We start from the raw sequence: 72,089 nt of genomic DNA, 5'->3' as shown, positions 1-72,089 counted from the left end.
GTTTAAAAAAATAAGTAAAGTCTACAAATATTAACATTGTGAATTTGCAAGACAACTTATTTAGGTGAGAAATAAAACTGCTTGTGGAGAGTCCATCATACATTTTTTGATGGTTGAGATTATTCTATTTTTTTATTTTTTGTGTGCTTAATATTAATTATTAGGGGCTTTAATGTAAATGTATGTGTGATTTATTTTCAGAATAGGATTCTAGTCATATTTTATGCTTGATTTTAGATGTTTTAATTTTTAATTTTGGTAGGATAGGTTTTTCTTCTTTGTCTCCATTGGTTTACGGTTAGTCGTTTGCCGTGTTGAAGGTTCGCATCGATTCTCTTCCTTTGCCCAAGTATGGAGTGTGGTGGTGAAGGTATGGTTTCTTTACTTTGTTTGTTTCTTCTTCCGGTTCAGCAAGGGGTGAGGGGGCGGGGGGGTGGGGGTGGGGGTGGCAGTGTGTCTGTTGTGTGCTGTTGGTTTTGTGTTCTTTGTGTTTTTAAGTTGTGTGTGGGTGGTTGTTGTGTTTAGGTCATTTAGGTGGAAGTGTGGGTTAGAAGGGGTCTTTGTATTGCCATGTTTGTCAGCATTGTTAATGTTCTCCTTGTCATTTACATGTGTTTTGGTTTGTATCGTGTTTTTTTTTTAATTCTGATCTCCGCTGGTGTGTGCATGTGTGGAGTCAGGTGTGTGCATGTATGTATTTATACCATTTGCACAGGTCCATATTATCTGTATCACCTTTGTATTGTTTTTTGAAAATATTATAGGTTTTTTTGTACTGTAGTATTTGGGGGGAGGGGTTGGGGAGTATTTTTTTTCTATTCTCTACTGTGTGTCACAGTTTCTTTTTTTTTTTTCGTTAGTTGTGTGCATTTTTGGGCATCTGCATATGTATTTGTGTTATGTTGAAATGCACATAAGAGTATACCTATGTGCACACTGTTGGAGTGTTTGTTCTGTTGTAAAACTTATAGGGTTGCTCGTGATTTTTAATTTTCCTATATCCCATGTGGCAGCATCATTCTGTGCTAATGAAGATTTCGCAGTTGATAGTAGGGGATCCAATGGGTTGTGTTATGGATATATCTCTGGGGAGGACGATATATATAAAGCAATAACTTATATATAAAAAGGAAATGCATATACAAGTTATTAGATGTTTAGGTAACTCAGTCGGTTATTCCTTAAAATTTAATACCATATGTCACGAGACCAAGTCCCACCAAAATTTCTCGATCCGTCCCTGGGCAGTGTCCCAAAACAGGTGAATGATGTAACAAACAATTTTACAACAAAATTTTGAGATTTAAGTTAAAAACATTTACCAATTGGCTCAAAGAAGGGGTTTAAGGGTAGTTGCGGATACAAGTGAGAAGATTGAAGATTGCGTAAGGCTTCTTGAAGAAGGATATAAAAAATGTTGCAATTATATAAAAAAGAAGCATATTCAAGGAACATTAGGGTTGCAAGCATTTTTGCATTGCAAGATCTACCTACAAAGGAACATTGTAATTATAATCAACAATCTATGATTAAACTGAAAATTCTAGAAAGATTATCTGACCATAACTCGAGTTGAAAGGAACAATGTGCAAATACAAATTTTCCTGTTCCCAAAAGAGGACAAAAACACTGCATCTAACATTCTTACTCCTCATATTTCAAAATTCTTCTTCTCAGCGCTAAGAACCCTAGTAAAAATAAGGCATTTATTGAGAGCTGATCATATGATTAAGCTTTTGATCCTCAGTATGATACCCATGCTGCATGGGCTTGAGTCACCCCAGGTTGGAACAGGTTCACCTCTGAACTTGACTGGAACAAACCAAGCTTCAGCAACAGCCTATTGATTAACTGACCGGCTGCAAAAGAAACTCCCGAGACCACGAAACCTAAAACAACGTAAAACGTGATTGTTTTAAGGTAAGACTTGGGTGGTCTCTGGGCATACACCTTTCCAGTTGCCAGAAGTATGATGCATAATAGTGAAGCTGCAGCAGCTGCAATGAGCTTGAGTTCCATGTCATCGCTCTTGCGAAATGAGAAGCCGTACACAGTTGGAGGCACTAATGCGAATACTGCATATGAGAGCGCAATAACGATGGCATGGATCACGAAATTTTCCCTGTGGCCCAGCAGTTTTCCGTATCGATCTCCTTGCTCCATAATTTGGTTTGAGGCCTGCTCAGGGCAATCTTTCTTCAATTCCCAAAGCTGTAAAATGAAAGTCAGAAGCTTAGTTGGGCACTTGGACTGCAACCATTTTCTGATGAAAATGGAGTATTGACGGAGGCCGGTAAAGGGTCAAGTCTAGCACCCAACCTCTCGATAAGAAATGGGATGGCAGTCAATAAGGAAATAAAGTTGCGCCTTCGCTACTAGCTATAGCTTTTGGCGTAGTAGTAAGCGCTTGATCCTAACAAGTGGTATGGCAGAAGGCGGTAAAGGGCCAAGTCCATCAATTGGTGGCTAGGGGATTGTTTACCGGAGGCCAGTAAAGGCCCAAGTCCAGAACCACGCCTCTCGAAAATGTGATGGCAGTTTATAAGGAAAAAAAGTTGCGCCTTCGCTAGCTTTTAGCATAGTGGTAAGCGCTTAATCCTAACAAGTGGTATGACGGAAGGCGGTAAAGGGCCAAGTCCATCAATTGGTGGCTAGGGGATTGTTTACCGGAGCCCGGTAAAGGCCCAAGTCTAGAACCATGCCTCTCGAAAATGTGATGGCAGTTTATAAGGAAATAAAGATGTGCCTTTGCTATTAGCTATAGCTTTTGGCGTAGTGGTAAGCACTTTATCCTAACATGGAGCTACAGATCAAGGATGATGAATGCTTGAATCTATATCGTCTAAAATATTAAGAGCAGTGAGTGTAATAGGAAAAGCAGAAACTACTCACATTATTTAGGATTATGAGAAATCCTCCAACTAGATTAGCAGCACTGAGGGCAAAAATATTCACTGCATGCAGTGGGGCAAGAAAAAAATTTCATCAACAATCAAAATATATAGTTGGTCTAGAATTGAAGAGAGATGGTTTGCCAAAGCTTATGACTATGGATTATGATTGATTAGTTGTTTATTGTTTACTATTAAGGGTTGTGAATAATCCATGATCCATCCCCAAGTTACTCAAGGATAACCATAACCTTTGCCAACCATGAAAAAGGTAAATTATTTAATCTATAAAATAATCCTTACCAAACATTGTAAAAAGTATAATAATCTCAATGGTTTAGATTAAATAATTTGTAACAAACACCATAAATATAACCTAAATTACTTACACGTAGCAGTACCAGCAGCAGCAGCAGATGATACAATGCTTAGGCTAGTGATCGACTCAGCTAGACCTCCATACACAATACTTTTGATGATCTCGATTTTGTTCCCTTCTCTAGCATTGGTTCCTTGCTGCTCCACTGCACACATTTCAGTCGCAAGATTTGGCAAATTCATCGATTCTGCAGTTTCAGTTGGCCCTGCTTCTACTACAGAAATGATGGTATCTTCGCCTAGGCCATATAGTAAACAAAACGTTTAATCAAAGAAAATTGAAAGTAACAGCAGAAAGAAGTGAAATGCACCAAAATTATTATTATTATAATCATTATAAAGAAAAGTGGAATTCCGAATGGTAGCAGTGATACTTAATTCAGGTTTCCTTATAAAGTAGAATAATTATAATCTAAAATTGGGCTATAATGCAATCATTATTTTGTGGACCACAAATAAAATTTGCCGCTATTATAGCGCTGAGCCAAACCACACTAAAAGACTAAATCTAATCAATTAACTAATCTAACCCATGACCTTATAAACCCATATGTTTTCTCTTATATTTTCAATGTGGGATTCTTAACACTCCCTCTCAAGTGGACAACCGGACCATTTTGAATCTAACCGGTTGACAACCGGGTGAACACAAAGTGGATCGAACAGACTCCAATACCATGTACGAGAGTGAAGAGAATGTATCTAAGTCATTTAGTAGAAAGAATACACAGCCCTATATATACATGCTAGGAGACCACTCAGAAGGAAACAAGACCAATTATTTCCTTGTGACCACGTACTCAAATCCTTTAAATCCCCATGCTACCTAATATATATACATTCCATAAAACAAGCAAACTAATATGAAGTCTACTCAGATACCTTTAGTACCAGTTTGGAACATTGCATCCTTATTTTCAACCGGAGGTTCACTGAGAAGAACGGCTCCAATGTGTTGTTGAGGAAAATCTGTTGAAATATCCAATTTAGTTTCACCTTCTGATCCTTTAAGTACAAAAACTGGTGATGTCAGTGCAACTTCAGCTTCATCATCTGTACATACACCATTTAAATCCACGTGAAACTTAGAACACTAGTTTATAGACATTGTCTTAAGATGGTCATTATTCACATTACCTGGACTATCACATATTTTATCAGCTTGCTTCTTCTCAAGAGTCATGGACTCCTCATTTGAAGTTATCAAAATCTTCAGCCCAGTTTGGGATGCTGACAAAGTACTCTCTACAAATCTTTCACTACTAACTTGAGTTTTGTTAGCAGGAGGAGTCAATGACTCGTTAATTGCACCATTTTCTTCAATTCCATTTGATAAATTTAATTGATGGTTGGTATCTACTTCGAAGTGGTTGACTGGATCTCCTGCACATAAATGTATAGGTAAGAAAGGACAAAATGGCAAGAAGGATGATTGTATAATGCAGGCCTCGAATTCCCATAGGTATATATAATACATAGTATGTAATGCATTAGCATGTTACCTTTCTTGCCCATTATTGCACAGACTGATATATCGATTGCGTCATTAATTATTTTTCCAGCTCTTTCTAGCTCGTTTTGAGAAGTTGAGATATTAGCTTCAGTTTCATGAGGGTCAATGCTTCTGCTGTCAACATGAACAGGTGGAATGGTTTCTTGAATGGACAAGGATTGATCACTCTTATCACACAAGTTGGATGACGGTAAAATTACTTCATTATTGTTTTTCCCAACATCTAACTTATGATCTTTTCCTGCATAGCAACATTATTCAATGAAAAACTTTTAGACACAAGGAATGGAATGAAAGTCATACCCATTGTTTGGTTGACAACTTTTTAAAACACATGTATAGGATTTGAGTACTAAGTGTTAGAAACTAAGATTGGGCTAGGGTGAGTAGGGTCACTCAATTGAGCTATAATGCACATGAGCCAAACCACACTAAAAGATTGAATCCAACCAATTAGCTAGTCTAACCCATGACCTTATAAAGCCATATATTATATCTTATTTTATCAGTGGGACTCTTAACACTAAGTATATGATTCCCATTCTGATTCCAATTCTCATGTTCGAACCAAACACACCCTAAAGGTTCTCACCAGTCACCGTAACAAGATATAATTCTGGTATTTATTCCACTATACGGACTTTGCAAGGGGTCCATTCTATTTGTTTTATACAGTTCATTATCTCAAAAAGCTTTTCATGCTCAAGTATTTACTTTCATTTGTTAAATTCATAATGTGAAATTGCCCTTAAACATCTCATTATTTCATTTGCAGCTTCAAAAATCACAGCCATTCCGTATAAACATATTTTGTAAAGATTGAATTCCCATAACCATGAGGTGAATATTCATCCAAAAATGCTCAAGATAGAATTCTTATAGAGTAGTAGTTAAAATTCTGCATGAAGATAGTGTCTTAACTTTGAAATACCTCTCCATATTCAAAACAAGAATAGAAATCAACATAAAATGAATAGGTTACAACAGAGGAGTCATAGTGTAGCACAAAGGAGGAAATTTACCTTGATCAGCAGACCCTTTATCCGATGCAAAAATGGAGGAAAACCAGCTTTTGCTCATTCTCACTCCTTGCTCATCTCTCTTATTTTCTTTATCACCTTTTTCACCAAAAATCTGGAACAACTTGAAGCCACTCCCTGAAAGTTCATAACAATGGGTGAAGTTTTCGATTTTTTTGTCTCCCTGACTGCATCCTACTGCATCCTAATGCAATAATGTTTCTTTTTCCATTACAAAATACTCAAGGAGGTATCATTTAAGGGCCATTTGTTAACACTTCTGGTTTTGTGTGTGTGTAGAAAACCAAAACAAGCTTAGTTAATAATAATAATAATAATAAATTAAAAAAAAAACAAAAACAAAAAGCAAAAACAAAAACAAAAACAAAAACAAAAACAAAAACAAAAAAAAAACAAAAAAAAAAACTAAGAACATAAACATATTAGGTTTCATATAACGTTGTAATGGAATGGGTGTGTTAAATGAGGTTAGATGAAAGGTTGGTAAGGTGGGTGGACAGGGTACACCTAATGAGGTGTGGTGGGTGGTGTATGCCAAGGTTGATAAGGATGATGGTCAGTTTTGGCTATGGGTTAAGGTGAAATGTAATATGAATAGTAAGATAAATTACATTGAGTGAAATATGTACGGATACTCATTAAACTGATTATACAAACTGTAGGGTAAAAGGAATTGAAAACACAATTTCTTTTTTTTGGTGGAAATGTGGAATGAGTGGGTAGGTGGAATATAGAGGGAAAAGTGCAAATAACTTTGTCGAGCTAACATGAGGTGAATGTGAAGTTGGTCAAGAGAAATGTAGTACGAGCCAGAGGTGAGGAGTGTACCACTTGTTAGGATTAAACGCTTACCACTATGCCAAAAGCTATAGCTCACAGCAAAGGTGCAACTTTATTTCCATATACCGCCACCACATTTTTGAGAGGTAGAGTTCTGGACTTGGCCCTTCACCGGCCTCCGCCCAACAAAAAATAAAAAGGAACAACCAGAATGTGCTAGATCTGGCTCCTTCACACAGACTACAGAAAAAGAGCAGAACATATCTATTTATCAAAGAAAACATGTTCAACATTAGCTGTCAAACCTCAGTACTTGGCAACCATATATAAAGTCAGGAAATTTCTCTTTTCAGAAAATGGTATGTTACCTGTTGGAATAAAAAAGCTGAAGCACGATAAACATCTGAATATCTCTGGTTCACAATCACGATGAAAACCACTGGCAGCTGATATTGGAGTATCATCAAGAGAGATCAGTGGCTCATCATGACATTGATCACTGCTCAGTTGCGTGGGGCTAACATAAGATTTGGATTCATTTGCAGTCTCCAATTTGTTACGTTTAACATCTTCACTAGAAATTCGAACCTTTCGTTTTCTTTTGCGAAGAATAACTCTTCTGGTTATGCAGGAATGGCAGTTGGGGCAGTACAGATCATGAGTATTCTGCTTACGTAACACATTCTCGACGTCATAATCCTTCGCATCAATTTCACTATCCGTTATCCGGTCAACATCAGCACTTTCTATCTCTTCAACAGTTGACAATTTGTGAACTGTACCAGGTTCTTGTGGTAAAGTTTCAGTGGGCAAAATATTAAAAGTTGACAGGTTTTCATCCTTCAAATTTCCATGATATTGAAGATCAGTAAGAAGACTCCCCTCAATACAAACATCTCCTGGATTTCTCTTGTTACTTTCTTCTACAGATGATGATGAAGACGTTAATTTACCATCTGTAGTTGCACACAAGTAAAACGCTAATTATCCAAACTGTATGTTCAAATTTAGTTATAAACAAAATATGAAGACAACTCAGAGAAATTACCACATTATTTAAAAATAAAAATAATAATAATAATAATAAATTTAAAAAAAAGACAATAAAAAGATAGGACATTGCAGCTAAGAAGAAACCAAGTTGTAAAGTTGACTGTGCATGAAATTTATACCAAAATTACTCTTTAATTAGCAAGTGCAATACCTCAAGTTAAAAATTAAAACAGTAAATGTTATATTGTATATGATATCTTAGGGCATTATTGCAGGAAGAGACATATCATAAATATAATATGCTCCATAAGACCTAGAATACGAAGGACATATAAACCCTCCAGTCCAACTGACTTCTATTAGTAAAGTATCTTATTCCGGCGATCCTCATATTACAGTTCTTGTTCTTTTTTCTTTTTTTTGTTTGACAAAAGTTCTTTTTCTTTTAGTCTCCCAAAAATCCCTTCTGTTTTTCACCTTACGGATTGCTGAGTCTAGTGGTTTTTACAAAGCACGGCATTTACAGACCTTCACTTTCAAAACTGAAATATAATCCACACTGGTCTAAGGTTTTGTAATCCAGCAATATATGCAATTGCCCCTTAGGCATCTGAGGGAGACCAAAACAAACACTTTCATTTTGGTAGTTCCAACAGCAGACTCGACACTTCCATATACCTTCAGTCAAACAGAAAAACCATGATTGCAAATTGTTTTTACTACCTTACTTCCTAGTAAAAAAAACCTATACAAAGTTACTTTGAGACTGTTATAATCAAAGATTGGGCCAAGGTCACTCAACTAGGCTATAATGCACATGGGTCAAACCACATTAAAAGACTGAATCCAATGAATTAACAAGGGTCATTTAGTGTTTTACCAAACCACCTCTAAGTCTATATGTGCATTCACATTTGACTACAGCCTAGCTTTTAATAGTCCTTATAATGCGAGATCTAGAAATTTCATTTATGAAACCCAGCAAAGCCATGTTTTTTTCTGGTGTTACTTGAAGCTTGAAGGTGACTCGTTAGCTATACACTATACTCGAGATCAAACTGCTACAAGAAAGGGGTTTTACATGGAAGCGATGGCTCTCTAGATCTATACTTCTACACAAGCACTCAGTTCAAGTATACCCATTCTTTTCAAAATCAAATTCGTGGAGTTGCAGGCTTTAAAATGTTAAAAGAATCAGATGGAGTATGGGTCTCCCTGGAGCAGTTAAGCTATAAGAAAGATCAAAGATCATAGTGCAGATGAAATGCCAACAAAGACTCAAAGAGAGCTGTTTAACAAATCAAATGTTGAGACCAACGGTCAAGGCTCTAAAACTCACCATGAAAGCACAAAATTATGAATCAATTTTTCAAGGACAAATTAAAGAAGACCAAATACATTAACAGGAAGAAAGACAAAATATATTTATTAGCAGAAAGACAAATCCCTTATAGATGGAAGTCAAAGAACACAGTTCAAATGACTGAAGAAATGGGGCCCTCAGGTCTCACTGTCTCAGTTTAATAATTAAAAATAAAAAAAAAATAAAAAATATAAAAAATGAGACTGGAGGTAGGGTTAAGTCTCAGGGTATGAAGTGGGGTTCAAGGAGAAGGAAATGTTTGTCTACCTTACAAGAATAGACATCAAAGACCAATAAGAACATAGCAGAAATTAAAGAAAAAGACAGCATATTAGAGTATTGTTTCACACTTTCACCTTCATCTTTGTCAAAGTAAACACAATTCTCCAGTCTTGGCAGACAATCTTTGATTTCAGCTCTATCAGCTGGTGTTGAGTCAACATGCTCCTCTGCCCCTTCTTGGTCACCATCAAAGCTTGATTCTTGACTTCCATTTTCAGTCACTGAGGGTAAATTTGCATACCCATTTTTCTCACTATGACAATTACTCACTTCTTTGGAAATTTCACGTTCAATATTATATTTTGAACCCCTCACTAGCATCCCAAATTCTTCTTCTTCTTCTTCTTCTTCTCCTTCCAACACCAATTCCTCTGGCTCCCTCTTAAGCCCTTCTTTTTCCATTTTCTCACCACCTCAAAGCCCCAAGCCTCTCTCTCTCTCTCTCTCTCTCTCTCTCTCTCTGTATGTGTGTGCTGGTTGGCTGGCTGGTTGCAATTTATGGGAAGCAAGTAGAGTAGGTATGGTATGGGTTGAGGAGTTAAAAGATGGAAAGGATAAGCATTTTCAATTCAGGCAAGAAGCAAAGAGATCCGGGTTTATTAAACTATTTTACAAAATCGATGAGTCAAAATGGCTGGAGTATAATACAAGAATCTAAAATTGTTGCTTTTTTGTTTTTTTCTTTTTAATATATATCAGTTGAGCGTGAGCCATCCTACATGGCTACAAGCCTAAAAGGGTGGTAGGTGGTGGGGGTTTCCTAGACATACTTGACAATTTTGGGGGCTCCTGTGTAAACACAACTGTGTATTATGCAAACAACAAATTTCACAGAGAATGTGTATGTGGATATCAATTGTCTCATCCAATAGAGTTGCTTTAATTTAATGAAGAAATTAGTCATTGTATTTATTGGTAAAAATTCTAAATTATACCCAAAAAGAAAAAGAAAATGTGTTTGTCGTGTGAAATGATGACTACTCACTCAGATAGAGTTGAGCATAGCAAATTATTGGAGCAAATTACCAAAATGGTCCCTCGACTATGTCGATTTCACCAATTTGGTCCTACTCATTTTGATTTGACTAATTACATCCTTTGACTATTAAAATTTTAACTGTTTTAGTCCTCCGGTCACTTAGACGGTCTATTTTGAGGGATATTATTGGAACTTCACTTAGCACTAACTGGCTTTTCCCCGGTAATGCTCTTGAAGACAGACTGGGAAAGAACCGTCTCCGTCTTCGAGATGAGATTTTCCTCGGAATATTCCTCGATCATCTCCAAACACTCGCCCACGCACCGGAGCGGAGCCACATTGGATGTCGACAAGTCAATCTTGGCGCCGTAGCAGAACTTGGCAGCGGCTTCGAAAGTCTCGGAGCCGGCCGAAAAATTAGGGAGCGAGATGTGACATTGCAGCTCTTCCTCCTCCACACCATCGTCCTCAACACCCTCCTCTTCTATCCCTCCGTCGGCATCTGGTTTTTGGATTCTACCACCACTGGGTTTTGTCACCTACTTTGTTATCAATTCATGAAGCTTTCGACTTTTCGACATCAAAGGAAACTGAGCCGACAAAAAACACAGAAACAACTCCATGAGTCAATCTGTATACACTGGAAGTTTCATTGAACCACTGAGGGGACACAAACCTTGTGAAGATGGAAGGTCATGTCATCTGCTTCAATTATCACATCGCTGGGTAATCCAATAGTGCAAAACCTGAGAAAAAGAAAGAAGAATCAATATCAATAGATTTGACTAAAAATCCTCTTGGTTTTACGAAAGTACAAGCAGCAGAAGAGGTCGTCTGCAAATCTGCAATGATTATAGCAGTTGAAAAATCACGCCAAGAAGAGAACATAGAAAAACAGAGTGAAAAAGAAAGCAAAGATGAAATAAGAAGGTTTTTCTTTTCCCTTCCCTGCCCCACTCTCTTTCTCTATCGTTTTCTTTCTTTATTTCTTTCTCTCACTGAGGTCTGCTGTGCAGCGCTGTCTGTAGTGAAAGAAGAAGGAAGAAATACTGAAATTACCAATTTAGCCTTACACTCGCCAAAAATCTAATGTCTAAGTGATCGGAGGACTAAAACGGCTAAAATTTTGATAGTTGAAGGATGGAATTAGCCAAATCAAAATGAGTAGGACCAAATTGGTGAAATCGACATAGTCGAGGGACCATTTTGGTAATTTGCTCCAAATTATTGTGTGGACTATGTTTCACATAGCTGTGTGAACCAAAAATATAAGGTACATTTTTTAATATATTAAAAGTATATTATACTGGATGTATATTATTTGATAGTATATAAAATAATATACTTTACGTACACAAATAATATATTTTTAATATATAAAAATATACTTTTTATTTATGGCCCACACAACTGGACCATGGTCCATGTAATAATGATTGGCTGAGTATGAGTAAAGTTGAAACTGGCCATGTGCTGCTAGGGCGACGGTACAAGTTATCAATTTTTTTAAAAAAATATTTTATATATAAAATTATTATTTTTATACTTGATAATGATGTTTTTAAAATTTATAAATTGATTTTAATTGTAATTGAAAATAAAATTTTAGAAGGAATTGACATTAAAATTTTGGTAAAGAATTTTATATTTAAGTATATACAAAAAATGTCACTTTTAATAAATTAAATAAAGTCTAAATAGATTTAGACTCAATCTATACGTCTATTGTTATCTTTCAAATGTCTCTTGAAATTATGTTTCTTAGGCCATCTACATCTGTGAATAATATTGGGATAATGTCAAATATTTTGCCAAATGGCAAGTGAGAAAAATAGAGAGAGAATGAGAGGGAATCATCTGCAAATGAAGGGTTCAAAGCACAGTAAATCTGACAATTTAATTTTATAAGCATACGCGCACAGCAGCAGCCCATGCGGGCGCATGCACAGGGGCGTTTGGCGCGCCTGACACAGATTGTTTTTTTTTTTTTTTTGAAATATCAAATTTGTTTTATTTTATTTTTCATCCTCCCTCATTTTCTCTTTCCTAATCACACTTACAAAAACTCCTTAAAAACAAAAACTCCATTGATAAGGATGCTCTTATAGTATTTGTTTTTTTTTTTTTTTTAAATGCCTTACTCTGTAATAGGACACAGGTGTCAGGTGTGGATTTCCATGGCTGCATGTGCTGGTTCTTGTAATGTCTGCTTTGATAAACAGCTATGGCTTCTTTAGCATTCATTTTTTTTTAGACAATAAAGGAAAAACAAAATATTTTGCCTTCAAATTCCTGTCTTTCTGCATCAATACAAAATGGTACAGGAAACAAATTGATAAGGATGGTGTAACTTCTGTATTATTGATTAAGTTTGTTTGCTGTACATAACTTTTGTATTTAGCAAATTTTTATAATATTTTTAGAAAATGGTTAAATGATTTTTTTTTGAACTATGTCAAAATTTCAATTGCATACCCGAGCAAAACGAAAAACAAAAGCAAAAACTTTATATAAATGCATGAACTAAATCAACATGACATTTACATTTACGTGTGTGTAATATTATTTATTGGCAAAAACTTGTGTGAGACCGTCTCACCGTGAGACGGGTTGGGTTAATGTAAAAGTATTAAACATTACTTATTATGAAGCATGTAATACTTTTGATGGAAAATATAATATTTTTACATCAAAATGTAAAATTGTTACTATATATTTTTCTTCAAAAGTATTACATTTTTCCTTATAAGTGACAAAAATTTTATTCCTAATTAGTATTACATTTGAGCATATAAGTATGACATTTGCGCATATAAATATGACATTTGCATGTTGATTCAACCCGATCCGACTCGTCTCACAAATAAAAATCCGTGAGACGGTATCACACAAGTGTAACCCTTATTTATTTTCATAAAAGTCAATATGTCACATGTCATCACTTTTTATTCTTGTTGATATGACAAACTCTTATTAGTCAATATTAAAGTCGTTCACATAAATTTCTTTCTTTCTTTTCTTTGTAGTCAACATATTTGACAATAAATTTATATTCTAAAGTGTCTGATTCACATAATATTAGATTACGTTAAGATATATAAATTGTTAGAAATATTAGATTCATGTGTTTTGTTAAAATTGAAGTATGTAATATTAACTTATTTAGTTGAACAGTTATTTTTTACGTTATAATGATTATTTTCTTTAATACCAATTAACCTTATGTTTATGTATTTCAATAAATTTTAAAATTAAGATAAATAAATCAGGCAATGGTAAAATGTAGGAGTAAATGGTTTTAAAATATTTAACTAAGAACTTGAGCTTCAAAAATATTGTATGGCTTCCGGGGAGAGAGGAAAAAATAATAGGTTAAATTATAAAATTAGTAAACCAAACACCCAGTGTACCCCTTAAAAGTACATCTACCACTTTTCATATTGAGAATTGTCAAATTCGCTCTTGAACTATATAAGAAAAAGTAAGTATGTTCCTAAACTGTACATCTACCACTTTTCATATTGAGAATTGTCAAGTTGGCTCTTGAACTATATAAGAAAAAGTAAATATGTTCCTAAACTTTAAAAAGTTACAATTAAACACATTATGTAACAATTTGACAAGTAATCATGTTAATTGCATCAAATCTTAAAGATGTGCATTGAGTAAATCCCTATCCTACTCGATAAATGATCGCAAAGAAGTAAATCCATAGTTGACTAGCTCAAACCAAAAGACCAAAAGACTACTCCTTTCTTTTTCATATATAGTTCGATAGTTTATTTGAGCATTTTCTTATTTTCCTATCAAACAGAATGTTTCATCCTCACACAATGAACCCATATCAAATTTGGGCAGTTAAAAATTGAATTAACGTAATGTGTGTAAGGCTGACCTCAACCCAGCAAGTGCATGCACTTGCTGGGTGAGGTGGCAAAGAAAAAAATATTTTTTTATTTAGATGTTTGTCACGCCATTTAGTAAACTTGCTACTGCAGCAAGTTTGCTAAATTGCAGTTTTTCTGTCATTTGGCAGAAAAGCTGCTGCAATATGTGACTTTTGATTTTTTTTTTATTTTTTTTTTGCTATCAATATATTGGTTTTTTTTGGTTTTGTTAATTTTTTAAATGCTATCCGTCAATACATCACCTTTTATTTCTCCATTTTCTTTTTTTTTTTGTTTTTGTTTTTTTTTTTTTACTGTTGCCACCCATACATAGCTTCTTCTTCTTCTTCTTTTGTTTTTTTTTTTTTACTGTTGCCACCCATACATAGCTTCTTCTTCTTCTTCTTTTGTTTCTTTTTTTTGTTAATTTCTAAAATGCTATAGTGTTATACGTGACTTTTGTTTGGTTAATTTATTTTTAAAATTTTGTAATGTAATTGATTTATTTTAAAATTAAAATTAATTATAATTATTATTTAATTTATTATTAAATTATATATTGATATAAATTAATAATGTTGAAGAGAAAATGATATTTATTGAGAAAAAGATATTAAATTTTTAATGTGATGTGAAATTGGGGCCCACTTTTAAAAGTTGATTGGATTTGCATGGATGTAGTGTGAATAGTAAATGGTTTGCAAATTGGGTGATGTGGAAGTGAGACCCATTTTTGAAAGTAAGAGAAAGAGAGTATTGAGGGATAAGGATAGCCTAAGTTTAATCTAATTTGAAACTCAAATTAATTATATCAAAAACAAAGCATTACAATATACTTATATATATATATATATATATATATATATATATATATATATATATATATATATATGTCATTACCATTTTTGGTCCTACTGTTATTGTGATATTGTCAATTTTTATCCACTTCATTAATTTTTGCCACATTTTAACTAGTTTTTTTTTTTTTTTTTGCATTGCCACTTTTGGTCCATCGTTAGAAAATCCGTTCAAAGGCTGTCAAACACAGGGGTATATTTGTCTTTTAACATCCGCATCTGAGTCACTCCCGGAAGGCACATATGAGAGAACTAAGAACCAATCAGAGTCGTTCATCTGGAAAGATTTAATGGATCTCATGTAACCAAATGTTAAAAAACAAACCATTTTACGTACTAAAATGCAACAAAGGATCGATAAAACACAATATTCCACACTATAACCAAATGCACCTATTCACTTAAATTCATTAGTATACGTGATAAAACGCATCATTCTACGTATTAAAATGTATCACAATGTGCCTCATTTCAAATTATAAACACTATTTACACATATTAGAAAACATGTGCTAAAATATGCACTTTTCTACGTATTAAAATGCACCACAGCGTGCACAAAGAGTCAATAATTGCCTCCACTGAGGCTCAAACCCACTCCCATCATCCATGTGGGAGTGTAAACCAGGACACCGGGTGCCACTAGACCACAAGGTCTTTGGCAATAACCCCACTTAAACATACGCAAATTACACTTGGATTAATAAAATCGGACAACGCATATTAGGTCGCACGACCGCATGGGAGCTCCCCGCCGCATTTGAATAGAAACCTCTCTCTCTCTCTCTCTCTATATATATATATATATATATATATAAACTTGAAAAATTTGAAATAATTCATTTGAACCAAATATGCGTAATGTATACTATTCCATATATATTGTTCATAGTAATTGTTAAATTAATGCCATTCAGTGGAGGCGATATTGGCTCGTTAAGTTTTAGTAGATTGAGAAAGTATATATGAACAGATACTACATATGTAACAGATCAATAATACTAAAAAAAAAAAAAAGTCATTCATTGTAAGAAATTGATTAATGATGTGTTTGAAGGCGAACTCACATTTTCATAAATAAAAACATATGTGAATTATTGATGAATTTTATGCAAAAAGGTCAAATATGTTATGTACTACCACAATTGTTCATGTTTCTTGTCAAAAATGATAAGTGAAAAAAATTGAGGGTATAATAGTCTAAATAAATCATATTTTAATTCATACTACCAGATTAATACATGATCATATTTGATCTTTTGCCTAAATTTCTTGTATTATTATATTTGTTTTTTTTAAACAATTTCTTTAATGTATTGACTTTTGGTGTGATTAAAGAATTGTAATATGACAAAAATTTAAGTTTTTACTTTGTAGTCTTCAAGTGAAAGATGTTTGGAAAAGTGGGTGACGAGTTAATCATGATCCTCTTTTAATAATATGATTTGGCCTTCAATATTAGCGGCACGCACACCTAGGAGTCTAGAAGGATTGAATAATTGAAGGAAGCCTACGATCTCTCTTTACTACGGAATAACGATAATATATATATATATTTAATATTATTCGCTTTATTACAATGCAGTATCTGTTCATAACTATTTTTTCAAAGTATTGTAGATTCTTCACTGAGGTTCAAACTCACAACCTTTTATATGAGGGAGCAATTTGGTGTCACTGAACCACAAAATCATTGGCATAATGATTAAATAATATATAAGTGTATAAGGGTCAAAATAATTCCATTTGCAAAGTTACGAGTCTGATTTTTAGTGGAAGTGATCTATTGTAATTTTTAGTTTGAATAAAACACTATGAACAATTTAGATTAGTTTATTTCTTTATTGTCATTTGTTTGTTAGGATCACAAGACATGATTTACCCAGTGCACACCCTCAGATCGTGACGATAAATTTTCATCGTCACTCATCCAAAAATAATTACACCGAAAATTTGAAAGTTTCATTAGTTGTACCTTGGAGTTTTTATGAAGAAAATAAATCGTAATATATTAATATGTAACTCGTATTTCAGTAATTTAAAGATTCACCTAACGTAGAAAAAATTGTAATTTATGCCACTCCATAATATATGCTAATTATCAATATGATCCCTAAATTATTAGAGGTATAAATGTTGTCCTTCAATTTTCAAAACGGTACATGTATTGCCCTCCCCTCATGGACATAGGCTTTAAAACGGACCTGGGACAATATATGTACCATTTTGAAAATTGATGGGCAATATTTACACCACTAATAATTCAAGAGTCACATTGATAATTGTCATATTATGGAGGGACATAATTTTCAATTCCCCCCTAAAGTATTTGTAAGATCCACAATAAAATTAATTTCATATTGATTTTTAATAAGAAACCAACCACAATTTATGTGTAAAACACTAAAACAATCTCATTGTAAGACAGGTCGCGTTAGATCAAGATGAAAATGTAATACTTATACGCACAAATATAATACTAATTAGGTATAAAGTGTTTATTATGTATATGGAAAAATGTAATACTTTTAACATTACTTATTAAGAAAAATATAATACTTTTGGAGATATAGTACTTTTACATCAAAATCTAAAATTATTATATTTTCCATAATCAGTAACAAACATTTTATTCATGACTAGTATTATATTTGAGCATATAAGTATGACATTTGCATGTTGATTTGATTCGACTCAATTCATTTCACGGATCTCACACAAGTATGACCATTATTATTATTATTATTAAAGCGGTAGAGTAACTGAGTAGGTGAATAGTACGGAGTAGTTATTATATTAATTTGGGAATTTAACATAAGTTGTGATAATAAATATATGCATTCTGCATTACATTATTTATATACGGCTACCCACTTCATGGATGCGCTTTTTAATTACTCCGTAATAAACTTACCTAATGAGGTACGTCAAATTCATTGAGTTTTAAACTTATCATAAGTTTAAATTAATTTATCTCTCCACATAGATATAGATATATTTATATATAGAAAAAAAACTTCTACAATACTAAATAGCAAAAATAATAATTACTGTAAATAGAAAAGACGTTGATATTTCTACAAATATAATAATAGTTTTACTTCTATTTACAAAAATATTATTTTTCTTTTTATTTAGAATATAACTGACATTCTTATCATTCAATATTGTAAAATATTTTTATATTTATAAATTCAAACGTGAGTTATTACCATCTGAGATCTTCTGAGTAGAATTGATTTGTCACGTTTAGTCATAAACTTTAAAATTGACCATTCGTGGTTTTTCAACTTTCAAATTATTACCTATCTGTGATCTAAGTTAACCCTCAATAGTCATTCAACTATCAAATTTTAACCAGTCGTTGCCCTTTTAGGAGGATCACGACTGTTCATATTTTGAAGGTTGAGAGATCATGACTGGTTAACTTGGATCATGGATGGTAACAATTTAAAAGTCGAAGGATCACGAATAGTCAATTTGAAAGTTTAAGACTAAATATGACAAAATCATTATATACTCAGAATACCCAATAGGGCATTAACTCATTCAAACGCAGTAAATCAAGCTTTAAAATGAATAAATGATGTTTGGTAGTTTGATAAATACTTCAAAGAGAATGGTATGAAGAAGATGGAAGCAAGTCAAAGTAGCAACAACAAACAGCCAAAGACCTTGTGGTCTAGTGGCACCAGCTGGTTGCACCTCCACATGGAAGGGGCAGTTCAAGCCTCAGTGAATACGATATTGACTCTTTGTGTTTCATTTGGTTGAGAAAGTAGCTATGAACAAATACGACATTGCAACAAAGTCAATAATGCTAAAAACAAAAAAACAAACGGCCTTTAATGCTAGATTGCTAGATTTGGAAAAAAAAAATGGTCTTTAATGTCCGCTGCTGCTTTGCCCATGGTGGTTATAAATGGATCTTATCTAACTTCCCCACCTGCCAACTGCTAACTATTCTTTAATGGGCATAGATAATATATTTTAAAACCTATATATAGGGTACACTTTGGTTATAACTCCTTTCCAGGAGAGAATTAAAAATAAATTTGAGTCTTTTATTTGGAAATATTTAACAAACTTGCAGCAATTAGAGAAAAAAAAATAATGTGATGACATTTTTATAAATAATTTAAATTTTAAAGTGCAATTAACAACACTATAAAATGCAACTTTTAATACTATAGAGTGCATTTAAATAAAATTATAGAGTGCATATGTTGATAAATCTTGAAAATTAAACCAAAAAAAAAAAACTAAACACAAAATAAACTATAAATACTAAACTCCTAAATAATAAAAATTGAACCCATAAACTAAACTAAACAATCTCAACCATAAATTCTAAGAGATGAGCCCATTAACTTTCACATTGGGTACAACAAATGATATTGGTGGGTGCATTTTATACTATTGCTTGGTACACTTTATATTGTTGCTAAGTGCGCTCTAAAAGTAAATCATAACTACTAAACTCTAAAGTGAACTTTTAAACCAAAAAAGAAGAAGAAGAAGAAGAAGAAGAAGAGTAAACCCTAAAACAAATCAAAAAAAAAAAAAAGATGTGGTGGCATTTTCATAAATAATTAAAATTTAGAGTGCAAGTAACAGTTTCATATAATACACCTAAGTACAAGTAAAATGTATTAAAAGTGTAAGTAATAGTTTTATACAGTGCACCTAAGTGCAAGTAAAATGTATTAAAAGACAACAAATAATGTACATTAAGCATCAATATTAATTGCACCTAACGTTATTATTAGTTGCACCGAACGTTATCACACTACTACATAAATAACATATTATGTTGTCGTCAATTATTAAAAAACCAACGTTATATGCTCTCTTTTTTTTTAATTAATTCTACTGAAGTACAAAGAGACAACAACACCTCCACCGAAGCTCGAACCCACTCTCTTTCTACATAGGGGTGCAACTGGGTGCCACTAGACTACAAGGTCATTAGCAACGTTATATGTTTAGTTTAAAAAAAAAAATCGACATAACATTTAGAGTCGGTTTCTAACATAAAAATCGATATATATATATATATATATATATATATATATATATATAGACACAAACAGAGTTGTGTTAACCATTATATATATATATGTTGAATTATTATTAACTACTAAGTGTTTCTTCTTCTTCTTCTTTTTAATTATAAGATCGTTAATAATAAAACAATAAATAATAATTAAAATAATTAATAATAATACGACGATAACAATAAATTATAAAAGTATTTTAAGAGTTAAGTAAATAGCACAATATATTTTTACATTTATTTACCCAATATCTTTATAAAACCAACTAATATTATAAGATATTTTTATAACCAACTAATACTATCAAATAGTTACTATCAGTTAAACCAATCAGTTAATGGCAAACACTATCGTAATAAAAAGTTGCAAGTGGTTAGATAAAAGAAAAGTAGGATTTAGATTAACAAAGACATTGCTTTAAAGGGATTATTACTTACTAAAATATATAACTAAGCTAAACTTACTCAAACGACAACTAAATCAACACTTCACCCTCTTGAAAGTGGAAAGTAGAGGGTGATACACTGAATGGTGAAAGCCTAACATCATGTTTGGTTTATGAAATTAATTTTAAGGGATTAAGAATACTATTTCATAAGAAATAGATTAAGAAAAGAATATAACATAAATTGTATTATATTGATTGGTTCATTAAAAGAATAAAGTTTAAGAATATTATTACAATATTTGATTGGTTTAAATAATAGAAATGAAACATGGTTTTAAAAGTAATTGTTACTACATAAGAGTTTGAAATAATATTATTCTATATCAACAATATATATAATGTATAAATTGTTATCAAACAAAATATTCATACAAGTAGCAATTTTTTTTTTTTGAATAACATTTAATGATATTCAAAAGAAGAAGGGAAAATGACAATTTTAGTCAATCAATTATGTCTAAATTATAGACTCGGTCCATAAATTATTACTATCTACAAATTTTTCCCTTTAATTTCAATCAATTATTTATAAACATTAATTTTTTTTTTTAATCTTTATTGACTATGATTTGCTCCACATTGGTAATAGTTTGTGAAGTGTTTGGTTCCTTTTATTAAAAGAAATTCACTTTTCAATTCTTTCAATCTTCATTATCTGTTGTTCAATCTAAAAGAGTGTACAAATCAATATATTTTCTTTTTTCATTTCTTAAAAAAAAATTGTCTCGCTAGTAAACACAAAGTAAAAGGTTAAAGTGAGGCTATGATCAAGAATTTTAGTCTTAATAATTAAAGTAATTATGTATAAGGATTTTGAATGGTATGAGGGCAATATCATAACACATTGCCTGTCTAAAAATAATCAACAAATAGGATGTCATTAAACAAATACAACAAATAAATATTAATTCCTTATATTAAATGAGTTGGACTCATATGCACAGTTGTGCATTAAATTGATATAAAAGGCACCTAAACAATCACAAGTACATAACATTTTTTTTTAGAGTCATTACCATTTTTGGTCCTATTGTTATTGTGATATTGCCAATTTTAGTCCACTTCCTTAATTTTTGTCACATTTTAGCCACTCTTATTTGGGTATTGCCACTTTTGGTCCATCGTTAGATTATCCGTCCAATTACCGTGAAATAGAGGGGTATCTTGGTCTTTTTATGCTGTTGTGCTCTCCAAACCCCAATAACCTCATCGGCGTCGCCGCAATTACAGGTCTTGGGACTTTGGGAGTGAAAGAGCAGAAGCCAAACGGCCTGTTTGGGATGCTGCAATTGATGTCATAGCAGCAAGGAGTTGGGAGGTAGTAGCCTTTTCCGACGCCGCCGCAGCAGGTGCAGAGGGTGCAAATCTGGAAGCTTCCGAGCTTCCTCTGGGTGTCATTCAGCATCACCGCCATCTTCTCCGCCTTCCCCGGCTCTAGAAGCGGCACCCACCCTTCATTTTCCGGCGCCGCCGACACATTTGCCTAAAAACCCACACCAAGAAAATGGACATAAGCCTAGGAAAAAGCCAAGAAAATCAAATCTACAAAAAAACCGAGGAAATGGTACACTGCCCAGTGCCCAGAAGCCTAGAACACTCAGCTGAGAGTCTATGGTTCCATGGGAAGTAATGAATAACAAGAGGAATAGAAGGGAGGAGAGAACCCTACTACTAGCAGTAGGAGACATTTTTGTGCTTTTGAATTTCTTTGATTTTTTTTTTTACCTTTTTTTTTCTTCCCTTTTCAGCTCCCGGAAAACGGCGAATAACCAGCTCCGGCTCCGACTCAGCAGACCAGGACTCTCTTGGATGTCATAAAAGACGACTCCAATGACAGTGGCGGCAAGGATCACAAATATTTCAAGGAGAAGCTCGGGCTGAAGCTGTCCGCCGGCGCAGCCTAGACTTCCACGGTCTCCATCCCTGCCTCGGACGTGCCGTTGAACAACGGGAGTATGAGCCAGAGGCATTCGATTCAGTTTGCGGAGGCAAAGTATCTGGCAGGCGAATATAAGCCGGAGCTATCGATATCGGCGTCGAGAAGAGAGCCAACTCAATCGAGTAGAATGTCGTTGACGAGGAATCAAAGCCGGACGTGAGGTAGGAGCTTGAAATTGCAGAGCTCGATGTCGATCAGAAGAGGAGAGCGAAGGAGGCAAGGAGGGAGAAGACGAATATACCCCTCTATTTCACGGCATTTGGACGGATAATCTAACGATGGACCAAAAGTGGCAATACCCAAATAAGAGTGGCTAAAATGTGGCAAAAATTAAGGAAGTGGACTAAAATTGGCAATGTCACAATAACAATAGGACCAAAAATGGTAATGACTCTTTTTTTTTATTAGCGTGATGACAAATGGAAGACTTCCAAGAATTTAGCTACGTAATTACCATTTAATAAAACGGAGTATTAGAGGAGAAATTGAATATTTTACAAAATGATCAATTTGTCCTCTAATAATTTGGCAAATCAAAATAAATTTTTAATGTTTATAAGTAATGGATTAAAAGATCCACTTTCAACATAATTAAAGGAAAAAAAAATTGTATAGACCAATAATTTATGGACCGGGTCTACAATTTAAGCATCATTGATGGACTAAAAACGCAATTTTCCCAAAGAAGAATAACATAAGGTTTGTTTGTTTTGTTTTTTTTGTTTTTTTTTTTTTTGTTTTTTTGTTTTTAACAAAATACTCAAAAGCAAAACAAATGTTTTTAATAATGTATAATAAATTCCAAAACAAACAAATAATAGTACTAACTACTAATGTTCATAAAATATAAATCTGAATAATAATTAATTGCCAGCAAGGAATCTTCTTTTCAACAATAGTCTTCAATTAGGATCAAGACTGAAAAAAAATCATTTTATTATGATGATCGATGAGTTTAACAAAACAATGTCTATTTTATAATAAGTCAAACTATCCACCTTGTATATAATTATTAAAATCTAATTTTGTTATATATATGGACATCAATGTTGCAAAAATTCCACATAGGCACCGACTGATACTAGGCAGCGGGCCAAGCCCCTGTTTTAAAAAATAAATAAATAAAGATATACTACATAGCAAGGCAGTAGTGTAACATTATATATATATATAGACTTTACTTAATTTTTTGAACTTTGAATTAATATTAATTTTGTTAAACGATAAAGTTGGACTGAAAATTCACAATGTTAGTATTTATAAACTTTACTTATTTTTTTTTTTTGAACTTTGAATTTAACAAGAAAAAAGAAAACCACAGCCCGATGCACGTGGAGCAGGCTAGGGTTGCATGAACCTAGCCCACAGGGCGGCCCGCAAAACCCGTCGAAAATTAGGTCCGCGGTGGGGCGAGCCGACCTACTTTGACAGTCAGTAGTTATGCCGTGGACCCAGGTCCACCTTGCAAGGTGGATCTGGGTCCAATACGACGCCATTTCACAATTTTTTTTTTTAAAAAAATAAAAGTAAAAAATTAACGGCGTTAACGGCTCCTCATCGCAACAGAACACAAACTCTCACAAACCCTATACTCCACATTCACAATTTGAAAACTCCACATTCACACAGGGCTATATGTTTAGTAACTATATTACCATTGTTATGCATTCACACATTCAAAACTCTATATTCACAGGTCTTATACTCCATGTTCACAACTTGGGAACTTCACATTCACACATTACAGGACTACAAGTTGCTAGAACTCTGTTAACTCTACTACAGATTCACACATTCATAACTCTACATTCACAAATTCTATACTCCATATTCACAATTTGAAACCTCCACATTCACACATCTCAGGGCTGCTAGAACTCTGTTAACTCTACTACAGATTCACACATTCATAACTCTACATTCACAAATTCTATACTCCATATTCACAATTTGAAACCTCCACATTCACACATTTCAGGGCTATATGTTTAATAATTTAAAAAAAAAATAATAGTGAAACGGCGTCATATTGGACCCAGGTGTCCACGGCATAATTTGCGCTTTGACAGTACTACCGAGGGGGGAGCTCATTCCCAAAGAACAATATCCCCAATTTTCCGAGAATAAAATGCATTAACAAACAATGGAATAGGTCGGTCCTTAGAAATGTCATTCCATTTTAGACCTATTACACGAATCATACGTGCAAATGAAAGGACAAGTATAAACACACAAGATGGTACAAGTTATATACGCATACAGTCATACGGCATACAGCACATCAATGCAGTAACAGAAGTAATGACAGTAGAGATGAAAAGATAACTGAATGAGGAAGCAACCTCCATGTCTCCATACACCGGCTGTAGAGCTAAAGACCCTTGATTGATTGGAATTGTTGCAACACTTTGAATCTGAAGCACCATACCATGGATGATTTTGATTCTCCAGTATATGCTAATTGCTTGATGTTAGTACTATGGCTATTATAACTACTCTGAAGCTGCCATAATTAAACCATCTTTGCCTGAGTGGCTGCCTCCCCTCACAATTGAAACTCACTGCTGATAGTAAGATCCCCTTTGAGAGTCTGAACTGGATGCTCAAATATGGAAATCTCTCTTGAGCCACCTTAACAAATGTTTTTGTATTTCATCTCAACAACCCTCTCTGGCTACCTTAAACTGTCTCATATACTAAGCGAACTCATCTACCAACCTCGGTCTGTGCCCTACCTAAATGCATTCTCTGCATACCAACACTCACTTCCAAATAGAAAGAAAGTTAACCCACAAGTGAAGCCATCCCACCTTTCTCTTCCTTCTTGGAGCATCCTCCAATATTACTTTTGTTTTTCTAGCACATGTAAGCACATTTTACAAAGATACAACCTGAATGTTTACCTTTGTCGAAGTGTATGTTGCGTCTGAACTGCAAAAATAAATTAGCTTTCTCTGAGACACCTGAAGAGCACATTCTTCCAAAAGACCAGACTTTCATTGAAGCAATTGCTGCATAGACGCAGGAAAGAGAGCCTCAAGCATGAGACGATCCCAACATATAATTGATTTATGCACAGGCATTTTAATTGGGAGAAGGCAAGCTAGCTTTGAGAACCACATAAGATCATCATAGATATTCCCGCACAGTACCATAGTCACTGAATTGTGGACCCTGATACCCATCATATTACTTGGCAGGTGTGTATATACTAAACAAGGCAAACAAGAAGATTCCCCATCATATGCCATCAAAAGGGAACTTAAATATCCAATACCAAGGTTCATTAAACATCCAAGGCCAGAAGTAGCAGCACTACACAATTTCAGACTCCAAACAGAGGGTTGAAAAGAAGTATTCTTTGTTTAGCCAAATGCAGCTGTAAAGTCTTTCATGTTGGTTCTGCCAAGAATCTGAGATTTTATGATATCGATGAAACAAGAGTTCTGACTGATAGAAAATACTTGTTGATTACAACCTAAAACGTCATTTGCAGAGGTAGGTATAATGTATCAGGATCCAATTCAGTTGCTAAATCATATACATATCTGCTATAGGAGAAAAAGAGTTTCTGAAGCTGCAAGCATCCATGAATTTGTAAGCAGTTTGCCTGATGCATGTGATACTGTGCTACAGAATAGGGGAGGAAGGATCTCAACTATTCTGGTGGAGAAAAGCAGCGAACAGTCCAGAAATGGCATTTACTTATAAGGTCAACCCACGGTATTACCAGATAGAGCAACAACTCTAGCAAAAAGATTAAAAAGCAAGGGTGAGTCCTTGAGCGCACAGATATTAATACAGCTGCACAGCTTTGGTGGCTCACATTTACAAGTAATACAAATCAGAGTTTGAAGTACCATAGTTGTTATAGCCGAAGGTAAAGTTGTGGAAATAAGAAGCCACTCAACCCTTATAACAAAACCTGAGATGTTAATCATTAGCTCAAAACAACAGTCCTTTGGAATCCAGTAAATGAAACATATATGGAGTAATAAAATTCCTTAACATCTAAGCAAAAGAGAAAAAGTGCCTTCAAATATTTATATTCCACAATGATTTAAGCATACATATTGAACATATGGAAGCTTGAAATGAAATACAAAAGTCTAGGAACTGACTAAAATTCATGACGAATGCTTTGTAAGTTCTTCAGTTTTTCAACCTCTTCCCCAAAAGCGACTCCATGATCAATAAAACACAACTGACAAAGAAATATGTTGCAAATCAAGTGTTTAGATTAGATGAGAAGAAATCATTGGACAGATGTAAACTATGCCTTATACCTGATATAGTGGCTTCCTCAGAGTGTGCACACCTCTTTTTATTAGCCTTTGCCATCCATCATTGTCTCTGAGAGATTTTGCCAGATCTTTGGTTCTCTGAAAGTTATGATCACAACTATTCCTGTTTAATGATAACAGCTACCAGAAACAAGAAAAGGCAACTACATGTTTTTGAAAAAATCAAACAAAACAGAATAGTGAAAAATATAACCCAATTCTGCATGTTTCAATTGTAAACATTCCAAATTGAGAATTAGAGGAAACTATATTTCCAATTATGTGGAGAAAACTAATTCACATAGCAAAGGCAATTGCAGAGTCACTTAAAAAAGTAGCACTCAACAGATATCGACATACTTACATGGCCAGGGTCTAAGATCAAAAGATTGTATTGCTTCGAGCCATTTTTCTGAAGTTTCTTTTGAATCCCAACAATTGTTCTTGAGTGGCCTTGATGTTGGAAGTACAATGGCCTGAAGAATAAACCTTATAAGAGATCTCAATGGAGTGTGACATTGCAAATTTATAAAACCGAGAACACAACCATGCACTTGCACTTCTAAGTAATCAGTGAAGGGTGCCATGAGATCATGACAACATTTAAAAATACACTTACGCTTTCAGACTGACAAGGACATGTCTATTGTCAGATCTTGTACACTTAGGGTCAGAAAAGTAATTCCACACCCAATCAATGAGAACCTCCTGTCCCTTAACATTTGCATCATGTGTAAAGGATACAGGGTCAGAAACATTGTTTTTCCACTTGGACACATATTTGTCCATAGGTCCATAAACCTTCGGTGCAATTGTCTTACTACAGAAATCCACTATTCGAGCACGAAGACCAAAAGAACGGAAGAGGGTAGCACATTCTGTAGTTCCAATCCAATTTCTTTTTCCATAGATTTCTTGATCAAAGTCTTTAGACCCAGCCATATCAAAGCCTTGTTCCCAGGCAATTTCAAGCCATCTCTGGAGCGAAGGGATATCAGGAACAAACCCTGAGCCACCAAAGAGAACGTTCCTTGCTTCTTGTCTTTGGTTGAGCAAATGAGAGCTGAGCATCTGAATATTGCGCCATCCACACCCCCATCCAACATCCTCTGATGTGATGCTTTCAAAATGATCTACATAACCACACAACCGACTGACACAGTTCTCAGGTTCTAATTCCAAACAGCTTCTCAGCATGTTAATCATGCCTCCTTCAACATGGTAAAAAGATCCCTTCATCTGCAGATTGACTAAGCAGCTTATTCGTTCACCCAAGTCTCTCCCCTCAGACGCTCGACCATCCATACGAGAACTTGAAGAGCTACTCTCAGGCCTTTCCCATGCACCAGTTTTACGGAGAGTTGCACTACTAACCTGGTTAATCATGAATGGTTCAGTTTAGATACTACTGCCAATAAGGAACTAAAAGAAATAATGAAATAAGATAAAGAAAAGGCCATTCCAGGAAATGGTGAGGTGAAATTATATGATTTTAAAATTCTAATCTGTTAGGATTAGGCGATATGTCAAAAGCTATAGCTCACAACGAAGGCACAACTTTATTTCCTTATATACCGCCACCACATTTTTGAGAGGCTACTGGTCTTGCCCAACAATTCCCCTCCAGCACGGCAGCACCTACCAACCTTAACTGCAAAGCTTTGATACCACTTGTTAGATCAAGCATTTGGCTTGTTTACCATTAAGCCAAAAGCTATAGCTCACAACAAAGACTCAACTTTATTTTCTTATATACCGCCATCACATTTTCAAGAGGCAAGGTGTTGTACTTGGTCCTTCACACCAATTGCTAGACTTGAACCCTTTGTCAGCCTCGCCCAACATGATCATGGCAATTTTTAACTTTGCCCTTCCCCCCAACATCCACAAAAATAAATCCTCACATTCAAACCCCTGCTCTTTGGCTATGGAATTAAAATTGCGTAGCCTACACATACATAAAATAGTATATATGTACCATTCACCAAGTCACTTGGAATGTCACACGCATATGTAAAATGCTTACTCGCGGAGTACCTGGGGGGAACTAGAAGGAGCAAGGGCAACGTCTCGTCCCAACTCGAAATCGTTAACAACGTCTTCATCGTCGAAGTGACTGTTTGCATGTCTGAAAATCGATTTCAATTTACAAAAGGAGAAAATAAAAAGAATTACGCAATTAGTCAATAGTTCAATGATCACACACAAGCAGGTGAATATGAATACATAACAGTAGAACGAATCGAAACAGGGGAAAAGCGTGGAAATGGGGGTAGGATATACCTTTCCAGTTCTACAGAAAGAACTCTCAGATGGCAGAAGGGGCAAGTCGTGATGTCCATCGAAAAGCTATGAGGTCGGTCGGCGCTTTTCCCGTCTGAGCAAACGCAATTGAACCTTATTAGTTTTTCCCCTGGGTCTTCCCTCTTTCCCGTCTGTTCACTCTGTTGTCTCGTAAACCAATCCTTCCGGGAATGATGTTTTGCCCGTATGCTGGTCCGGAATACGATTTTAGGGAAATCATTCCTAGCTTTAAGGGTGTATTCGCTTTTATAAACTTTTATTAAAAAATTTTAACAATTTAAGGGAAATTTAATCAATACTTTTATAAATTTTTAAAAACTCTTTAAAAATCTATAGATATTCAATTCATACTTTTAAAAAGTTTTTGAAAGTATACTGGTGTTCCATTCAAACTTTTATAGAGTTTTCAAAAATCAACGGATAAAAGTCTAGGAAAGTATATAAAGATTCTAGGAAAAATTGTCAAATTGACCCCTATGTCAGGTAGATAGTGCAATTAGGCCTCCTAAGTGAAAAAAAAAAAAAAACTATATTCAAGCTCCCTAAATCGGTAAAATTGTTCAATTAAGTCCAAGCTGACTTGTTTATCAGGTCAAATTCGTGAGGTGTTGACAAGTGTCCTTTTTTTCAAAATAAATATTTTTATTTATTATAAATAAAAAATAAATAATATTATAAAAAACAGCCACCGGCTATGAAAGAAGAAGAGAAACCAGTTTACCATCTTCTTCTTCTTTGTCTCACTTCTCGCCGCACGTCCGCCAAAGGAAGAGAGAGAGAGAAAGAGAGAGACGGAGCTGCACCCTGCCATCGTCGCCACTGCCAATCCGACACTGGAGGAGGAACCAGTTCTCGCGCGCCTGCTACTCCGTCGACCTCGCCGCCAGAGATGCACCAGATCGACCATTGCTCAAGCTCCGTCGTTCACGCTTGCCGCATCTCAGTTCGTCGGTGAGGGAGAGGGACGGTTGTGGTGGTGGCTACGGCGATGGCAGTTCTTCTTTTTTCCTCTGTTATAAACTTTTTCATCTATTCCTATCAAATTTTATGATACCTTTCAAAACTTTCATAAATACTCATATACTTTTGATTTTTATCTTTTTTTTTTTTTAATTTTCACACAAATCTATAAAACATCATAGCAACAATTTTATTATTGTTGCAAACAACAACTAGGTTTTGTTATGTCTCTTGAAGGCACATTTTTTTGTCTTTAGTTGATTTGTCATACTTATTAGACCCATCTAATGTTTATTGAGTTCATGTTTTTACTTAGAATAGGTATATGTGCTAGTTTGATCACTTGCAAACTTCCACTAGGAAAATACTACTGGACTTCCACTTCTTACCCTCAACTTTTACTCTCTTTCACAAATCCTTGATTTAGACACTTTTATTATGACCCACATGATGAAAATATCATATCCTTCTTAGAATGTATAAAATTTATTTATTTATATATTTATCTGTTTTGGAGCCAAGTTAAAAGTATCTCTTATAATTATATAAAAAATTCTCTCATCCCATTATGAAGAATAACGGCTTATCGAAGGAATTCACATCTAGATACATATAGTATAACGATGTTGTGCTATTTATAAAAATATTTGTAACAAATTATAAATAATGTATTAATAGAAGTTATGAAATGTTTGTAAGGGGGTGTATTCAATTTAGAATTTTAATTACTTTTGTAGACTTTTTAATGTTAAAAAGTTTTGTCAAGTTTATAAATGTCTGTCCTACAGACTTGTATAAAGTTGATAAAAGTCTAAAAAAGTATAGAAAGATTCTATAAAAATCATTTAAAATTCATTAGTTTAAAACTCTTTGAAAGTTTATAAAAATCTTGATTCAATACACCCCCCTTAATTAACTAGACTTAACTAATGTTATTTTTTATACAAATTTTCATAATATTAAATTTAATATTAGTTTTCAAAAAAAATAATATTAGTATTGATGAATATATTGAAAATGACTCAAGAATAAGGACCCGGAGTCTAGAAGCCCATAGCCCTAGGCCCAATAAAATGATCTTGGGCCAAGTTATTTGGTAATCCAAACCATGATAGAAACTCGACGGCCCAAGAGAGATAGAGAGACCCAGAAGCCTGAGATGGACGAAAGGGGCTCAGATGAGGCTACTCGAGCCGAGTGGTTGGACTTGGAAGTGGGGGCCCGTGGCCCAAGTCTTGGGTCTGAGGGCTCGGCCTCCGCGACCGGCCGACCCTAGGCAGGCTTCCCGAGCGGGGTGGTTGGACCTGAAAGAGGGTACCTAGGGCCTAAGTCTCGGGTTCGAAGGCCCAATCTTCGCGGCCAGCCTTGGGCGACCTTCCGTTCAGCCTTGGTTCTCGCCTCAAGGCACCCTGAGCGGCTGGATTTGGGCCAATCTCGCGACCCAACAAACGGGCTTTGACTTGCTCTTGTGACTCACCACGAAGATAGATAGATTAGTTAAAATTTTCTTGTATAAATTGGTATGATTCAGTCATTACAGCATCATGTTCAATTCCTACAATTGTCTTGTAATATTCTAGCTCTAATCATTTTAATACTACTACAATTCCACTCAATTATTCATTTCATCCCTATATTTTATGCGAGCTAAGTTGATCTGTCTAGAACCCAGTGTATTTAGTTCCATTTTGTTGATAAGAAGAAAAACACAAATAAAAGAGATTCACGTGATAAAAAGAATATTTATGAATTTAAAGCAAAGGAAAATTTCAATTGAGAAAACACTAGGAATTTGGGATTCACCTATTAGATAATTAACTAACTCTCTGATTCTTGCAATTATAGTGATGATTGCTTCAAATATATCCTAATACTCTGTCGAGCTACTAGGTTGTATCCAAGTAACTGTGATCATCCGTCGATATCTCACCAACATTAATTGAACCCATTCCACAATAATCAAAACTCACCACAAATACCTACAGTTATGTCTAGTTTAGGTCAATTGTGTTTATCTTACAAGTTGGGTTCATAATTCACATGTCAGTTCTTCGGGTAGTTTGGTCATTTTGCGATTTAAAACTTCAGGTTATAATTTCGGGTCAAAAGTTAGGTCAATCTTGGGTATAAAATGATATAATTAATTTTTAAAATAAGATAGGTTCATTTTGAATTTAGATTTGGGGTCATAGCTTGGCTATCAGGTTCACTAGTTCGTCTCGTATAGTCTTTTGGGTCACGATTTTGATAAATAAAATTCATCCCTTAATTAGGACTTTTAAAACCTTGAATAAATATATAAATATTTTGTATTAAATCATTTAAAATAGAGAGTTTAAAATATTTAATTATACTCTAGTTTAACAAAAATTTCTTGTAGGAAATTAAATCACATATATAATTATATTTTAAAAGCTTAATAAAATAGGAGTTTAGAGAAAATGATTTGGGGTGTCACAAGGATAGCTGGGGGTTGAGTGTTGTAGTCCTCCAGGCCTCCAGGGCAGCCGAAAGTCCATATCTGGTTGGGCTGAAGTCATCGAAGCGGGCAGCTAGGCTGATGTAGATCTCCTTCTAGATGTCTGCCATCCTTGCTTGGTAGTCCTCCCAGCTGATGCCGACCAGGTACTCTTGCCCCTCGGTAGTCTCTAGCCAGCCCTTGGAGACCTCTACAGCACGAGTTCGGGCGTACTCCATGGCGTCCCTCTGGAAGGCCTTTGACCTTTGGTAAGCAGCTAGGGCAACCTCGTGGGCAGTAGTTAGCTCCACCATTAGCTGCTCGGCACGTTTCCGTTCAGCTTCTAGAGTCGAGGCTACTTCCCCAAGTTTCAGGTTCATCTCATCATTGTGCTTGCCATGGTCAGCACAGGCAACATGGAGAACCTCCAACTCTAACAAGATCACATTTTGGCAACGACAGAGGGCGAGTAGGCACATCAGAGCCTAAAAGAAAAACATTGGATTAGAACACAAGTAAAAATGGAGCAAGCAATTAGGAAGAAAGTTAGTTAAGAAGCCTACCTGGTACATTCGGTAGGCGGTACCCTCTAACAGCTTGTCAACATTAGTCGACTCAATAGATTCCAAGTCCCTCGGGAAGACCACTTTGTCTAGCCATTCCATCACGAGGAACTTGCCCTTATGGGTCGTCTCCGTGGAGTTAGCCTCCGGGTCGACGACAATATAATATTAATTTCAATACCAGAACATTTGGTCGTAAGTTTAAACCCCAATAAAAAAAATAAGATTATATCATAATTTTCATTTTAAAACTAATTAGAAAAATATCATTTTATCCATATTTATACGAATAGTAATTTTAATCACTCAATTGTTGACAAAAGCATTATTTACCCTCAAATTTTGTACTAGAAGTGTCCATTTTGGTCCTCTTTTTCATGAGGTGGCAATTTTGATGGTTGTAGTTTCTCAATTGGTTAGTTAATGAAAATTTAATGATTCATAATTATAAATTACAATTTTGTTGATATATTGATTAACAAACTCTATATATACAATGTAACAATAATTAATTTTAACGGTCGTTGTTAGTAATAGTTCAAACTGCTACTTTATAAAAACTTTGATTAAATAGTAAATGATTAAAGAATTAAAATTTGTGTACTAAAAAAAAGAATTAAATTTTTTTTTTGTATAAGTATATTATTTTTCCATTCCAAAATCCAAACTAATTTATTCTACAATTCTTAATTGACTAGACTAGAATTGTAATACATAATATATTATACTCTTTTTTTTTTTTAAACACATAATATATTATACTCTATTCATTGTTTTAAAGAAAACCGTAACAATAACATATTACAAAACTAAAATACTACGTTCTCAAAAAAAAAAAAAAACTACGGTAAGACCAGCTTGTGAGCGGTAAAATGTCCCTAACATCGACTAAACATTAAACAAACGCCTCTGAATTTGGAAGAGTCGAATCGACGCAGCCAAACCCAAAACCTAAATCCTGTTTTCCTCGCGTGACGTATACCTCTACTCCTCCACCAGCTTGGTGTCTCCAGACCCCTAAAACCCCTTTACGGATGAACCACCTTTTCTTCGTCCTCCGGTAATCTGCTCTCTTTCCTTACATTGAAGTTCCATACTATGAGTCTTTATTCTATTCTTTATTGTTCATATACGAATTAGATTAGATACAGATACATCTCTCTGATTCTGCTGGTTTTTTTTCCAATCCGGGTTTTGGATTCAGAGTACATTTGGGGTTTCTGAGTTTCGCATTCGGTTTGATTGAATGCGCGATTACTTTTTGGTTCCGCGGTATGATCTAGTTTTTGTTAATGGTGTTGTGCTGCGTCATTCTTTAATGGAAAGTTTAGTAAAAATTTAATCTTGGCCGGTGGGTACCCTTGAAACTGAGGGTAGTCTCTGAATATGCAATCTCTGCGCGTGGTTCGCAGATTTGGAACTGCACATCGTATTGCCGCAGCTCCCAGCATTGCATCCAAAGATACTTCCAGTATTGCTAGTAATACATCGGTCTCTAAGAAAAAACCAATTAAAGTGGATGAACCTGCACTTATAAGGTTGAAAAAAGAAAGAGATCCCGAGAAGCTATTTAATTTGTTCAGGGCAAATGCGCATAATAAGGTTGTTGTTGAGAACCGGTTTGCATTTCAGGACACGGTTTCTCGCTTGGCAGGAGCTGGCAGATTTGATTACATTGAGAATTTGCTCGAGCAGCAGAAGACTCTACCGCAAGGTAGACGGGAGGGTTTTGTAGTTCGAATTATAATGTTGTATGGGAGCGCTGGAATGGTGAAGCATGCTATTGATACTTTCTATAATATGCATTTATACGGTTGTCATAGGACTGTTAAGTCGCTCAATGCTGCTCTCAAGGTTTTGACTCTATCCCGTGATCCAGAGGCTATTGATTCGTTTTTGAAAGATGTGTCGTTTAAGTTCAGTATTAGTTTAGATATATTTTCGATCAACATTATTGTCAAGGCATTTTGTGAAATGGGTATTTTGGATAAGGCTTATCTGGTAATGGCTGAGATGGAAAAGTTGGGAATAAGCCCGGATGTAGTTACATATACAACGCTTATATCTGCCTTTTACAGAATTAATAGAGTGGAGGTCAGTAATGGCTTGTGGAACCTTATGGTGCTTAAGGGCTGCATGCCTAACCTTGCAACATTTAATGTTAGGATACAGTTCTTGGTGAATCGGGGGCGAGCTTGGGATGCTAATAAATTATTGGATTTAATGCATAGACTTGGGATAGCTCCTGATGAGATTACTTATAACCTCGTAATCAAAGGATTTTGCAGAGCTGGTTTTCTTGATATGGCTAAAAGGGTCCATTCTTCTTTGCATGGCAATGGTTTGAAATCCAATGAAAAAATTTATCAAACCATGATTCATTACCTCTGTAAAGCGGGTGAGTTTAACTTGGCATATACAATGTGCAAAGATAGTATGAAAAATAACTGGTTCCCAAGTGTCGATAGTATTATAATTCTACTTGAAGGGCTACAGAGATATGGAGGATTGGAAGGGATCGAAAAAGCTCGATTTCTCATCACTTTGGCCAAGAGAAGAGTTCCTCCTTTTTCTGCAGATCAATTGAAAGCGATGCAATCTATATTATCAAAGTGAGTAATATATGACACTGAACTGTCAATCTCAGCGCATATGCTGATATTGCAGCTCAGCTGGAGCTGAAAGTTACCTCGTTCATTTTCTATTGGAGCAGAGCTGGACATCTATACACTCTAATGGATGAATAACCACCCGAGGACAGTGAATTTATTGTAAAAAGTTCATGGCAATTTGAAAGTTCTGAAAGTACAATGGCGACTTCATAAGTTGTAAGTTTTTCTTTTTTGTCCTCTTTCATGTGCGCTCACAAATGCTTGCATACATGTCTATGCATATGCCTATTTCTAAGTTTTCTCAATGCCCAACATCTCTCTCTCTCATGCACACAAACTGCACTTATGTATTCATGCTTACATCTGTATGTATGTATATTTATTTATCTCGTCTAGATTTACCAAAAACAATGCCAAAATCACTGCTTTTGTTATATTTTCATGGAGTTAATTCTAGTCTTAGTCCCTGACTATAGTAGCATTTTCACATTTAGTCCTTCCCTTATAGTATGGCCACAACCAAATTTAGTTGTCCTAGTTGGGGACCAAATCTTGCAAAAAATTAAAACAAAAAAAAGAAGAAAAAAGTTAGGACTCAATCTGGCCAAAAAAAAAAGAAAAGAAAAAAGAGTGAAGTATGCAATGTAATCAAATTAAGAGGGTAGGGCTATATGTGCAAATGCCACCATAGTTGTCGAGTGTCGACTAAAGCTAGATTTAACTCTATTTTCATGTCATTTTACATTCAGATATTTTACTGGTTAAATGTGGTGCTGTTATAATGCAACTGATCTTCAAGATTAGGTAGTTTAATTATCTTTTCTGCTCTCAGTTTTGCCTGCCTGTGTATCCAAGTCGACAACTTTCTGACTGGAGACAGGAGTAACTGCACAAGAGTACAAACGGGTGTCTTCATCGTCCAATTTGGTATTCATGAGGCCATCTTAGAGATGCACTGTTCTCTGACTCTCTGAGTTGTGACTGAGCTACAGAGGCCTTGCATATTCGGGCATTGCTATATTTTACTAGTGAAATTTAAAAGAGCTTCTCGGCCATTCTGTGGTTTCGGTGAGATGGTAATGAAGGAGCCCTTCTCAAAATGTGCTGATTGTCCCAGGGTTTTTGATGTTTCACAGATGGAATGGCTATTCTTATAATTCCTGTATGCTGAAACTATGAAGACAAAAGACGAATGTTTTCCTGAGCCCCATTGACTTTGTGGCGACTTTTTGGTTAGCTTTGCATTAGATACTTGTTAGATTACTTTGCCCCATTGGCAATGTTAGTGACACAGCTAGAGAACTATTCTTGGATTTTTGTATACTGATAATCACAGTTAATTTTGTGTAGATATTTTGCCTGTTTAGCAAATGTCAAAATGGGCAAGGCAGAAAACTCAAATTGTATTATTTTTATGGGTAATTTTTCAATCTTATTGTGTTCTTGAATACTTTTGCTAGTTTGTTTTCATATACTTGAGCCAAATAAATAAGGTAAAACATAAAGTGTGGAACTTGAAATTAATAGTTTCAGTTTCAAAAAATAGTTTCAGTTGACAGAAGCAATCTGGAGAGCATTCCTAAGTATAAAATCATCTCTTTTCCATTGCAAAACCTTCTCTTGAGAAAGCGCTATATAACTGATTTGACAAACTGATCCCAAAACATAAGAGCATTCCTATAAAAGGTTTTTACATGGTTTATGTCATAGCACGGTTTATGTCATAGCACTTGGATGAAAGATAGAGGGAGAGAAAGAAGAATGAGGAGCCTCTGCAAGAGTGGAGCTTTTTGCAGGTAAATGGGACCCACTGACGCAATGGACAGCTGCATCAAACACGCGTGAAAGGCACATATTGCGCCCGCTGTCAAACACGCGTGAAAGGCACATACTGCGCCCAGCGGGCGCGTGCACTGCATGCTCAGGCACGCCTGACAACTTAATTTATTATTATTATTATTATTATTATTATTATTTTTTAAATCTTATTTGTTTTATATTTTTTTCCCTCCCATCCCATTTTCTCTTTCTTAATCACACTAACAAAAACTCTTTAAAAACTGTGAAATAACTCCACTAATAAGGATGCTCTAAGAAAAGAAGCCTGCTACAGGTCCTGTGATAATGCAGTAATATAATAACCAGAACAATTGTTTGACAATTAGTCTAGATATCTCCATTGTCCTTGGTCTGTTTTGGAGATGCTCAAGTTCTCCAATTGTACAAAAAATGACTATATTTTTGTTCAAAATTATTATTTTAGTTAAATAATTAATAATTCACCAATAATTTTATGGATGCATAAATTAAAAAAAAAATTGTGTAGTAATTGCATAAAAAACATACAATTGTAGCCCTATTAATATTATCACTTTTATTCAATTTAGATAAATAATTTCAAAAAATTGTTGAAACCAAATTTTCATTTAATATCTATTTTAATTATAATTTAATATATTATGATATATTTAATATGAAAAACTAATAATAATTTTAAATAAATTCAATCTGTTTTGACCGAATAATAAATTCGATTGTATATTAATTTAGAATTAAATTAACTATTATAGTTATACAAATTTTTCAAAAAATAAAAAATAAAAAATTACAAACTAACCCTATTTAATATGGTTAAAGCCACATTACTATAAAATAATTAATTTTACAAATATAAATTAGATATAAAATAATAATGTTCATCTTATTACAAAAACAAATATTTAAAAAATTAAATGTTAATGTCCAAATAATAATATATGTTAATAAAACTGTTTGACTTTGTTTTCAAAAAAAAAATGTTTGACTTTTAGGCTATGCTCAACAAACTTAGCTGAAAACTGAAAAACTATAAGTTAAAAAATGAAAACTGAAGAGCTGTTAAGCTAGCTGATTATGCTTAAAAGTGTTTGGTAAAATTAATTTTTTTTTTATAAGCTGATAAATATAAAAGGACTAAAAAAGACATCTTCATAAAATTTAAATAGTTTTAAATTTAAATAGGTTTGTTTACATGTTAAAATTTAATATTTTGAAATGAAACTATTAGCATAATCATGATCTAGCATCCCATAATGAAGTATTGCGAATCTCCTTCATCTCAATAGAAGTCTCACTTAATCCAATACAATCCTATTCATATATATATATATACTAGTATTTTTATGCGCGATGCGCAAAATATAGGTGCCTAGTATTAGTACTTTATATTAAAAGTTTAAATTTATTTAGATTTTAGATGCTTAAATTATAGTAAATAATAATAATAATAATAATAATAATAATAATAATAATAATAATAATAATAATAATAATAATGATGATGATGATGATGATGTAAAATATTTTTATAAATTTGATATTTATATTTTAAAAAGTAACTAACATATAACTCTAATATATAATGTGTATATGTATTTGATAGTGCAAAATACGGATACGAAGCCAAACGGGAAATACGATCTATTATTGCCTCAAAAGATCCAAATCCGGTTTACAAAGCGAATAAAGGCTCGAAGGGCTCGGCGGGTCGGCAGTGGATTTTCCTACTGTCCGAGCTCACTTCAAGGCTTAGTCAAGAATCAACCAAAAGATCCTCTCTCTCCTCATAAATGCGGTATTTATAAGAGGGAAAAGGTAGGATCGCCGGGCTTCCGGCATGACGAGAACGTGGCGCGCATGTGCCCGCCTCACTCCGGGCCTAAGCGGGAGGGAGCACGTGGCGGCCCTTGACACGCCACGTCGCTAGCCGATCGAAGGTACTGTTCGGTCCGTGACGCCGACCATGAACCGATCGGGCCGAACGTCCGGCCTCCCGACCGTATGGTCTCCGACCGGTCTGGAGCGACCATACGGTCTCTGACCGGTACTGGAGTATATTTACTATCATCTAGCCCCCTCACCCCAAAGCGTGACAATCGCGAGCGCAGAGGAACGGTTTGGGGTGAAAACTATTATTGAGCCGACCGCGCCATCACTTACCGCGATGGCCTTCTCGCGCGGGCGCACGGGGAGACGGTGGGGACTCATGTACGGGCGCAAAACGCTTCGGCGGGAAAACCCTCGAAAAACGAACCACCACCCCTGGGCGATGATTGGCCTTCTCTGCTCTACGCCTATAAATAGCTCCCTCCGCACTCTAGCGCTCACTTTTGCAACTAAAGCTATCCGGAGACCAGAGCTTCCCGAGACGAAACAAAGGCCCTCGCTATCTGCGCCGCGAAATATTCACGCCCTTCCAACGTCTTTACGCTCGGTAAGTTTTCCATCCTTTCTCTTTTGACGACATAGTCCCCACAGTTTAGGTCGGTGCCCGCGCCAAGTCGCTGAACCCCCATCCCTTCGCTTAAATAGGAATCTAGGATGTCGGACTCGGACAGCCAAAGCATTTCAGGTCAGGACTACGACGTAGCGGGGAACGAGAGTTTTACCCCTTCCACCGGGGGCTCCACCTTCAACCAGATCGACGAAGTGGAGCATGTCTCCGCCGACACCGAAGAGAACGAAGGGCCGCTGCGCGCCTCGGCCTTTACTGAGGACGTCAGCACATCGGGCCGGGGCAAGTTGCCGCGGGTTGTGGTCTCGGCGTTATTTCCTCACCGCAGCCCCCGCACCATAGAAGACGTCGCTTCCTCACTGCGCCGAGGAGGCGCACCGCGGGAATTGCGCGACCCTGAGCGGATCTCGGGCCCCGAAGCCTCACGCCGACCAGCCGCTCTGCCGGCCCCGGGCGAAGTGAGTTCGTCAGCTCCAGACCCTCGCCGACCTTCGGCGTTGCCCGCCCCTGCTGGGGCCAGCTCGTCGGTACCCGATCCGGCAGAGGTCGAACTGGCGGGCGACGAGCCTACCACCACCCGGAAGAAGATGCTTTTTCTGAACAGCGAGGTCGTTCAGCAGTAGAAGTGCCTGCTCACCCGTGCCGAAATCGACGAGATCCACGCGCTGTTGCGTGGCAGGGAGACGTATAAGGTCAGCCGTTCGCTCGGCAACGTGATCGATCGGCACGTTGACGATTGGCTTGGGATCCATCTGGACTCCCTGAAAGCGCCACTGACCTTCCCCTTCTCTCCTCTTCTCCTCGCCTTTCTGAAATACTACGAGGTGCTTCCCGGGCAGATCATCCCGAATGCCCATCGGATGATCGCGTGTTTTCCCCTAATTTGCGCTCGGCACAAATTGGTGTGCACTGTTGAGCTGTTCAACTTCCTCTACGCCGTCAGACCTCTCTTCGCTAAGCACGACGGAGGATATCTGATGCTCCAGTCTCGGGGGCACCATTGCACTCTCTCTAACGTCCCCGACAGTAACAAGGGGTGGAAGAACCCGATACTCTCGGTCGAGTATAAATGGAAGTTGCCGGTCCCCCGAGAGTGGTCTACTCACTTCACCGAGCACCACTTCCCGAAACGGACCCGAGCTCTGGCCGACGCGGCCGCGAAGATCTCCTCGGAGGTGTACGACTACCTCATCTTCCAAACCCCCGAGAGCTACAAACAGGCCAACCTCTAGCCCCCAGATTATGGCCGAAGCGAGAAGTACGAGCCGAAGCCGATCGCGGGCCGAGCAGCTAAGGTTTCCTCGGCCGAGCCGAGCCAAGGTCATTGATAAGAGTATATTTGGTCATATTTTTACCCCATATTTAAATCCATTTCTACCACTAAATATTAATATTATGTTCTTAATAATATTGAATTTCTTCATTGTGATAAATAATTATTATTTGACCAAAGATGATGAAGATTTGATAATTGAGCATAATATTAATATTTTGTAGTGGCATTTATAATCTTGTTTTGTATGTGTATATTTAATTGCACCAATTAGGTGGAAGACATGATTTGGTGGAATGATGTGATGAGTGGGAAGCAAAAGACAAATGAAAGAAGGCAAAAAGAGGCATAAAACATGGAGCCAAAAGCAAAAAGAGAAAGTGGAAGATTCTGCAGAAATTCTGGAGGAGGACAATAGGCGTCTGTCTGCATCCTGAAACAGACGCCTATTGTCCATTTTCACACTGCCCGGATTTTTGGACTTTCGCCGCGGTGAGAATTAGGCTCGCCGCGGCGAAAATCGTTGACCATGCGCGAGAATTCTGCAGTCCAAATTCCAATTTTGCCCCTGCCTTTGCCCAACTATAAATACCCCTCATTTCTCCATTCTTCAAAATCCAATTTTCAGAATTAGCTTAGTCCCTTCCCCTCTTTAATCCTTTTCTTCTCCTTAAAAATGTAGACCTCCAAGTGAGGATTGTTTAGTAGTGTAGGAGTAGATTAGGATTTATTTTGTAATAAGAAGAGGGATGATACAAGGTTATGAGCTTCAACCGATGGATCGAGGGGAATTTCTTCCCTTTCTTTCCTTAATTTACCTTGAGCTAATCTTGTATCAAGATGCTTGTTCTTAAATTTATTTATATTTGGATTATGGATTGTGTTTATGTCTAGATTGTTGTTTGTTCTTTATTTATTATGATTTGTTAGTTTAACTTCTATGAGTTGTTGTGTGCAAGACTTGTTATTAAAAGTGTGTGATTAATGGATCCAATTGCATGCTTGTTTGTTGTTGTGTCACGGTGAGAATCGGGCATGGCTAGAACACTCTTGCCACACCTATTGATTTATACAATGCGAGAGCTTGATAAATTATAGGGGGATTTCTCGGCTAATCTTCGGTTCCTTCACTGGCGAGAGCGGGTTGGAATTTAGAAGTTAGCCAAAACGGTTCCTTCACGGGTGACAACGTGTTGGAATCTAGAGGTTAGTTTAGGCTACCTCCTCACAACTTGTAGGATTAACTTGGGTTTGGGCATTTTGATTTGCTTAGGATCTTTAAGACGAGCCTCGCTTGTAGACTACGAGAGTAGATAACTTGCGGTTTGGCACACTCGGGTAGATCACGAGAGTGGCACCGGGGACTTTAGTGCATTTCCTCCATTCACAAGGGATAAAACTTCTTTTCTACATTTGTTTGACACATGATAGATATTGACCCGATCCATATCCTTACATATGTTGCATCTAATATATCTCTCTTCATTTGTTGTTTTTATTTTTGTTATTTAGTTTTGTTTGCTATAACCATGTTATGACCGAACTAGCTTCACAAGAATCAATCCGAGTTAGTGCTTGACCAACCATTCCCTGTGGATCGATAACCCCGAAATACTCCGGGTATTTGCGTGTACCTAAAAGCTACGACCAGTCATAAAGATCGCCTTCGTCCTAACTCCCTTGGGTCGGCTGTAGCGATCCGATCACTGGATCTAACCCTTTCTCTTTTGCTTTGTGCAGATATGGTGCTCGACAAGGCCTTCGTCGCTGCCCCCGCTGCCCCTCGCCCCAAAACCAAGGTGGCCTTAGGGGCGAAGAAAGCTGCTGCAGCAAAACCGCCTGTCGATCCCCCGGTCGCCAACGTTCCCGCCCCGACACCCATCGAGACTTCGTCGGGCGGCGCTACAGCCTCCGACCTCTAGGTCACTTGCGGCCAGAGCCGACGAGGGAAGGAGAAGCGACAGGAACCTGAGGTCGAGGAAGTTCTGACCCTCAAGCGCACGAAGCGCTCCTCAAGCAGCCGACCTTCCGAGTTGCAAGAGGGCCTGCGCGAGAGGGACTCACTGGCTGCCACCCTCGTCGACCAAATCAGGGACAAGGTGCCGGGCATGGAGGCCATCATGGGATGGTCGTGCAACCGCCTCGGGGAGCAGATCGCCGAGGACATTCTCCGGGTAAATTCATCGGTTTATCAAACTCTTCATCAGCCCCCACTCGGGCAGGGGTAATTGACTTTTCGTCTTTTCAGCTGACCCATACGACGACCGACCTCTTCTGTCGAGCTCGAGCCCTGGAGAGTATCTGAGAGAAGGAGGTCGAACCGCTCCAGAAGCAGGTCTCATTTGCCGAGACCAAAATCAGGGAGCTGGAGAAAGAGCTCGCTGCCGCCGAGAGCCGGGCCGAGAAGGCGGAAAAAGACCTCACTGTGGCCGAGGAGCGAGCCGAGAATGCGAAGAAGGCTGAGAAAGAGGCCATCGAAAAGATGAAGGACGCCAGCAGCCTTGCTCGGTTCATATGCACCGATGAGGCTATAGCTAAGGAGTTCCTCACAGCCTTCATCAACACGGAGGTCGGGGACCGGCTCGTGTGGGTCGTCGGGCAATGGGCTTTTACTTTCGGTTGTCGGGCCATACAAGAGCAGGTCCACACAGCTTTGACCGAGGGCCTTGAGGAGACCGACCTCCCCGAGGTGCTAGCCCTGCTTCCTGGTGAGGTGGCCGACCCCGGCCCCAAGCCTTATTCCGAGCCGGGCCCCTCGAAGTGATCGGCCGGTAGGAAAACTTTTTGTCATGTTTTGAACTGGCGAAGCTCGGCCCGCCCTTGTGCCGAGCATATTAAGACTTCCGTTTTAGTGATATTCTCCTTTTGTTTCAAGCGTCAGTTATTTTACTTTAGACTTGAAAGTTGTTTTCTCGCCTATCAAATGCTTCAACTCGAGATAGACTCGGTCTGAGATGGGCACCTTGCTCCCATCGGCCTCGAAGGCCATATGATCGGGCACCTTACTCCCGAGATGGGCACCTTGCTCCCATCGGCCTCGAAGGCCATATGATCGGGCACCTTACTCCCGAGATGGGCACCTTGCTCCCATTGGCCTCGAAGGCCATATGATCGGGCACCTTACTCCCGAGATGGGCACCTTGCTCCCATCGGCCTCGAAGGCCATATGATCGACAGGTTAGGGTGGTGACCTCCGAATCGGCCAAAGCAAATGATTTTCATTCAATCAACATGGTCCTTACAAAGGGCTTCTTTTGGCCCGAATACATCACTACTAACCCTAACTACTGGTGGAACAAGACTAGATGCTCCGAGTTCCAAATTCGATCCACCGGTTTTCCCGTAGTGGTTTCTAACTTGTAACTGCCGGGTCGGATTATGGCCGAGATGACATATGGGCCTTCCCAGGTTTGTGCAAACTTGCCGGCTTCATTTGGTCGGCTGGCTTTTCGTTCTCTGAGAACATAATCCCCTACCTGGAAATACCTCGGTCGGACTCGGAGGTCGCGGGTCTGCTTTATCTTCTTCTGATATTCAACTATTCTTCGGGCCGCGACCTCTCTTTTCTCTTCCAAGGCGTCCAGCTCCGCGACCATCATTCACTCATTGTCGTCCTCAACATAACCCCGTTCTCGTGAGGTCGGGAGCCATGCTTCGATCGACAAATGCGCTTCAGCCCCGTAGACCAACGCAAAAGGGGTCTCTTTGGTAGCCTCCCGAGGGGTCGTCCGGTATGCCCACAACACATACGGCAGCTCATCAACCCAGCTCTGACCGGCATCGAATAGCTTCTTCTTCAGCCCATCCAAGATCGTGCGGTTCGCGTTCTCGACTTGCCCATTTCCTTGGGGATACGCTACGGATGATCATATAGACTTCGTGCCAACCGTAGCTAGGAAGTTTTGAAAATACTGGCTCTCGAATTGCCTTTCGTTGTCTGTGATCAGGTGCACGGGGACTCCAAATCGGGCAATGACGTTCCTCCACACAAAACGTACACACTTCTGGGCTGTTATGGTCGCCAAGGGTTCCGCCTCAATCCACTTTGAAAAGTAGTCGATGGCCACTATCACGAACTTCTTCCGATCTACCAACATCGGGAACGGGCCTATGATATCCACCCCCCAGCGAGCGAATGGGATCGCTGTGCTGATCGGCTGGTAAAAGGTCGCTGGCCGACCAGGGGTCTTAGCAAACTTTTGGCAAGGCTCGCATGCTCGAACGAGGTTATCACAATCCAGTTGGATGGATGGCCAATAATATCCCATAAGCATGATCCGGCGTGCTAGCGACCTGCTCCCCTGGTGAGCCGAGCACAGTCCCGAGTGTAGCTCTTTCATGACGATATCAGCTTCGAACGCGTTCAAGCACCTCATCAACGGGCCCCCATAAGATCGCCGATATAGGCGATTGTCCACGATCTGAAATCTGGGCGCTCGGAGCTTCACCTTCCGCGCTCGGTCTTCCTCTTGGGGCAGTTTCCCATCCTGGAGGTACTCCTTGAGATCAGTTATCCACGGGTCCTGTTCAACTTCGACCGGCCCAACCTCTAGCAAGTCTACGCACGGCGCGGTTGCTTCTTCAATATGAGCAATCTTTGAAATGTGCTCGGGAGCCTCGTGTACCAACCGCGATAGCATGTCCGCATCAGCATTGTCAGCCATGGGAATGTGGCTGAGTTGGTGGGCCTCGAATCGTTGCAGGACGGCCAACACCCGATCTCTATAGACTGTCAACTTGTCCCCTTTGGTGATGAACTCGCCATTAACCTGTCCGACGACTAAAGCGGAATCCGTTTGAGCTCGAATAGACTTGGCCCCTAGCTGTCTCGCCCGCTGTAATCCGGCAATCAGGGCCTCATACTCGGCCTCATTGTTGGTCGGCGAGAAGCGGAACAAGATGGAATAATAAGCCTTAAAGCCCTCGGGAGTCGTAATGACTATCCCCGCTCCCGCTCCCTTCTTCCCGCTGGACCCATCGGTACTTACTTCCCACCATTCGGGAGATTGGAGATCATTCTGGTCGGCTCCGGTATCACGCGCGGTGCATTCCACCACGAAGTCAGCTAAAACCTGGGCTTTGATGGACGGTCGGGGTTTGTACTCCAGAGCGAATTGCGTCAACATCATCGCCCATTTGACCAAACGTCCTGAGGAAGTTGAGGTCCTGAGGATAGCCCCAATCGGCTGATCCGTCAACACACGGATATTCCGACCTTGAAAATAGGGCGTCAAATTCTTTGCCGCGATGACTAGCGCGAACACCACCTTCTCAAGTCGGTTGTATCGGAATTCTGGTCCTTGCAGAGCGTGGCTCACATAGTATACTGGCCGCTGTACTCCTTCACTGTCGATTCGGCATAAGACCGCACTGACAGCCTGATCTGAAACAGCAAGATATACCTCCAGGTCTTCCCCTGGCTCGGGCTTCGACAGGACGATCGGGGATGCTAAGTAAACTTTCAGGTCTTTAAATGCCGCCCGACTGTCATCGTCCCAAATAAAGCCGTGGGACTTCTTTAAAATTTTGAAGAAAGGGTGAGCCCGATCGGCTAGCTTGGAAAGGAATCGACTGAGCGCTGCCAATCGGCCCGTGAGTTGCTGCACTTCCCTGATGCTGGTCGGTGGCTTCATATCCAAGATAGCCTGAATCTTGGCCGGGTTCGGCTCTATCCCTCGTTTGGTCATCATGTAGCCCAAAAACTTTCCAGTTTGCACAGCAAAGGTGCATTTCTTCGGATTCAACCTCAGTCGGTGATTGCGCATAATTTCAAAGCATGCTCGGAGATGGTCGGCGTGGTCGGCCCGAGCGGCGCTCTTGACGAGCATATCATCTATATAGGCCTCCATCGACCTTCCCAGCAACCCCCCGAACACCGAGTTGATCATTCGCTGGTACGTAGTCGCTGCGTTCTTCAGCCCAAAAGGCATCACTCGGTAGCAGTACAATCCATCCGGTGTCACGAACGCGGTCTTCTCCTCATCGGCCTCGGACATCATGATCTGATGATATCCTTTAAAGGCGTCCATAAAGCTCATGAGCTCTGCTCCCGCCGTCTCATCGACCATCTGATGAATGCTCAGGAGAGGATATGGGTCAAGGGGGCAGGCGCTGTTTAGGTCGGTGTAGTCGATGCACATACGCCAAGCGGGGGGCTTGGGCACCAAGACTACATTCGCGACCCATTCCGGGTACGTAACCTCTCGGATGTGACCCGCCGAGAGTAAGGCCTTGACCTCCCCTCTAACGAACTCCCGTTGGTCGACAGACAAATGCCTCTGTTTTTGTTTAACGGGCTTGAAGGTCGGGCTAACGGACAATCGATGGCAGATCACGGCTCGGTCCACCCCGGGCATGTCCTCCGGGCCCCAAGCAAAGATATCAGCGAATTCTCGCAATACGGAAAGGATCGATCGTCTGAGGTTCGAGCAAAGGGACGTTCCGATCTTAATGCATCGCTCGGGCCGATTCGAATCCAAGGGAACTTCTTCAACGGGCTCGGACGGCCCAGGTTGTTCTTTCTTCTCTTCATCTTTCCGTCGGGCAATGGTGTTCACACGGGACGTGCTCGCTGCTTGTTTCTCTACCGCCCGAACATAGCACAATCTCGCCGATCGCGAGTCTCCTCGCGCAACGCCGACGCCCTCCGGGGTTGGGAACTTCATACACAGATGGGGCATGGAGATGATCGCCTTCATCTGGGCTATTCCTGGTCGGCCCAAGATGACGTTGTGTACACACGCCAAATTTACGACGATGAACTCCATTTCCACCTTCAACACGCGCAGATAGACTCCGACCTCTACAGGGAGGACGGCCATTCCTTCTGGGTGAATCATGTCGCCCATGAAACCTGGCAGCGGCGTCTGAACCGGCCTCAGGGTTGAATTCTCGATTTTTAACTTTCGGAACGCGTCCAAGTACAGGACATTAACACTGCTACCCGTGTCCACCATCACTCTTCGGACCTCGGCTCCGCAGATGTCAACAGTAATGACCAACGCCTCGGCCGACTGGTGTCCTCCGAGGGGGAGGTCTCGGTCAGTGACTCCTCCTTCAGTCTCTTCTCTGGTTGGTCGGTGCTAATCGAGCACACGGGCAGGTCCCGCGACCAAGCTCGAAGGCGATCAGGATCGTCTCCCCCTTCCGGCCCGCCGAAGATGACATGGATAATCTGTTTCGATCCGGCGGTGGGAGGATCTTGGTCGGGATCAGGTCCCTTATCCTTCTTCTCTTTGTCAGATTTCTTGAAGTACTTCTTCCAACCTCGGCGTCGGCTCCTTTTCTTCTCGGCAGCAAATTGCGCCAGTTCTCCCGAGCGTAAAAGGTCTTCGATCAGCCCCTTTAAGACATGGCACTCGTCGGTTTCATGACCTTGGTTCCTGTGATAGGCGCAGTATTTGTCTTTGTCGGTGCCGGGAGTTAGATCATGTTACAAGATTGCGCATACTCCAGGATCTCCCCAATCGGTCTCGAAGGGGGGTGTAGATCGGATTCCCATCCTGATCCTTCCTTCTTGGGTCGGGCTGTCGTCTCACGTCTCTTCGACTTTGTCCTCCAGATTCTTGCATGCGCTTGGCGGCATTGGCTTCTTCAGCTATCGCGTGGTCGGTCATCCTTCTCAGGGCCTCCTCGTAGATGTTCGGCTGATTAAGGACGAGGTCCTGGTATAAAGGCCCCGCCCGTAGCGCAGAGAGCAGTAAGTTGACCGCAGTGCGATCGTCTACCGGCTCTATCTCCGCCACGGCCACCTTCCACCGTTCGCTGAAGAGGGTCAAAGACTCGCCCTCACGTTGCTTGGCCTTTTCCAGGGAAGTAAAGTGCTTCTTGGCGGCCCTCGAAACGGCAAAGCGATGAACAAACTTCCTTGCTAGCTCGGAAAAATCGGCGATGGATCCTGGTTCAAGAGACGCGAACCACTCAGCTGCCCGACCTGACAGGGTTGAGTAAAAAGCTCGGCACATCACCGCGTCGGACACTCCCATCATCAGCATGTTTCCGTAATACGAGTTAACGTGCTCTTCCGGGTCGGTTCACCCAGAGTAATCTTTGCTCCCAGGCACACGGAGGTCCATGGGATCAAAATGTGATGAGCACAAATGATGAGTGTAAAAAGGGTGTAATGTCGTTCCGCTGAGGATTGGGGTTATGACAGGTAATTGTGTGAATTACTAGGCACTAGAGTATATGAATTAATAGAATCCAAGCAACAAAGACTGAATGGTGCAAAAGAAAGCAATTGATTAAGGTGTAAACTGTATGATAAAAGTATGGGCCAGATTAGGGGGATTGTAACCTTGATGTTCTAACAAACTCTGGATTAGGGAAAGAATAATTAACCAAGGGATATATGGGCAATGCACAAAAGAATTCTACTCAGCTACTTTCGTAATCAATAAGAGAATTAGGCTAAGATTGCCCCACTGTCGTGATGCATCAATCATAACCTTAAGAACCTAAGCATTGTAAGCCCCCAATATTACCTCTATTTTCATAGTAGGAAAATTAGGTTGAAATTGGTAAGGCTTGAGGTCTCCATCCAACTGTCGTTGTAATGAATCCCTCTTCTATACTAGCAATTAATTCTGGCCACAAACCAATAACTAGTGCAAAGAAATCCCTAAATCAACATAAACCCTAGGTAAAAGATTCAATCCCTTTATGCAATTAATCATAAATCGAACATCAAGATTAACAATGGACCCCTAATCCAAACCCATAAACGAATTACTCCCTCATGATGGGAGTAAACACAGCAAAGCAAGAAGTAAAGATGGAAGACATAGCTGCAATATTAAAGAATAAAGAGGTAAACTTTACTAATAATTCTTCAAAGTAAATCTGATCCGAACGATGATTCCAAGCTTCAAACTGAATTCAATGATGTAAATATACTCTATTCTATGCTATGGAAAACTCTAAAGAAGGGAAAAACTTCACTAGACTAAAATTAGGGTTCCCCATCCCCAAAAATATCAGAAACGCGGCTTAAATACTGGACAGCAGCCGGGTCACGACCGCCATCACGGCCGGGATCGTGGCCGTGAGGCGGTGTGGCCGGCTGCCTGTCCATGGTGGAGATCACGGCCGTGAGGCTGGCCGTGATGCGGCCCCATGGTCTTCTTCTGACTCCTTTTGTGCTCTGTTGCTCCTTTCCGGCCCGGGGTGGATTCCTTATGTCTCGAAAACTAGTCCAAGATGACTGAAAATCCTTCATTTGCTCCTCATTTGTGAATAAACTAGACATGATCAAATATAACACACAAACGAGCCTTAAATGTATCAAGGTAAAGAAATTAAGCAACAAAACTCTTGATTCGTGGGGTTTCCTACTGTCCGAGCTCACTTCAAGGCTTAGTCAAGAATCAGCCAAAAGATCCTCTCTCTCCTCATAAATGCGTTATTTATAAGAGGGAAAAGGTAAGATCGCCAGGCCTCCGGCATGACGAGAACGTGGTGCGCATGCGCCCGCCTCACTCCGGGCCCAAGCGGGAGGGAGCACGTGGCGGCCCTTGACACGCCACGTTGCTGGCTGATCGAAGGTACTGTTCGGTCCGTGATGCCGACCATGAACCGATCGGGCTGAACGTCCGGCCTCCCGACCGTACGATCTCCGACAGGTCTGGAGCGACCATACGGTCTCCGACCGGTACTGGAGTATATTTACTATCAGTATTATTATTATTATTGAAGAAGATAAGAAAATATATGGTGGATGCATGTACATAGTAACAATATTGGAAAAGATAACGGAAGTTATAACGATAGGGGTATAATTGTCCAAAATATTATATAGTACAACTTTTATAGCATAATGTATAAAAAAACTTAACGGAAAAAATAGACATAAATAAAGGGTATAACCTTCATTCATACTTATTATGTTTTTAGATATATATTGTGTGGACTAAATGTAAAATATAAAAAATAATATACTTTCAGTACTCAAATAATGTATTTTTCTTGAATACAATGTACATTGTTAATATACTAAAAGTACATTATTTGTATATTGCATGTACATTATTTGATAGTATGGTCCACACAGCTGTGTAGACCATGGTCCACACAATAATGATTGGACTGGAGGCATACAAGGCGACGAGAGCGTCGCCAAATTAGGTGAGTAAGGATGTAACACACATGGAACTCTGCTACACATTTTTTAGGTTTGATACAATTTTTTGGACTTTACTAGCACTTGTAAGCATTCTATAGTTGATAGGATATTCTAGAAGCATATACATAACACTAGGGTAGTAGAGATATATAGAATATTTTAGAACATTAGAGAACCCTTAGTTTGTGTAGAGATTTAGGAAAAGTTCTAGAGCTAGATTTTTAGCCATTAGATGAAGTAAATCACCACCCTTCATTGAGGAGATGGAATTGCTATAAATACCCCTCATGGGACTCATTTGTAACCATAGAGTTTAGCAATCCAAGTTCGTTACAAAGTCTTTCAAGTGCTTTGTTTAGCTTCTTTGCGAGATTCTTGCTTTACTCACTTTCTTAGCCACCCCACAATTTCAAAGGTTGAGCACTTTCGAAAGTTGAGCGAGGCAATGAGTTCGTGACAATATGTATCCATATTAAGCTTTGTTTTCGAGTGACTTGTCTCTCCTCCTCTCCCCTTCCCCAAAACAAATAAAAACACAAATAAATTTTTATCTAATTCTCACTACATAAATCTAAAAAATTGAGGAAGTGCACAATAAAATGTTTACAATTAACTTCATTCTAAATGAAATAGAGATTTAAATTAAAATTATAAAAAGGAAAATAATGATATTACCTTTTGTTTCTTGTTTTTTCCGTGTGCTTCACTGAAAAAGGTCAAATACACCCATACAATTTATATGAAAAGGTCAATTAGGCTCTCGAACTTTTAACAGATGCAATTAAGCATATCAATATGTCATTTTAGCGCATTCAAGCCCGAAAGCAGGTCAGTAACATATAATAACAGGTCTTTAAAATTCCGGCAATACTCTGGCAACCTCCGGGGAAAAATCTGCTATCGACTTCCTTCTCTTTCGCCACGCTCTGAAACTCCTGCTTCATTTCAATTCTTCTCAACATGTCTTCCAGCTCCATTGTCTTTTTCAAAGCCTTTAATATTTCTTCCTCCTTTAGTTTCAATAAAAATTGCTTTGATTCGTATTTTTCTCAACATCAATGCCGAATTGCCGATTGTTATTTCCTATGCTCTTGTAAACCCAATCAATCTCCCTCATTATGCCTCAAAACAAATAGATAAACCCAATATCATATTTGAACTCCGAAAATACCAGAGAAAAGAAATCAAAGAATATGGATTATGTATACCTGTAAACAAATACATCGATCAATTTCAAGGAATCTGTTTCTCAAGTTTAGGCACGAGATTCCGAGAGAAACCCATTCTGCTGAGGATTCTTCGTTGCCGCAAAATTGTGATAGTTCTTCAACTGCCGGCGGAATCGGATGAAACTGCAGCATGATTAGGTGTTGCTACGACAGAAGAGGAGAGGGTGGGTTAAAGCAAAAGTTATCAAGACCAACAATGCCGTCGACGCGGTGGCATGAAAGAAAGCCCAAAAGCCTGTGGCCATGTCTCCCATTGAGAATGAGGAGAATTTTGTAATTAGCAACGTCGGTCAACGACAGTCGGGCTGTCAACGGCTACCTGTTTATTGGTAACCTATTAGTTATCAGTAAAATGGATTTATTTGATCAATTTTAATTAAAGTTTGAAGGTCTATATGACCATTTTTCCTAATATTTATATAGGTAGTTTAATTTCAAAAATAAATAATCATTACGCTTGCTTTACCTTTCAACTGGGTAAATGTTACTTATTAATTGCCAGGAGAAACCTTTTGTTTCATCATCTTTCCTTGTGCTTTAATGTAAATGCATATAATATTTATAGGTAGTTTCACCCAAAATTTAATTTTAAAAAATAGATAATCATTACCTTTCAACATGTTTGCTTTTGCTTTACATGGTAAAATTAAATCTCTTTAAACTACACATTATCTTGTTTAAATAGCAGACTCAGAACACCTAAAAAAAAAAGTTGACATCGTTTAATTGACTGACCAAAAAGAAATTAGAAGATAATAAAAAATGAAATTAGAAGATAATAAAAAATGACGTCGTTCCATTGGTCTAAAAAAAAAACCTAAAACAGTTGCTTTTTTTATGGGCGGGAAAATAGGCAAATAGCCAAATCTCATTAGCAAAATCCTGTTCCTGTGACTTTAGTATAAGAGATAGAGTTAATTACCGATGTGGTCCCTCGACTATTGGGATTTCATCATTTTGGTCATCGACAATTTTTCTTGCCCAATTAAGTCATCGACTTTGAAAAAATTAACCAATTTGGTCCTCCCGTTTATTTTACCATTTGATATCCGTTAAATTGGGACCAAATTGGTAATTTCACTATAGATAAGGGACCATTTCAGTCAAAATTAATTATCGAAATGGTGCCTTGACTATTGAGATTTCACCAATTTGGTCCTGATTTAACGGTTGTTTAACACCAAAATAAACGGAGGACCAAATTGGTTAATTTTTTCAAAGTCGAGGACTTAATTGAGCAAGAAAAATTGTCGAGGACCAAAGTGGTGAAATCCCAATAGTTGAGGGACCAAATCGGTAATTAACTCATAAGAGATATTAGTAAATTAAAAATTGGAGCATGTGAAGGAAGAGCAAGAGATTGCTTGAAATGAAGCTTTAATTGTTCATCCATGAAGGATGCGGTTATTGTGCATTGCTATCATCTGAGTATTTGCCTTCATCTCTGTGTTTCAGACAAAGCCTATTACCTCTCATCAAACCTGCTAGCTCTTGAATTGAACAAGAAGTGCTTCTCTTAATCTTATCTGCAAGTATATCTGTCTGATCTGCAAATCCTAAACCAATAAATTTATTAATTTATTCCTCAATAGTTCACACGTAGAGGTATAAGGTGGTATTCCTTCATCAATCATCATTTCAAAATATTTACATTCTTCTGACAGAGACCATGCAGCATCACAGCATATGTCGAGACAGAAGGATAGTATCCCCTTTCTTCCATGTCATCCCAAACTTCCTCTACTCTATCAAATCTTCCCACACTAATAATAAGCACCACACAACAAATAAGTCATCATACTATTTAGGAACAAGCAATTAAGTCATCGAACTCGAATAACTCCAAATAAGCCACTGAACTCGGAAAAACAAAGCAATTAAGCCACTGAAACCGGAAAAAAAAAAAAAACAATTAACCAATTTTTCCGGCCAACGACGACAACTTCCAGCCACCGGCAGGGCGACCATTGAAAGGTCCCTCTCCGGGGAAGGCGACCAGATCTCCAGGAAGGCGACTAGGAAGGTCGCCTTCTCCGGCGAAGGCAACCAGAAATGGTCGCTCTCGACCGACAACGATTCAGTCGTCGCCAGTGGCCAAAAAATTCAAATGACCTGTTAAAAATGAGTTAACTGCTCTTTTTTCGATTTCAGTGGTTTAATTACTTTGTTTTTCCGAGTTTACTTCGATGGCTTAATTGTTTGTTCCCACAATGGCTTATTTATAGTTTATCCATTGTTTGTTCCCACAATGGCTTATTTGTAGTTTATCCCTTATATGTATGCCGATATGGTTGGCAACGGCACTATCCATTCTTGAAATCAGCCTAAATGCTTGGTTAACTTCATTATGATCACAATGGAAAACTAAAATCGTTTTATAACTCCAAGAGTCTGGAACTGCTCCTCTATCAACCATCTCATCCAACAGTTGGTAGGCATTTTTTCCACCTTACTAATCATAGAGAGTTTCTTGATCAATCAATTGTAAGTAAACACATTAGGGACAATATCATACATTTTCATCCTATCAAGAACCTTGAAAGTTGAGTGAATATCATTTGCCTGGCAACAAGAATGAATGAATATAGAGTACGTAAAAAGCATCTGGTTTAAGCTCCAAAGACCACATCTTTCTGAACATTTATAAGCTTCATCCATCTTTCTTCCCTTGCATAAAGACTCCAAGAGACAATTATATGCAGGCAAATGAACTGAACATCCCCTCTGAAGCATTTCATCAAACAGCTTCTGTGCCTGTGAAAATTTTCCCATTTCTCCCCAACCTCCAATCAAAATGCTATAACATTTTGTACAAGGTGGGTAACTTTCCTTAACTCTATCAAAGAAATTTTGGGCATGCGAGGTATGATTTCTTTTGCACAACGCATAAAGAAGGTGACAAATATCATCTACATTCGGTTCAATTCCAAAATCGCCCATCTTGCTAAAAGCCCTAATGGCATCGTCAGGAAGATTAGCCTGCAATAACCCCTGAACACAATCGAGAACATATGTGGAGTGATTTCACAAGATTTAGCGTCTCTCATTTCCAAGAGAAAATCCTATAACAGTGGGAACTGCTTGCTACGTCCTAAGATGTCAACAAGAATGTGATAGCTCGTTTCACTATGTCGAAAGAATCTGTGAGCGGAAACCCCCAGATTCCTGCACCGCTTGAGCACTTGTTCAACCACATTGACGGATATTTGGGAGTGGAATGGACTGAGGGCCGCCTCGATATCATGGTGCGGACTTCTGAAGTCGCTGAGTACCCGGGAGAACGAGGAGAAGATGGATCCGAGCTTTGAAGCTGCGATTGGATTTGGAGTTGAAACAAATGAGAGGTAGATGTAAAGGGTCGACAATGGTGGTTGCCGCGGCGGCGGTTGGTAGAGATGAGAGGAAGCTTTGAGGATTTCTGGGATAATTTGCTGAAAATGAAAACAATTGGAGAATAATTTGCAGAATCGGAGATGGAGAGTGCTTCTCGTGCAAAGGGTAAAGTTCTGGTCGACATGATCGTCGAAACTAAAAGAGTAAAAGTGCTGCAAACTTAATCTCCGGCAATTTAAGCAATTTTTTTGGGACGATACTATCAAATAATGTACATTCAATATAAAAATAATATACACTCAGTATAAAAATAATGTATATTGTATTCATGAAATGTACTGTATAATGTACATTCAGTACACAAATAATATACATTTAATATATTAAAAATGTACTTTTGTTATGGTCCACACAACACTATGTGGACCATGGTCCACACAATAATTTGTCCAATTCAAGGTTATGATCCTAATCGTTATATCGTGGACCAGGGTGCACATAGTAATGTGCACCCTGGTCCAAAACGACGTTGTTTCGATGTTAGTGGACACGGACGCGAATGACTTCAGAGAATTCATTATCTATAATACACATAATCATTATCAAGAATACACAGAACGTTTGCTTAGAATACACAGAATGTTTGTCCAAAATACACAGAATATTGACACAAAATACACAGAACTCATCCTCTTAACATTTGAATGCACAAACACATCACAATCTGTGTTAATAACACGAATACATAGAATATTGACACAAAATACACAGAACTCATCATCCTATACATTCGAATGCACAAACTCATCACAACATGTGTTACTAACATGAATACACAGAACGTAATCATTATCTAGAATACACAGAACGTTTGCGTAGAATACACAGAATGTTTGCCTAGAATACACAGAATATTGACACAAAATACACAGAACTCATCCTCTAAACATTCAAATGCACAAACACATCACAACCTGCGTTAATAACATGAATACACAGAATATTGACAAAAAATACACAGAACTCATCCTCCTAAACATTCGAATGCACAAACACATCACAACATGTGTTACTAACATGAATACAAGTACACAGAACGGTTGCCTAGAATACATATAATGATTGCATGGAATATACAGAACGATTACCTAGAATACACAGAATATTAACATAAATACACAGACCGACCGAAGCGGGAAACATGATTTCCAAAAAAAAAGGGACGGTTGATTTACAATGCTCAAAACGACGTCGTTTGCGTACGTAGTGCACATTGCTATGTGTACCGTGGTGCACGGTATAATTTGCCTTATGATCCAATATTGGCCAGATTCTAACGAATGTAGACAGCTGAGCCCAATAATGAGCCCAGAACAAGGCCCAATCAACCATGTAGTGATGTAGGTAACTTTTTTTTTTTCTTGAGTAACGAAAAAGACCCGCAATTACTATCCGAATGTGTGCACCGAGTGAATCTCACCTTGTGATCTTAGCTGACAAAAGATCATAAGAAGGTAAACCAATCTAAATTATCCATAGTTGACAGACTCAATTCACTCAAGTTAAGATAACTGAAATTAAAACTCGTGACCAAGTTTGTAACTTTGTATACCCAAGTGGCCAACCTTCATTCGGTTGGCAAATTATACCGGTACATGTTAGATTATGAATTCAAGTCCATAATTTACTTTTTTTTTTTTTTTTTGAAAAAATGGCATAAATTAATAAATTATACTTAAATATATTATTGTTTTATATATAAAATTAGTATATAAAAAAATCTCCTATTTTAATATTTTATATGAATATATTTTTTCAATATATCATGTTGATAATTTATGATGAACTTACCTTAATAAATTTATGGAGTAAATACCATTTAACGTACCTCGAGTTTGGTGGTTTCGCCAAGAATAGTTCCTTACTTCTATAATTACCATCCGTGATCCTTTGAGTTTCAAATTTTAACATGCTGTAGTCCTTCCGTTAGTCTCAGCCGTTTAGACCGTGAAAATTATGGGCAAAATCGTCCTTTTACTTCACACCAGGCTAAATGCGTACATTTCTCTATAAAATAATCCCTCAATGCAATTAGGGATTATTGCATTCATTTTACTCCACTCCATTTCATCCTTGTTGAATCGTAATGTACATTCATTTCACTGTGCTTCAGCCCTAGTATATTCAAATCAAAACAGGTTTAGTCTAATTGAGTCAATGTTTGGTCCATCGCGGGAGAAATCGGTAAACCACGCCGAGTCAGAGGTCCGACCCGTGCTCGAGCCTGTGGGTAAGAAGGCGAGATCGTTGGAGTTATGGAAGCCCGTTGAGAAGTTGAAGTCTAACAAGGTGGATAAGTCGTCGGAGAGCGACGACGGAAAGAAGTCGTCTGTAATTCCGCCAGCGTCGGCGGCGGAGGGGGGAGATCAATTGTCGAAACCGCGGTTTCAGGTGGCAATGTCGAAGAAATGTGGGAGCGTAGGTTTTTCCCTTAGGCGGCAGCAGGAGTAGAGATCTTTTCTGATGAGGTCGAATTTGTCGATGAATGTTTCTTGCTCCTCCGACGCGTCGTCTGAGTCTTCTTAGAGCTAGGCATAGACGGCCAGATTGCGTTGCACGTGGCCGCCTGCCAGGGACATCGGGATGTGGTGGAGCTGCTGCTCGGTAATGGCGTCGAGGTCAATGTTGAGGATAGCTGGGGCAGCACGGTAATTACCTAATTGCGATTTAGAATACTCTTTGTGATCTGGATTACTTTACCCAATTATGTTTCAAAAGAATTATCATTTTATGACTAATAAGTTTTAGAGAATTTCTGGCGATACCTAAAGTATGTGGTATGTGTTTATCTACAGCTAGTCCTCTTGCTGCAGATAAAGTGCCTATTTTTCTTCAAATTGTATTGGATGAATGATGTGTAGCAAAAATGAGTGATGGTGAGTGTACGAGTGTGAAATGTCGTTCCGCTGAGAATTGGAGGTTATGGCACGCCATATGCAATTACAAAACTAGGTACTAGCACAAGGAAATCAACAAGAAGCTAAGCAAACTACAACAAGGTAGAACAAACACATATAAACAATAGATAAATACAAAATAAGAAAATAAGACTCAAGTTAGGGGCATTACCATCTAGATACTTTTTTTTTAATTATTTTTTTTTGAAAAGAATGTCAGATCATACAACAAATAAAACTCCAACAAGATATGCAGGCATACAAGAAACATTTCCAATGAAAAAAGATTAAAACTAAAACTAAGTCATTAAGAAAGGGTACCTATTGAGTTCATCATGTAACACAAATAAGTCACAAATGGCTCCTCAACTACACAGCTAAAATTTCCACCTATTGTCGCAGTTCACACAGGTGACGAAAGTCGTCATTGGTTCATCAGCACTGCGAGTCTGCAACTGGTAATAGGTGCATTCCTTCTTCCCATACTTCTTACACTTGAAAGCATTGGTGCTGGCCACACCCAGATCACCGCGCTCACTATTAAACAATGCCTTTTCCTTGATTTTCTCGTTTTGCTATTGCCTTTCATCACTTGCCATGTCTTCAGGAGTCAATTCAGGAACAGATTGGGGTGAGAATTCACCTAGCAGGACTTTGCGTCGGAAATCTNTGATCTATACTTGAACTTCTGAGCACCTTTAGAACCGCCCCATTTCTCATATAAAGTAGTCTCCACCTGAACAGCAATTCTATAAGGATCACATGCATTGACATCAGCTTTTAGATCATCATCAACCTCATCAATAACTTTGCACAAAGCCTGTGCGATGAGTTCCCGGATCTTATCCCTATCTGCATCCTTGCAATAAATAAGGGCATTAAGCTTTGGTGGAGCAGGATTTGCACCAAAAGAACTTGATTTTCCTACATTAGTTGTCTTCTCAACCCTCACATGTGCACTGGCACTACTCTTTCCAGTCTTCGCAGCATCAACACTCTCAACCTTCTTCTCTGACATGGGTCGTTCTGATTTGATTACCTTCTCAGATTTTGCTGAAGCAGAATGATGTGTCCTCTCAACCTTTTCAAAGTCTGTTTTTGAAACTTTCTCTACCTTAGTGGAGGAGTTCGATCTCTGATATCTCTTAGCTTCATCAGGACTAGCAATAGCAGGTTCAGCCTTTTCAGATTTCTCATTTCCACCACTCTTATTTTTCATCGTCTCTCTTACAATTATTTGCTTCCATATCTCAACTATATCAGAAGCTAAAGTCTTGATCTTCTCCCTTGGATGTTTTGTTAGCTTCCTAAGACTTTTCCCAACCTGAGAGGAGACAAGTACATTATAGTTCACATGGAACTTTTTCAACTGCTTCAAAGCATCAAGGCACCTGTCTTCCTCCGCTTCTGCTCCGTCACCGGCAACCGCATCGGCAGCCTTTTTCACCACCTCGTACAACTCAACTACTCAACTAGTTCTTTTTCCATTATTTCCTACAGTCTTTCCCCTCCTAAATTGTTGAGATCGAATGCGAATTGGCGCGACGCATAGAGCATGAGCAGCAACGGCGCCCCGTGCTACCGATCGAACCCTAGCTTCCGATAAGAGCTTAACACTTAAGTTTGGGGGAAGAACATTTTACCTAGGTTCTATAGGCTAGCACTAATAAATTCAAGTTTCCACAAGGATTAGAACAAAGGTTGCCCCATTCCCATGGTGTATCAACCCAAGTTCTTGAAGAACAAAAGCTATTTAAGCCCCAATCTACCCCTATTTCCATAGAAGGGGAAATTGGGTTCGAGATTGGGAAGGCTCAAGTCTTCCATCCAATTCCCATTGAGATGTGAGACTTTCCAAACACAAACAACAATTACTACGCATCAACTATTGCAAGATAGATTAAAGACCCAACTCAAACACATGAACCCTAGGTTAGGGTTCTTCCCTTTTTTCACAATAATCACAACTTAAGCATCAAAATAGATAATACAACCCTAACTCAAGCTCATAAACTAACTACTCATGATTAAATAGCATAAAGAACACAAAAACACAAGTAATAAACATAAATCTTGCAAAAGAAAAGAGATAAGGGAAAGAAAGCTTCTCTATTAAATGGGTGGAAGAATCTTGAAATCTAAGCTTCAAATCCAAGATTACAAGCTCCAAAAGTGTTAAAAATCATAGAACTAAGTCTAATCTAACCTAAAAATATGAAAGGAAGTGAATGGGAGTGTTTAGGGTTCAACCATGGGTCAAAATTGAGTTCAAAATGCTCAAAACGAGCTTAGATAATTGCAAAGCAGGTGCCATACGGCCTCACATACGGCAGTATGGGTGGCCGTATGCTTTTGTGCGATTTACAGTGCATTTCTCAAAATTCTGTGCAACTACTTTGACTTCTAGGCTGTTTTTCACCTTCAAAAACACTTTATTAGCCTTTGTGATCTTCAACAAAGTTTTAGCCCTTCAAGTTGGCTTTTCAATGGCGCAAGAATTACCTCATTTGGACATTCCTAAGCTGAGATATGGTCAAAATACCGAACAGTGGTATATTTGGATGAAATCTGTAAGTTCGGATGATTTTGACCCATTTGTCTTCCTTTTTAAGCTTTAATGTCTTCATGATAGTTGTAGCTCTTTGAGTCTTTGTTCCAATTACATATGAATAACTCAATTTGGATATTTATAGGCCGAGATATTGTCCAATCACTAAGACGTCGACGTGCAGAAATTTCAACACCTTGACCTTTTGATTCTCTTTTGTTTTAGTTTACCCAAATTACCAATACCATTGAAAATACAACTCTTAGGCTCCCTTGGAAGTGTTGCACCCATATTCATAGCTTCTCCTTCTCTCTTATTGACTCCAAATGCATCCAAAATGTTCATTTTGACTCTAGTTCCCTTCAAAATGCATGAAATTCATCTTTGCTTGCAAATCCAAAATCCTTGCAAAACAACACAATTTAGTCATACTCTCATTAAATTTGGAATGATCAATAAGCAAAATGACTTAGTGAAATGGGAAAAATATAGACAAAATAAGCACTTATCAATGAACTCTAGATTTTTTAAATTATTATGTTGCTTGTGATATTTATTGGTGTTGTATTTTATTTATTGGATAGAGATATGGGCGTATGGCTAAGTTTTGGATTGGGTTTCCGTGTTTCACTCCTCTCTAAAGAGACTTATCAGTAAAGTACTGTGTTTGATGTTGTTTAGTGGGAGGTGAATGAATGTGATAAAACGAGGAAGAAGTTCTCCGAGTGTCGTGTTCTCAAGGATGACAAATTGGAATTGAATTGAATGTTGGCATTTAGGACGTTTAAAGGCAAGAGTTACAAGGATCACTTAAAGCAAAATGATGCATGGAAAAAGAAGTAAACAAATTCAAACAAGATAAATGATCAAAGGAAAACACACGTAAAGATAAGCGAATTGGACTAGGATCCCCCGGTTCTTGCACTCAACGGCCTAAGATAGAGGTCGGATTGACGATTCATTCATCTAAGGAAATTATACGCACACTACCGAGTGGCGTCACACTCGGACTCCCAATCCTCATTCAGTTGGGGAATTTCATCGAACACTTGGTCTACGAGTTTCCTCCGGACCTCATCCTCCCGGATAGAGGGCGGGAGATGTGAGCATTGGAGCTCTCACACACTTACGATATCTCGCCAATTGTGTGATCTCTAACTCTCGGTGCAATCGGGGCCCTCGATTCAACAAGATCATGGATGATCATACTCACAACATAGATTTATCAAAGTCAATTCAATCCCTAGTTTCAACAAATCAAATCATGAGGGCAAGAGATAGGTCTCCCAATCCAATCTCAACTACTTAGCCACTAACAATCATTATCACATCCAACATCATCTCAATTTCAATTCTAAAAGACAAAATTGCAATCAAGAACAATTCTCAAGCTAATCTTCAAATTGGAAATTGAAAACTAACAATTGAATCTAAGTCTAACAATTGAGAAGATCACAAACTAAGTAAATGGAATTGGATTACCAAATCGAAGCTACAAATCAATCTTGACTTGATTATCTTCAAGTGATCTTCAATCTTGGAAAAGCTCCCCTTTCTCTCTCTAAAATCTAAAACCTAAGCTCTGTAAAAATGTAATTTCTATTTTAAAACTAAGCTAATCGATCAAATCTCGCCACGACCCCTTTTTATAGAGGCTGACCTAGGTCGCGTACGAGGGTGAATACGCTCGTACGTGACCTCGTACGCGACGATTTTTTGGCCGTTACTCCTCCTCCACGCGTGGAGATGTTGCGTGGAACCCTACTGGAAATGTTCCACACGGGTTCCACGTGTGGAGGGGTCTCCTTCTTGCCCCAGGCATCCTTTCCTCGCTCTGTTTGCTCGGCAAGTCCTCTTGTCTTGCCTAATGGTTCCGGGACCTATAAAAACATTTGAAAACACCAAAGAAATAGTTTTGCACTAGACCTATGCATTAGAGCATAAAAACGCCATAAGTTATTCACAAAAGGATGCTAATCACTACTAATTAACCCCAACTTAGGCCCTAATTTCTAGTTATCTTGGGTGTTTATCAGTGTTTCACTCCTCTTTAGGCTTTATACATTTTGAGTGGATAGCGTGAACAATTTCATATTAAGCATTGAGCCTTGTGTTTCTATAATTAATCAGTCTCTTGAAAAATAATGATGTTGTCAAGCTTCTTGAGGCACATGGAGCAAAACTTCCAGTATGTCTTAGATTCCGACGTATCGATATTTGGATGTTCTGTATTCTAAATCTTCCTGTATACCCTGGTTGATTTTTCGTTTATGTGATTGTGAATAGTGCTCACCTCAACCTCCTAAGATTTTATTTTCTAGATGGTTCCCATGCATGTCCAAAATGCTCGTGAAATTCTAGAGTATGAAATTGATCCAAAGGAGCTTGATTTTAGTAATAGTGTGGACATAAAAAAAGGTAAAACTTATTTGCTAGTTGCTATATATGGCAGTCCACGTCAAAATTGTGCTATTTGCGCTTAAAAAAGAATTATATGTGGCAAATACGAAAATGTCCCTACTTTAGACGGCTTAAACGGAAGGAACTAACGGAAGGATGGCAACATGTCACTTTTCGCAACTCAGAGGATCACGGGTGGTAAATACGGAAGTTAGGCACTATTATTGGCGAAACCACCAAACTCGAGGGACCTTAGATGGTATTTACTCTAAATTTATGTATCTACAATTGTGACTTTATGAATCTATAGTAATGTAGTAATTTACGTTGGAAAAGTAGCATAAAATGACGTGTGGATATTTTGTGGTACAAATATTAATGGGGTCCACTTCTGATTTGGGTCGAGTCAAAGTGGATTCGAGTTCTTAGTAGTAAGACGAAGAAATTGATATATTGTACGCTCAAAACGGATAATTGGTAAATGGGAACTTGATTTTCAAAATAGACCCATTTGAGTTGGAAAATGAAGGTGGTAAGGCTTATAAGTAGCTTTTGTCTCACATTAGAAAGAGAAGGGGATTTGCACCACTATATATACAAGAGCCTTTTTAAGGCATGTTGATTTGTATAGCATAGAGGTTCTATCCTGCGTACATGAGGGGTGCAAATCAAATCTCAGAATGAGCCTGAAAAAGGCACCTATATAATCTGGGATGAGCAGGTGAATTTTTACAATTACAATTTTAGAATTAACTCCAGAATAAATTTGTCTGCTACGAAGGTTACAATATGATTTTAAAACTAGTGATTAAATGTCATGTTTAATGCTATTTAATCCACGTCTCCTATATAATCTAGGATGAGCAGGTGAATTATTACATTACATTTATCCTACATTTTGCTCTCAAAATCTTTGCTCATCCTCCTCCTCAGACCTCTTGTGTTCATCCCTTTTTCTAGTTCGCTGGGTTTAACTATTTGAGTGCTCAAATATTAAACAGTAATACTTTTTATCTTAGGAAACCTAGGCTACAAGCCGCTCCTAGCACCTTTGGGAGGTAGCAAATAAGATTTTAAGGAGAGAGTGTTTCGCTTGACTCGTAGTAACACTCTAAACCTTTCTTTTTTGTGCTTGTTAATTTTTCAGAAATATTATTTTCGTAGTAATATTTCGTAACAATTTATGTACCTACATTAGTTTTGATTTTATAAACCAACAATAATATAATGATTTGTGTATCTAAAGTAATAATTTTATGTACATGTTGTTGGTCCCGGTGGTAGAGATGTGAGTCTAGAAGGGGGGGGGGGGGTTGAATAGACTCACAAGAGGTTTTTGAAAACTTTTTGTCTAAAGAGATAAACGCAGCGAAAAGAATATATCAAGTTTTATCTTTAACTTTGCACTTTGATAAATCTTGTAAAAGATATTAGGTTTGAGTGATATATGCAATGCAAGACGTAAAGTAAATATATATGGAGAGAGAGAGAGAGTTTTTATAATGGTTCGGCTGTTAACTAAGCCTACTCCACTCTTCTTCACAACGCGTGAAGGTTTGCACTATATTCCCCGTTATAGTACAAAAACCGTTACAACAAGCTCCTTTGATCACTAAGCCCGGCAGCCTTGTTGTTGTAGGTTTTTCAACTTCTTCCAAGTTTACTCCGCCTCTTTCTACTTCACTTGTAGAGATGGTTGAAAGATTGTGATGATTCTCCAACTTGAACTTCTTGTGCTTTTTCTTCCTTGATCAACTTCTTAATCACACAAGAACTTCTAAAGAAATCTGAATATCACTTGTAAGCTTATGAATATCACACTGAAAGTTTTTCACTTGATAAACAATATTTCGCGTATTTCCAACCTCGTCAAAGTGAGATGGGACAAGGGTATTTATAGGTGGAATTTCAGATCCGTTGGAGGGAAACTGAAATTCAAAACCTATTGTCCAGTGTGTAATATCCAATGGGTATTGTTTTCTTCCTTTTCAGAATGTCAGTACTTTCTAGCCGTTTGTTCACTTTTGTGCAAGGACAATTTGTCTTTTGTCCCTCAAAAAGGTGACAATCATTAAATGCTCCTAGGGATCGTTGCATAGGACCCAAAATGACATTTAGTTATACCCATTCTCAAGGCAGTAGACAAGACGACTTATCAGAGAATGTCTTTGCCTTGGTTGAGAGAGAGAATGATTGACCTTATCATTTCTCTTAATCTCCTCGAGTCAATCACACTTTTGATTGCTCGGTCATTAGAGCTTGGCCCTTCCATGTTTCGACCTAAGATCCTAGTCTTCGGTTCTCCAAGTCTTCGTTTCTTCGCATCTTCAACTCTTCGGATAAATTACTCTTCGGTTTAAGTCTTCATATCTTCGGCACATGAGACTTAGATCCTTAGTGTTCGAAAAGTACTAAGGATTCGGTTATCCTGTAGACTAAGATACAGAGCATAATCTATTCAAAAGACTTACATAAAAGTTAGGGGTCTCCTCGTATAGTTCGGTATCATCAAAATCAATAACTCGGGGTTCCTAACAATTTCCCCCTTTTTGATGATGCCAACACCCTAAGTTCATTCTCTTCGGCTTTCTTTATCCTCAAAAGGATTTTCATTAAGTGTGCCAGAATAGTTGAAGTTTTACATTTGAGACGAGGAGTAAAACAAAGCTAGATAACACACACACGCTGATCCCGAACGAAAGAAGACTTTTATTTATAAGAAGTTTCATACATCATTACAAAAAGCAAAACTGACAAAATTTAAAGACAGAAGGAAAAAAATTCTTCTTATTTTGAGCTTTCACCAGTCTTCTTTTTCTTCTCTCTTTCCCAAATTTCATGCTCTTGGAGTTGGATCATATCGTTGATTTCTTTCCTTGCTTTCACTGTGTCGAGTCCTTCAATCTTGAAAGCATATTTATGGGGTAGCCTCAGCATCAGATAGTTTTGGACTACTTCACCAAGATTTTCTCCCCTTATAACTCCCCAGTCCCACCAAGTTATTAGTTCAGGAGCATTCATACCATCGGAGAAACTTTGTTGCATGGCAGTCAAAATTTGAGCAATGCCATTCATTTTGGTTCGTCCTTCAGCTGCTTTGGTTATCTTGTTTGTTTCTTCAAGTTCCTTCATAACTTTCTCAAATCTCTTCTGTTCTTCCTGCTGAATTCGGAAAATTTCTTCATCTTTCTTTCTTTGCTCAAAGATTCTTCGGAAAATTTCTTCATCTTTCTTTCTTTGCTCAAAGATTCTTTCATTAATTTCTTCATCTTTCTTTCTTTGCTCAAAGATTCTTTCATTTTGATCTCGCAAGAAATTTAGCCTATCCATGGGTTGCTTTTTGTTCCAAAAAGGTGGAATGTTGCATTCTTCCCATTTCTTTCCAGATCCTTTTTTGTATGGAATTTGTATGGAACATACTCGATAGGTTCTCCATTTACTCTCCGAGTCATTTGCTTCGGTTCTTTGCCTTGTTTCTTTTGCCTTGTAGAACTCGGTTCACCACCTGTAGGTTTATTTTGTGTTCTCTTCGGAGATGGTGAAGGAGATGGAGTTTTTCTCAGATTCAGGATGGCCTTCCTTTGTCGTGAAATATCATCATTGTCCTAATCATCATTCCTTAGGACAATTTCCTTTCCTTTGCAAGTGTTCGGGGGCGTTCCTTTCATCTCTTCCCCCTTGTTGGCATCATTTACTCCTATGAGAGTATCTACCTTGTTACTCAGACGATTGATGCAAACTTGCAACTCCTTAAGAGACCATTCGAACTCACAGACAAGAGAGGCTGTTGCATGTTGATTCCCGGAGACAGTTTCAAGCTTTGAGCAGGATAAATCAAGACGCTCCTTAATAAATGCATGCTTCGTAACCAAATCACGCTGTATTTTCGTGATTTCAGTTACCGAGTCCTTCAAAGATCCAAGAGAAATAAGATTCTCAGAGAATGCATTATCGATCTTCTTCTCAAGAGCAGTAATTCTTTCATCGATGGTAGACTTAGAGGACTTCTTTTTCTGCCTTCTCACATCCTTCTTTATTTTAGTGATGGACTCGTTAAGAGATTTGAACTGTGCATCTTGAGTCCTCGCTAATCCCTGTATAGCATTCATCAGAGAAGTGAAAGCAGAAGAGGTATCAAGGATTACCTCAGAAGAATCCGAGCTCTTGGATGCGTCAACAGATAGACCATGACTATCCTTGGAAGGTGCTTCCAGGTTTTCACCTTGAACTAGGACGAGTTCTTGGCCTTTTGCAAGATTTAAGTCGTCGATTGGAGAGGGTAAGTTTTCGGGACTTGCACTTTTAGATGCTTCCAGGTTTCCATCCGAAGTGTAGTCAGGAAGGACTTCTACCTCAACATCAACCAAATTAAGATCTGATGAAATCATCTTTTCATCAAGTGGCTGCAAGCCATCATGATTCGCACCTCGAGACGCTTCCATTGTTTCATCTCGGGCTGAACTAGGACTTAGCAGGATTTGTGCTTCCATGGATTCGGTGGGAGCAGACCTCGGCTCATTGGTATGGTTCTGATTAGATTCATCATTGGCACGAGTTATCTGTACTCCTGTGTTTGGAATGTTAACAGCTCGGGAAGGAGGAGCATGACTTCTAGATGGATCATCGTTGTCATTATCATCATCATTCTTATGATGTTGATCACGGCATCCGTGATTTTGATTAGAATTCGAATCCTCAGCATCATCTTCATCTTGTTGACGACTCGGCCCAACATCTGGTCTAAGATCTCTTATCTCTGTTTGTGCTCGAGAGATGTTGTGGATTTTGGCAATCTGCATGTCTTCTAGCATAAGGCGTTCCCGAGGAGTTCGGTAGCCAACATTCAAATCTACAGATTTGCCAAACCGAGTTGTTCTTCCTTGGAGTTTTTCAGCAAAAACTCTTTCAATTTCATCGGGCCGTGTGGCGTCAAAAACAGACCGTGTGCCCATCCAATCCAGTGCCCATTCTTCTTCTTCGGCCATTTCGCTAATTGTACTTGCTATAACCCGAAGACTTGACATCCGCCATTCCTGCCAATTGTAAATACGAGCAAGTTCTCGTCTCAGTATCTCCTCATGAGAACTTTCAGCAATCAATGCTTCAGCAGGAGGTATTTCAGCCTCAAATTCCTCATATGCCATCTGCTGAGCCAAAGCTGCGTCGGCATTAATCTGTTGAGCGACGGAATCAGGATGGAGGATAAGTTGCTGAGCTGACTCAGAAATTTCAGATTCTGTTGTTGTAGGTGGAATCTCTTCAATCCGAATAGTTGACACACGCGGCCATTTCAAAAGGAGGTGTCGATGCATGTAATCAAGAGTGAGCATTATACGGGCCATGGAAGGAGACAAATGTTCTGTGATTTGTCGTCGAACTATTGCAGACATTGGTCTATAAGATTGATCACAGACCTCAGTATCATCTCCATCAGATTCTTCCTCTATCATTGTTGATTCGGATCCTGACTCATTTCGTGGCAAAGTGATTACCAGCTGTTGTGTTCTGGGTATGGGAGCAATGGGACTTTCAGGTTCAGTAACCAAGGGTTCGGGAGGTGGTAAAGGCTCCAAGATAGATGGTTCAGAGGGTGATTCGATTTGATGAGTCGTCGGTTTCGGTAGCCTAGTAAGAGGCATTTGATCTTCCTCATTACTATCTTCCCTGGAAAGATCAAGAGGAGGGGGAAGAACTCGGTGACAATCTTCAAGTTGGGCTTCCCTCGGTTCCTCTTCTGCTGGTAAGACAGCAGTTGGTTGGGTTTCATGTCCTTCTTCAACTTCGTCAGTTTGATCAGTCCTTTGTTTCTTTTTCGGACGTCTAAGCTGTTTTTCCTTCCTCTTCTTAGTGACTTCTTCTGATGCCTTCGCCTCCTCCTCATGAGAGGATTTGGCTTGCTTTCTTTCAGTCTTGCGACCTTCTGAGACTTCGGTGAGATCCTTCTCATGCGATCCCTTAGAGCGTTTAGATTTATGCTTCTTTGACTTCTTCTTCTGGGCAGCTTCCAGACTTCCTGCCTTACGCTTCTTAGAAGACTTTTTTGGCTCTTCCTCAAGTGAGGATTCGGTGCGCTTTGAGGATTCAGCATGTTTGGAGGCTTTCGGTTTTGAGGGCTCGGGTTGTATCTTTGGTTGGTGTGTAGAGCCTTTCGAACCATGGCCTTTAGCCATCTCAGATTCCCCCTGTCCAACTGAGCTTTTGGACGATTTGGATTGGGATTTTTTCTGTTCCTTTCTCAAGGCAGCTTCCAGTTCATCTGCCTTTCTCTTGAGGTAATTTGGTGGCTTTGAGGTCATGTGATAGTGAGTTCTATGTGAGGCAGTTCCCATGCGCAACTTCACTTTCTTATCTCTCAGAATAGTACTGAGCATGAATCCATAGCCAAGAACCTTAACAATCCATCTGGTCGTAGGATTGACACCTGTTTGAACATTATCTACCAAAAAGTCAAAAATCACCCTTGACCAATCAACAGGGTAATTTTCCAGAAGTGCACACAACATCCGCATCTTTTTGTCAGATATGTCATCAGTCCCAGATTGTTTGCTCTCAACAATCTTGTTCAAGATGTCTACGACAAATTCATAATCCAGTTTCAACATCTTCTTCTTCAAAATGGACGAAAAGGATGAGGGTTGTGAATGACCCTTCATCTTTTTCCACATCTTCTTTCTGCTATATTTCTTCTCAGAGCAGTCTGGATGGTAACCATCCCCACAGATAGGAAAGTCAAAAACTCTCCTAATGTCTTCATGAGAAATCACAACCTCAGTGCCATTAACTATTGAGTGAATTTCATCAACACCATTGACAGTTTGTACTTCAGCATTTATATAGAATTGTGTCACATCAATGGGATACCAGGCTTTATGTTTGAAAGTAACAAATTTGTAAAGATTACCGTCCTCAAGGCACTTCACAACGTGATTTCCAAACTCTTTGTCAAGGACTTTATCAAGAAAACCGTCAACATCAGGCATCGAACCGGCCTTAACCATGCAATGGTTTGACTTCTGACCTTTAACAACTGTGGAGAAGAACTTGAAAACTTCCACATCTTCACATGGACGAGTTATAATCTGTGGAGGTCTGAACGGTTCTTGAGTGGCTGGTGTCTTTTCCGGCGTGGGTGAGGGTTTTGGCGGTGGACCATGAGCATTAGCAACATCATCGGAAGATGAACTTGAGCTTTCAGACGAAGAACTTGATCCAGATGATGACATGATTCTCAACTTTTGGTATTTTTAGAGAGATTTTATGGTTAAGAGGATAACGGTGCTTTTGGGAGGGTAAAAGGTAAAAAGTGAGAGGTACAAGAGGTTATATATGGTGAGAGATGGTGAATCGGGTCATTTTGGAGAAAGTGGAGCGAATTTAAGAGCAAGAGACAAAAGCCCTTAAATGCCCTTTAATGAAAGGACAAAAATGGCATAAAGCCGTGGTCGAGGTTTGTACTGATAAGAGTAGTTTCCCATAAGGTGAAATGGCTATTTAATGAGGAAAGAGAAATGCACTCATTTTACCGTCACATCTTGATGGCCCGTCTTTTCATGTCAGACGATTCAGAGAAGGTGGAGCGCATGCTTCGGCATTTTCTTCGAATAGGGCATTGACACGTGTACCATCATGATCCCACGTTCTCAAGTTGAACGGTTATAAGTGAGTTCCATCCTGAGACTTGTTCAACACGATACATATTTGACCATTTGATCACAAGAATCACACAGAGAGTCCTCGGTGTTAAGGATTCGGTGGTTCAATCCTTCGGTCAATATGAATTCGGTCATCACATGTGCTGTGTGCATTATCAGTCTTCGGTACTGATAGAAGTTTAGCCATTGAGTTTGTTACCCTTCGGGAAGATTTAACACTTCGGAAAAGAGAATGACAGACTACGCAATTAAAAGATAGTTTCATTCATTGGAAAGATAACAAGTGACAGCCGAGATAACATATTAAACTGGCCAACCCAACCCTGATTTTGCTACAAGGCATGACAACTACTTTCTTGCCTTGCCTTTGCCCTTCTTCTTTGCATGCCTACTGTTAGCAGTTGACATAAGGCTTTGTCCTTGGCTGCTCTCCGTGGTAGGAGGGCTTGGGGCTGGTAGAGCACTTCGGGCAGCATCATGGACCCAAGATGGGGCCATAGGTCCATAACCCGGTTCATTTTCAAGAACCGAGGACTTGTCAGATACATCATCTGGCTCAAGCATTGCAAGGTAGCGAAGATAGTCCTCGTCAAAGGCTTCATTTGCTGGCTGGTTTGGAGCCTGATCCTGCTGGTACCATCTTTGGATGTCATTCCAGGCATCATCTCCAGTATAGTTCATGGAGGGTGGAGGAGTTGGCCTTGGCACGAGGTCTGG

At 38.4% G+C, this 72,089-nt stretch overlaps 4 protein-coding genes and 2 pseudogenes across 12 annotated transcripts; 1 reads left to right on the top strand and 5 right to left on the bottom strand.

Moving 5' to 3' along the window:
* Positions 1–1,529: 1,529 nt before the first annotated feature.
* Positions 1,530–9,876, bottom strand: LOC116014528 (membrane protein of ER body-like protein). Of its 3 annotated transcripts, none has more exons than XM_031254602.1 (9): positions 9,315–9,876; positions 6,971–7,558; positions 5,805–5,939; positions 4,772–5,023; positions 4,407–4,652; positions 4,152–4,337; positions 3,281–3,508; positions 2,893–2,954; positions 1,530–2,211 (listed from the first exon to the last, which is right to left on the bottom strand). In XM_031254602.1, exons 1-9 carry the CDS (start codon positions 9,640–9,642, stop codon positions 1,744–1,746), a joined length of 2,493 nt encoding a protein of 830 aa, XP_031110462.1. In that variant the 5' UTR covers positions 9,643–9,876; the 3' UTR covers positions 1,530–1,743. The 3 variants fall into 3 exon arrangements, with proteins under 3 accessions (XP_031110462.1, XP_031110463.1, XP_031110464.1); XM_031254603.1 differs by having other exon boundaries at positions 4,152–4,322; XM_031254604.1 differs by having other exon boundaries at positions 6,971–7,525.
* Positions 9,877–24,520: 14,644 nt separating this feature from the next.
* LOC116013914 (zinc finger-containing ubiquitin peptidase 1) lies at positions 24,521–29,177 on the bottom strand. 7 transcript variants are annotated; one of them, XR_004097307.1, is made up of 8 exons: positions 28,974–29,177; positions 28,728–28,818; positions 27,310–28,064; positions 27,055–27,166; positions 26,694–26,789; positions 26,529–26,611; positions 26,234–26,332; positions 24,521–26,154 (listed from the first exon to the last, which is right to left on the bottom strand). XR_004097307.1 is itself a non-coding variant. In XM_031253881.1 (7 exons), coding segments are annotated over exons 1-7 (1,197 nt in total). In that variant the 5' UTR covers positions 29,033–29,177; the 3' UTR covers positions 24,521–26,331. The 7 variants fall into 7 exon arrangements, 4 of the variants coding, with proteins under 4 accessions (XP_031109741.1, XP_031109742.1, XP_031109739.1 ...); XR_004097306.1 differs by having other exon boundaries at positions 24,521–26,168; positions 26,268–26,332; XR_004097305.1 differs by having other exon boundaries at positions 26,268–26,332.
* A 4,719-nt stretch (positions 29,178–33,896) lies between these two features.
* LOC116011796 (pentatricopeptide repeat-containing protein At1g80150, mitochondrial) lies at positions 33,897–37,037 on the top strand. Its single transcript, XM_031251207.1, has 3 exons — positions 33,897–34,035; positions 34,180–35,803; positions 36,420–37,037. The coding sequence occupies exon 2, from the start codon at positions 34,362–34,364 to the stop codon at positions 35,589–35,591; it is 1,230 nt and encodes a 409-aa protein (XP_031107067.1). The 5' UTR covers positions 33,897–34,035; positions 34,180–34,361; the 3' UTR covers positions 35,592–35,803; positions 36,420–37,037.
* An 11,051-nt stretch (positions 37,038–48,088) lies between these two features.
* Positions 48,089–49,127, bottom strand: LOC116013103. The gene is made up of 2 exons (XM_031252760.1): positions 48,584–49,127; positions 48,089–48,537 (listed from the first exon to the last, which is right to left on the bottom strand). Exons 1-2 carry the CDS (start codon positions 49,125–49,127, stop codon positions 48,089–48,091), a joined length of 993 nt encoding a protein of 330 aa, XP_031108620.1.
* A 4,759-nt stretch (positions 49,128–53,886) lies between these two features.
* Positions 53,887–57,446, bottom strand: LOC116013102 (annotated as a pseudogene).
* A 1,533-nt stretch (positions 57,447–58,979) lies between these two features.
* On the bottom strand, positions 58,980–67,050 carry LOC116013101 (annotated as a pseudogene).
* Positions 67,051–72,089: the final 5,039 nt, after the last annotated feature.

This window comes from Ipomoea triloba, chromosome 3 (genome assembly GCF_003576645.1).
Source record: "Ipomoea triloba cultivar NCNSP0323 chromosome 3, ASM357664v1".
Classification (NCBI taxonomy): Eukaryota; Viridiplantae; Streptophyta; class Magnoliopsida; order Solanales; family Convolvulaceae; genus Ipomoea; species Ipomoea triloba.
Note: the sequence above shows the minus strand (reverse complement) of the source record. Positions and strands in the feature narration are given on the sequence as shown.

What these genes read in the sequence shown, in the direction of transcription:
- LOC116014528 (XM_031254602.1), bottom strand. Translation starts at nt 9,642, where the DNA reads ATGGAAAAAGAAGGGCTTAAGAGGGAGCCAGAGGAATTGGTGTTGGAA. An exon ending in TGCAATAATGGGCAAGAAAG is followed by an intron (nt 4,653 to 4,771) that starts GTAACATGCTAA and finishes ATTTATGTGCAG; the next exon opens with GAGATCCAGTCAACCACTTC. An exon ending in GTTCCAAACTGGTACTAAAG is followed by an intron (nt 3,509 to 4,151) that starts GTATCTGAGTAG and finishes TATATGGCCTAG; the next exon opens with GCGAAGATACCATCATTTCT.
- LOC116013914 (XM_031253881.1), bottom strand. Translation starts at nt 29,032, where the DNA reads ATGGACATCACGACTTGCCCCTTCTGCCATCTGAGAGTTCTTTCTGTA. An exon ending in GTCCTTGTCAGTCTGAAAGC is followed by an intron (nt 27,167 to 27,309) that starts GTAAGTGTATTT and finishes TTTATTCTTCAG; the next exon opens with GCCATTGTACTTCCAACATC. An exon ending in TGAGGAAGCCACTATATCAG is followed by an intron (nt 26,612 to 26,693) that starts GTATAAGGCATA and finishes TTTCTTTGTCAG; the next exon opens with TTGTGTTTTATTGATCATGG.
- LOC116011796 (XM_031251207.1), top strand. Translation starts at nt 34,362, where the DNA reads ATGCAATCTCTGCGCGTGGTTCGCAGATTTGGAACTGCACATCGTATT.
- LOC116013103 (XM_031252760.1), bottom strand. Translation starts at nt 49,127, where the DNA reads ATGCTGATGATGGGAGTGTCCGACGCGGTGATGTGCCGAGCTTTTTAC. An exon ending in CCGATTGGGGAGATCCTGGA is followed by an intron (nt 48,538 to 48,583) that starts GTATGCGCAATC and finishes GCACCGACAAAG; the next exon opens with ACAAATACTGCGCCTATCAC.